Here is a 51,046-nt window from a genome sequence, read left to right as displayed (position 1 = left end):
GTGCTTCATTCCTTCATGCCAGAACATCCATCTGATCCTTCACATCTCTTGGAAACCTCCCTCCCAACCCCAGTGCAGCCGGGTCTCACCGCACAGCTCAGGAGCCCAGATCTTCCACCGTGGCTGAAGCTGCTGACAGGCTGTTCACCTTTACCACAGCACTTGGTTCAACACACAGCACAGCCATGCCATGCAGACAGGGGAAGACGCTTTAGGAGGCAGGTGAGTTTAGAAAACAAGAAAGAAAAGCAAGTATATTTCATTAAATCCCTAATTTTCAACATAACCCTGTGTGCAGCATTCCTATATGTGCAGTATGACTCTGGGAACCCTGTGCTCCATCCTATCAAACAATAGTTTACTTCCTAATGGGAAATGATGCTTGACTTTGTTTTCCTTTGTTTGTCCTGTCAAATATTAAAGATAAACTGCAGGCATAAAACTGAAGGCAAGTCTGCTTCAGAGTACGTGTCCATCACGAGGGGAACAGCAAAGATTAGGTCCCTATGTGACCTAGAAAAAGCTAATAGGGGACAAGTGCAAAAGCCAAAGCAAGGAGTAATTATATTAACTATTTTGCACATGAGAATGCTGTAGCAGCAAAAAAATAGTAACATACCAAGTACAGTATTTAGATTCTAGATCCATGAGTCTCCCGCTTCCTTTCTCCAGCACAGACACACCAATATTTTTCTCTGCCGCTCCAATACCAGAAGCATTTTGCAGTGTGGTCTTGTGGAGAATCGTAAGGCTTCTGGACAAACAAGTTGTCAAAGCCAACAGTGTTTGCGGGGGGTTGATATGAAATGTTGGAGCAAGCCCAGAGGAGGGCCACGAGGATGATCGGGGGACTGGAGCACCTCCCGTATGAAGATAGGCTGAGGAAGTTAGGGCTGTTCAGCCTGGAGAAGAGAAGGCTGCGTGGGGACCTCATAGCAGCCTTCCAGTACCTGAAGGGGGCCTATAGGGATGCTGGGGATGAACCTTTCATTAGGGACTGTAGTGACAGGACAAGGGGTAACGGGTTCAAACTTATAACAGGGGAAGTTCAGGTTAGATGTAAGGAAAAGAAGTTCTCTACTGTGAAGGTGGTGAGGCACTAGAATGGGTTGCCCAAAGAAGCTGCAGTTGTCTCATCCCTGGCAGTGTTCAAGGCCATTTTGGATGGAGCTTTGAGCAACCTGGCCTGGTGGAAGGCATCCCATGGCAGGGGGCTTGAAACTAGATGATCAGGTCCTTTCCAACACAAAACATTCTATGATTCTGTTTCAAGGACAGAGATAAAAGCTGAGATAGACCAGAAGACATCACTAACTTAAAGGAATGGTTCTGTATTAAATCAGAGCTGGTTTACTACATACCTCAAATAATTAAACCAGCCAATTCTCAGAAAAATTCTTTAAACTCAACTATTCAATCTTCTCAGTACAAGGGGTTAGAGCAACTAAAAAGCAAAACATCACTGATTAGTTTCGGTAGTGGACAAACTTGTCTTACAAAATACAGCTGTGTATTTTTCTCTGCAGTGGGTAATGCTTTTTCTTTTCCAATAGCAAAATCACAGTTCAAAATGTTACTAAGCTTTCACTAGTGTAATCTGGGTCTCAAAAGCATAAAGATTGAAGTACCAGCCAAGCTTTTACCAGATTATTATGGACTTGAAAAGATTATAGTTGCTTTGTTGCATCTTTTAGTAAATGCTAGACAAGAGAAGGAAAATTTTCTTCCCAAGTACAGAGCAGGTATTCCTTTATTCAGTACTAGTGCTGAGATTTAGTAAATATCATCTGAAAAACCATCTTCTCCTTACACTTTTGTTTACTGTTACATATTTTATGTCATTTTCTATTAATTTACACCCCTATTTTCTGATATGTTTTCATACTCATTATTTTGAAACTATAGAAGTAGCATCTTTTCCTGCTATTATGCTGGTTGCACTTAACAATAAATGCAACTCTTTCCTTTCAATTTCTAAACTGTATTCTTTGCCTTGCTGTCTGATTTCCTGTGTTGTATGGTGCAGAGCAGTCATGCTACAAGAAAGTGAGAGTCACAGACAGACATCTGATGATACACACCTTTGCAAACCACCACTGGCAACTTAAGCCTTTTAGGACATTATTTTTCTACTTCATAGTGCTGTTTTCATTTCCCAGGTACTTCAGAAACCAAGTATCAAGCACCCTCGGGGAAAAAAGTAAAAAACAGTAAGAATCAGACTGGTTTGGGATGGAATGGACCTTAAAACTCATCCAGTTTCAACCCCCTGCCATGGGCCGGGACACCTCCCACTAGACCAGGTTGATCAAAGCCCTGTCCAACCTGGCCTTGAACACTTCCAGGGACACAGTTCACACACTCTGGTAAGGAACATTTTGCCTAAATGTTCCCTGCTAAATTTATTTAGACAAGAAAGCCAGCAGACCAGAGTGGAAGAGCGAGAAGTGGACAATACACTTCTGTCTATAGCGCTTGACTGGTAGCAGGGCTGCATCTCACTTCTGTCACAGTCCAGGATGTGCAGGTCTCACCTCATTATGGGGCCTGCATATGCAAGAGCATTCCAGGTCTTCCAGTTTGCATGTAGCTGGTGAAATTTAGGGAAGGAATGCTGCTCTGCCCAAGCTTTCATAACAGCCAAAAAATGAAACAAGAGTAAATTTTAAACCAATAAATACCAATTAAACAAAATATTTGCAGTTTGTCAAAACCAATGAATTCTTCCCATTGAGAAAGCAGTGTGTGATGCTTTAAGTCTAGGATGCTGCAGCTTCTGAGATAGCATGATTTGGACAATCATAGCTATTACTTCCTTGGTTGTATTCTACAATGATACAAGTAATATCGATGCAGACGGAAACAGATTCATATGACAAATAAAACAGGACAAAAAAATTACCAAAGAATAAGGCATTTCAGTTCAAACTAAATCTTTATTCATATGGAAAATACTACTTTTCTTTTTGCAAATGATGCTAATAAATAAAAATACTCAGAAAGAACTTTGCTTAGTTAAATGAAGTGACTAGTTACAGCCACACAAAGCTTTTAATTCCCATTAAAACCACGCCAACAATCATGCAGACTGGCTACAAGAAAGCAATATAAACTATATTTTATTTTGTGCAATCTTATCATACAGTCTTAATGCTACTTTCTTCTAAACCATTTCACAAAGATTGAAATGCAGTGTCAAAACAAATATTAAGGGACATATTCTACACTTAATCCACAACGGAGCTGGGTACAGCTTAAACCCATAAATGTATAAGAAGTTAAGCATCTAAATAAGGTAAAAGAAAGCAGACCCCATTCTGAAAATTCAGACATGTTTATAAACAGAAGGAAAGCTCACACCCATGAGTTCTCAACAGACAAATACATTATTAAAGGATAACAATAAATTATATTAAATTTTATAACACTCATCCTTAGAATGGTTATTTCTGAGGAAATCTCACTTAAAAAGCACATGAAAATGTTCAGCACTAGGAGCTAAACTAACTTTACATATCTCGATTTCCCACTTGGATGCAATTTTGTTTTATAACAGGCTTCAGCTTTGTGATCATATTCTTTATCATATCAATTTAAAAATAAACTGAAAAATGCTGCTGTGCATAAAACACATCATCAAGGTGAGAAACAGGCACTTAACAGTATAATGTGCAAGGCAAAACCTTTACTGGTCACAGTATAAATAGTTTCTTCAGGAGGGAAATTAAAAGTTCTCAGCCCATCTTTGAAAGCAAAATATTGAGGGCTGTTAGCAGATTTTTTCCTGTTCTTTTATGTCAGCACCAAGAACCAAACTAAATACTAATTTATGCCTTAGAGGGTATTCCATAAACTATAAAATGCAGCATACTTTACCCAAGAATACCAATTCCTTCCTATAATTAACTTCAGCATACGTACTTGCCAACGGCAACTACAGAGTTCACTCACAGACTAAATGATGCGAGATAAATGCTACACCTTGCTCCTCTATTAGTATTTTTTCTAATATATAATGCCAATTTTAGAAATATATTTGCCAGTTACAAGATCCTGGTTTGCAGCACAGAACACTGATGTTCCTTTACATAAACTTAAGAACAGTGTTTTTTAACATCCTATTAATACCAGAAAAAGAAACAAAAACAAAACCATTTTGCTACCGTTTCCCTCCAGGCACATCTCAACAGGAATCTCCAAAAAAAAAAAAAATAGCTATGCAGGAACTGCAAGGTGGAAAATTAGACATGAATTTGAAGGGAGAGGAGAAAGAGAGCCAAGAAAGGAATAATGTGGTAGAAACAGAAACAAGGGACAAGCTCAGAAGAAAATTGCATGCATCCCTTTTCGTCGGTGTAAGCTTCTTGCAAAAACACATGTAACAAGACATCCATTATATAAAGGTATAGGCTTTCCTGAAAAATGCTGATTTTCTCTGAAATGCTAACCTGATCTTCCGACCGTACTGGCCCTGTTGCTAGGCAGTCAACAAGTCTTCAGTTCTGTTACACCAGTTTAACAATCAGGAGAGGAAAGGCCTGTTGATCATTTCTTATGAAACTTTTGGTTTAATTATTTTCATAAATGTTAAAGTAGTATTTATATAGGATATAAACAAAATGGAAACCAACTTTGGATCTGGCATCAGCCTCACTGCTAACGAGAGACAATATGCTAGAAAGAGGCACTTTTAGTATTCTTATATACATTTCAAACCTCAAGTTTAACACTTCTCCTTCTTTTACCAAAAAAAAAAAATAAAGTATCAGTAGCTAACAAGACAGAGCTTTATAAACGCTTCGGAAGTTGTGTGCATGCACATAGTAGTAATGGCTCAGTTACTCAGTTACCCTGAAAACACCAGAGTATAATTCAGTCACTGCTTATGGGGCAGGGCAGGAAGGAACAGCACAGCAGAAAGTTGTTTGTAGCACAAGGACTAGCTACAGTAAAAACGAAAACATAAACCCTCCATAAGAAGCAACTTATCCCTAGATTAGGGACTACAGATACTGAATATCGATATCTTATACTCTATGCTCACTGCTGCTTTCCAAATTTTCAATCGTTTTTGGCATAACATGCATCTTAAAAGCTAAACAGCTTAGCTTTGTCAAACAATGTTCAATATCAAAACAAAAACACCGAAACAGACCTCTGGAAGACCCCATTTGACCTGCCTATTGGTGAAGATCCTGTGATGGAAGGAATAACATTAGAATAGTATTGTCCCATTTCATACACAGTATAGCACATTGTGACAGTTGAGCATCTCGTGTGCACAAGCTGAAGCATATGCTGAGGCCGAAGATTTGGAAAACAGTCTACTATACAGTCTTAAGTATAAGCATTCCCCCTGCAAGTGACAGATCAGTATTCTTAGTTAAAAATGGACAGCATCAAAACTAAAATTTTGAGTGGCCCTCAAGCACCACAAAAACCCCAAGACCTCAAGCCAGTAGAAGCTCCTACATAAGGCAGTCAAATTTACAACCAGTGTATACATTCACTAAGGAATAACATTTATGGTTTTTTTTTTGGTAAAACCAACAATCCAACATACTGCAGAGTCTGAATGTGAAATATAGGCACAAAATAGATTCTCTACTTTTCTTCAGTGTGGAAAACATAGCTATTTAACAATGTATTAAGAAAATTTACTATCAGGTGAGCAAAAATTTGTAACAATCTGAGTAAAATAAAGTACTGTATAAAGGTGCAATATTGAGCAGATTTGATTTTGGTTTAAACATACAAGTAAATCATGGAACCCTTCTCTTCTTATCTATAAAGTATGTCATACTATCAGTATCATTCTAGTTCTTCCCAATTGTCTGTAAGGTTACCTTTGCTTTGACGTCTAATACTAACCAGCTTGCCAGCTGATTTGATACTCCACCTAGAACTGTTTCCTGAGCTGGCCAGGTTGGTGTATTTTGTGGAGCCTTTGGTTTCATCTTCCCAGCCTGACCAGGCTGTATAGTCACTTAAAGCAGTTGCTGCATCACTGGTAGAGTCAGCAGTGGTAATCTGTGGTGGTTCCCATCCCTCAATCTCATCTGGTTTCCGAGATGGGACATTCTGCTTTATCACCAAACTGTCCCAAAAACCTGGCTTCTTTTCAGACTTCATCTCTTCCTTTAACTTTAGGTTTGTTCTAGAAAGTAACAATGATGAGGTGATTAATGCCTTCATTTAACAATGCATGTAATAGTTATTAATAAACATTTGATTGATTTATTATGTTTTATAGTAAGGAATGCTAATCACACAGCTTATGACAGCACATTCATTACTGTCAACTTCAGGGAAAACTTCATGCAAGCCTAAACACAGTAGAATCTTACAGTGATAAATCATAAGTGGCCCGAGTATGGCTGTAAAGAACTTATTCCCCACCACCACAGGGTGAATTGCAAAGACCTGCCTTTGGAAATGTATGAAGCATTTTAGCATGCATTAAAACAATTTAGGACTTTAACCAAAAAAAACCTAATCCCAAAACAAAGCCAGAGGTAGGACAGTAGAAGGAATATGAAAATGTTTTGTCTACCACCAGCTTTAACAATCACTCACTGTGTTTCTCAGTTTCATACACCTGTTATCACCTTGCCAGTCCAACCTTATACCCTAAAATAGCTGACGTATACAGTATTAAGACTTTAAAGATACCAGCATTTTTTTTCATAATGATTTGCACTGTATTTTGAAAACAGCTGTTTCATATTTCTGGTAAGAACTCCCAAAATTCTCCTTCCAAAACCAAGAAAAAACAATCTTCGCTGCAATTTATCTCCCAAAGAGACATTTGAAAGGCTACTTATATTATTACATTTCTTATCCCATTAATAACCTTCAATCTGAACTATTTCTTATCCCATTAGGAACCTTCAATCTGAATTATTTCATATCTGCAGCATGAAGTATTTAAAATACAGAAGGTAAAATGTTTACCCATAAGTTGATATGCAGGGTTGTGTAGGTAATCAAATAATGGACCACAGAGAAAGGCTGAATACCAGTGGTGAAACACACAACCTTCAGGGTTCAATGAGCTAAACAGCAAATTGAAAGCATTATCTGCTGATAAATATCTCAGCCACAAATAAACCATTACTGTAGTATTTTAAATATTTCTATTAAAAGAGCTTTACCCATTAAAGCTTGCTGCTATCATATTTAAACAGAAGCAACTGAACCAATACCTTTAAAATTATTTCTCCTTTACTGAATTTTGAATTTAGGATTATTCAGAATTTCCATCTTACTAAAACCAGTCAGACTCTAAATGCTTTTCTCATATCGTGAGTAGCACACATGAAAAGTTGTATTTTTCTTTAAAAGAAAAGTCCTGGTATATAGTTACAGGAAAATACCCCCAACCTTAAAATACAGGCAGTTTTCATAGTAATGCTAAAACAGCTTTCCATATTTGTGGTACCTCTGTTTTCATACTTCTGCTCTATTCATTGGGTTACTTTATTCTTACATTCAGCATCAATTGCAAAAGACCCTTAAAGCAACCTAGCATCTTAGTAATGCTCATAGCATTGTGCAGGCAAAGTAGCTGGCAACTTCTGGGAAGTTTTATTGAACAGGTTCAAATGAAAATGGAAATGTATGTATTTACATTCTAATTTGTTTATACGTATCTACACACACAGCTGCATGCGGATGTATACACTTGCACTCTCAAATACCTAGATTTCAAAGTAAATTGGGAACAAAATATATCACAGCAAGTCTTATCAAAGCTAATATTTGGCTGAACAGCAATATTGATAGGTGACACATTTTTTTTCCTGTTTGTAACCAACGTAATTAGGTAGCACATGTAGGTAAAGCCTACCTATACTTGTAACAGCAAAACATTCTGTCTTGGGGAGAGGTTTGTGCTGTAGCAGAACTGTTCCAAAGTAAACACCTCAGTTCCAACAGGGAACATGTGCACATCCTGGTATAGCTACTCCACTTAAGCTTTTTAGGTGTAGGCAAGACCTCAAAATAAGGAGTAAAGCATGTAAAAATAGGGATTTGTAAACTCACCAGAATTAATCCTTAAAAAGAAATGCGGAGGTTATGACCCTTTTACTCAGAAACCTTTACTCCTTTTCTACAGTAAGAGATTATTATGCAGCTAAATTCCCTTTTCTTCCTGACAGACCTAAAAACATTATCAACAATATCCATCCTTTCTTAATACAGCATGCCTGACTCATTGTAAGCTTAACAGACACGTAATTTTGAAATGCACATAAATCCTGCTCTGCGATTTAACTTCCAGGACTTGAGCACTACTTGCTCTCACAGTGTCTATCTTAACTATTTTGCACAGATATTTCCTATTCCAGTTTCTGTATTTTAATAGCAGAGACACCGATTGTTTTTACTTACCCTTTGGATTTTGGAGACTTGCATCCTGCTAGCAATTGCTGTTCATCATCTTTATTGAACATAGACGTCACTTCCTTCCAACCCCGGAAACTTGCACCTTGAACCTACAGAGAGAAGTAAACACCCTCATGAATGTGAATTACAGTTACAAGCACAGAGCAGGGCTACCCTTGCTGATTCTAGTTGGCTGACAGGCCACCTGTAGGTGGCCCTACCTCTGCTGGGCTATGCTGCTAGGGACACAGTGGCTCTATACAGCTTGCAGAGGTTGGCCAAAGAACAGGCTGGGTTAACGGCAGCAAGAGCTCTTTCCTGCTGAGCAGAGTAAAACCTTGCTGGTTTGCAGAGGCTCGCTAGTGATGTCAGTGAGGACAGCTGGGCTCCTGGATGCTATTCTGCAGGCACAAGCTGCTGGCTCCATTTTAGTATATGACTGCAAGGAAGTGAACCTAGGCAGCTTAGGAAACAGGCTAAGGAGCTGCACTAGACAAATAAAACAAACAGTGCTAGAAAGGGCCACAACAGACAGGGCTGAATTATGAAACTTTTAAGATTGAACCTGCTTTTTACTCAACACTCCTATTTTCAACTCACCAAAACTACATCTTCTGGCCTTGCAAGCAAAAACCCCAAGAGCACTGGCTCACCAATAACATGTAACACTTGGCACAGGTGCGCTACAGTGTGTAAATTTGTCTAAATACAGTGTGTTAATTGTCTAAATTTACTGCAACCACTAAACATGTAGCATAAATTACCTTTTCAATTTTGTTAGAGGTTTGATTTGCTCTCCCCACAGTGGAAAGAATAGGTGTTGGGGTTTTTATTCACACAGCACACTTAGGGACTCTAATAGAAATGCATGCATGCATGCTGAACACATGAATATGAAAGTTGCTGTTCTATCAAGCAGGGTCTAGTAAGAATGGCAGCATGACAGTCTGTCAGTGGTACTTGATTACATTACAAAATACAACAATATCTTATGAAGTATAATAAATAATCCAAACAAAATTGTAGTTGCCAGCACGAGGGAAGGCTCATTCATCACCTATTATTATGCTTCATTCTTTTTGAAGAACTTATTGGTGCATATTGTATCAATTTGACATTTACATTTTAATTTATTACAGTTTATAAATGGTACACCACACAAACGTGTGAAATATCACCTGCAAATTGAGCACAAACACCCAACAGGAATATAGTGTTACTGCTAACCCCTCACTCTTCAGAAACCCACAACCTCTACCACAGGAGTAAACCAGCACCCTTGTTATCACGTTAGTCATGAGTATTTCCATCTCTTGTTCTCCTGTTTCACTATGTCCTGTACCTTCACTTCTCACCCACCTTTCCTACTCACACCTGAACCACCTCGGCTGATCTGACTCCGAAGAAATAGCAGGTCCATTTTAGGATTAGGAGGAGGGTCTGACACAGACTCGGTTTCACTTTGGTTAGATACAAACATGTATCCATCTTTTGGCAAAGCTCTGCAGAACTCTGAAGATGGAAGGCTGAGCAAGCTGAGAATAATTTCCAGCTCTTGTTCACCGGATACTGACAGACTAGGTACATGAGAGCTAGGTTCACCACAACCCAGGCCTATCTTGACTGCTCTGCTCACCTCCTCCTAAACTCATGCCTAATCTTACCGTAACCCACAGCATTCCTCATGGCTTCACAAGAAAAGCAACAGTTTCTATATATATTTTTTTCACTATGAGAATAAAGTGAGTGCAGATTATAATAAGCAAACCCTTACGTTTAATTTAATGTTTATTTTTTATTAAGTTAAGAATATGTAAGCAGTGAACTTCAACTTGGTGTCCCTGTGGCAGACTCACCATACCCATCTCACAGAAGACTGGTACTGTCAACGACATAGAACAGAACTCCACGAGTTGCTTGTGATACCTTGCTATACAAAATTCTTGTGCTTAAACTACCAGCCCCTTCAGGCAGTACTCAAATTTAATGCTTCTGTGGTGTAAATAATGGTCTAAACCCTCAATCAAGGCCTAATCCCATTATCTGGTTTTGTTGTTTGGTTAAATTCTGTAACAAGTCTAACGTGAGGATTTGTAACTCCAATTTGGCTTTGCTTCACTGCAAGGCACTTCATCCACAACAAACTTTCAGAAACAGGAAGAATGTCCAAGAAGTTACCTGCAGAAATCATCTGTTTAAAGAAAGAAAGAAAGAAAAAACAAAGAAGAAACTCTAGAAAGCACTTAGCTTTTCATCTGTTAAAAAACACTTCATATTCTGTTCTCTTACTGAAACTCTATTTCAGGCCTTTTGGGAAGGAACATTTGCTACTGTAGGCAAACCTGCAGTTAAAAGCAGCACATAATTCTTACTGCTTAAATCATTTAGGCCTTTAAACTGGAAAAAGGCCCAAATATACCTCAATGATCTAATTTATACCTAAGCATGTCTTTCTTCACTAATGATGTTTCATCAAGCCACTGACACATAATAAATCTGCAGATGAAAACCAAACCAAAACAAATAGCCAGCAACAACAACAAAAACCCAACCAAACAAACAAAAAGGCCCCTAACAACAAATAAACACCTTGTTACTGTTTTTCAGACAGCAACTTGTTACAGAGAACTCGTTTATTTTAAATTATATGTGCCTTTATAGAACAGCATTGATGTAAGACTATTTGGAGAGAAGCATTCATGCATACACTTAGTGTAGAAAAAGACTCAGTGTAAAAAAAATATACCTACCCATACACTTCCTTTTAATCTAGAACCTCATGCATACTTCACTGATACAACTCCAACATCTGCTGCAGTGTTTCGGACACCCAAGCAATCCTCCAGCCAGAAAAACAAACAAACCCCATCAAAACCATCTCATAATAAAATCCTGTTAATATCTTGCCACAAGCTTTCCATATTTTTAACTTCAGATATTTTTAGTTTTTAAGCCTGATGTTGACTAACAGATATCTTTAAGAACAATTATTAGAGGAGTTCTATTCAGCACCAGGCAGATAGTATGTGCAGGTCTCCAGATAAAATTGACAAGCTCTGCACTCTTTCTCCCTGCACGTAAATCAATATAGCATCATAGAATCATAGAATAGTTAGGGTTGGAAAGGACCTCCAGATCATCTAGTTCCAACCCCCCTGCCATGGGCGGGGACACCTCACACTAAACCATGTCACCCAAGGCTTCATCCAACCTGGCCTTGAACACTGCCAGGGATGGAGCACTCACAACCTCCCTGGGCAACCCATTCCAGTGCCTCACCACCCTAACAGGAAAGAATTTCCTCCTTATATCCAATCTAAACGTCCCCTGTTTAAGTGTTAACCCATTACCCCTTGTCCTGTCACTACAGTCCCTGACGAGGAGTCCCTCCCCAGCATCCCTATAGGCCCCCTTCAGATACTGGAAGGCTGCTATTAGGTCCCCATGCAGCCGTCTCTTCTCCAGGCTGAACAGCCCCAACTTCCTCAGCCTGTCTTCATACGGGAGGTGCCCCAGTCCCCTGATCATCCTCGTGGCCCTCCTCTGGACTTGTTCCAGCAGTTCCATGTCCTTTTTAAATATGTATGTTCCTATTGTACTATTCCTTATTTCCATAAGTAGGCCCACAATGGATCCATGGCATTCGGTACGTATATACAAGGGTAATAACCACGTAGCAGATTCTAACTGGTATATTCTTCTCTCAACTAGTCCTTAAGGGAAATGTATGCTAAACCTTTAAGACATACTTCCACTGTGTATTTATTTGGGGTTTCCAAACCAAGCACTGCCAGGTTCATCCACATAAGAGCATCAATGTCTAAGCAGACCATATTTTGCTAATATCTGATAAACCTCATTGCATAAAGCCTATTGCATATTAAATGTACTAGTCTGAAAGAAACCCCATAAATGCAAGAGTAAAACCAGGACCTCTGCCTACCACACCAGCACGGCTCTTCTGAAGCATCTTTTCACTCAACTGAAAAGGAGAGAACAACTCACTCTTGATAGTCTTCCCAGTGGTACAATACTTAAGAATATAAACCGTCAACAAAAGAGGAGGTCAAATATTTATTTCACACTTCCATAAGCTTTTTTCTAACTACTGTTTACAGCAACAATCTTTGCGACTACAGCTGTCACATAACTTTGTCATGCACTAAAAAAAAAACAAATCTCTCAAAACAGTCTGCTGTATTTCTGTATCTCCTTTCAGTGTCCCTGAAAGACTTTTAGCCTTCTGACAAGCACAACCACCACCAATGCAGCTGGAACAGCTACAAACGTATCTGCTGGGAGGTACAGGTCAGGAACGAGATTTTCAAGTCACCATTCTCTAAAACCATCATTTTGACATGCAGCAGCTGCATAGCCAGAAACTGCTGGGAACCATCACAAAAAAGGATTAAGTGAATTCAGACAGCAGATCCATAAATAGATACCCTCTGTTTAGAGGGATGCACCCTCCAATACCTCAAAACAATGATTCTTGATGTTAGGGAAAGAGGACCTAGAGACTAGCCAAGCTGCGCTCTTCCTTGAGCAGCATCTCGCGCTGCCACAGCCAAAAATAGACTGCCAGAGCAGACGGGCCAGTGCCTTGATTCAGAGAATTTCTTACATTCTTACAGAGCACATGGAGAAACACCCAGACCCCAGACCAATTAGCTTACTTGAAATGGATGTCCAAGAAAGGTCAGTAAGTAAAGAAGAGATGATGTTTTGGTAAGCTGACTACTCACCACACTGGAGATTTATTTTATGTAAAGAGATTGGAAAGTTATGGAAAGTATGAAAATACAGTACTGGTATGGTGTAAAGCATCAAGCCACTTGCTAAAGTTCTGTATTTCATTTTTATGATGGAACTGTTTACACAAAAGTACTACTCCTAAGTTTATATACATAACTGACTAGCTTGTATCCTCAAACCTTTAAAGTGTTTTTCCATGTGGCAGTGGAAGAAGAAATAATTCAACATCCAAAGTTCACAGACCCACAGAGTCTTTACAGCTGGAAGGACCTCCGGAGACCATACTGCTCAACCATACTGCCCAAAGCAGGGTCAGCTTGAGCAGATTGCCAAGGATCACATACAGCCAGGTTTTGAGTGTCTCTACAGCTGGAGAATCCACAACCTCTCTGGCCAACCTGTTCCAGGGCTTCGCTGCCCTCATGGTGAAAACATTTTTTGATGTTTAAGTGATAATTCTTCTATCTCAGTTTGCACCCAAGAAAAGAGCACTATTAAGAAGGACTAGATTTGTTATATCAGATGTTAGAAAGTCAAAACATTTAGAGGACCAGGTTGAATGCTGCAATCTACAATTTTTCCAAAATGCCAATGAGAAACAAGGCAGAAACTTCTCAAAATGCCATTTCAGTATTCCGTGATGTAGGGTTACACACTGGTTTCATACCAGTTTGCGAGAGCATAGAGTATGCCCATCAGAACAGCCATTAATAAGGTCTCTCCCATACCTTCCATTTCAGATTGTGAAAATCCACACTGCACAATGCCATGTTGCAATCACCTAAAAGGATCAGCAGAAGTGAAACCGCACGCACATATATTAATCCATCAACTTACAGACTACTGAAAAACCATCATCATCGTCTGTACCAACAGGCACCTAAAAAGCTCAAGCCTAGAGCATAGATTCTTACCCTTCAGTAGAGGAAATTCCAGTTTATGAAGTACTCTTTCTCCACCATGAGAAAGCTGCCATTTAATTAGCGTATCTTCTGATGCTGGGAGTACAAGTAGTCACTTCTAGAACATCATGTAAATGATGCAGTCTGTATCCCTAGTCTGCTGTTTCTCCCCCTCGCTACCCATCCCTCTGCTTTGCCAGTTCTTCAGTATTTGTGCCCATCTGTCAGGCAGATTCCCAGAGAGAAGTCTCACAAGGTGACAGATCTGGTTTTGCTGCTGAAAAAGGTCAATCCAGTCCATCACCTGCTCACATTAATACTGCCTTCCTTACCCTACCGTTTTGTACTTCTGTGATGATGTGAAAAGAAAGTCTAACTCGCTAAGCCAGCAAAAATTTAACACATTCATTTTTGCATTCTTTTGGGTTTGCGATAAGAATCAGCTCATAAAAGATGTCAGAGTCAGTCACCAAAGAATGTGGAAGTGAGGGGCAATAGTACCTTTTTGTAGCAACAACTACTGTGCCAGCTCAAGCACCCTCTGGAAGTTGCAGCCATCTATTCACTTTCTTCCATACATGTCTTAGTACATACAGTATGGCTTCCCCTAGAGTTTCACTCTGTAAGCTCAAGCTTTATAGTAAGACTTCTCTGCATTTTTTACCTGTATTAAAGTGAATCAACAGTACGTAAATTATATATATGTTGACTACAGTTTTTCTTTCTTTAGCTAAAACAGGGAACAAAGTGTCTATTGACATTTTACTTTATATATATACATATACATTTTACTTTATAAACTACCCCAGAAAGGGACAGCTCCTCTTAAATTGGAAGTCTCCTACAGAACTGAAACGTATTATTACCAAAAATTACTTTAGATGTACCATTTTTCACCACATCAACAAATTCCAATACTTTATAGGACATTCAGCTTCCTATACTAGGCAAACAAGCAATGAAAGTCAAAGAGTCTACTGGCAAACAGTAAAGCGTCACTAAGAAGACTTTTCAGGTAATTTTACTGTCAAATGTACATAGTTCATTATTAGAGCTCTATTGGGGGCAAGAAGGTTCATGGAAAATTAGGTTAAAATGCAATGAACAAGGAATACTAACAGTTGAGTGTAAACTAAAGCAGATCAGTCCTAAAAGCAAATTTTTAAAGCACATTGCACAAAATATCATGTAGATACAGACAAACATAAACTAAGGAGGAAGACTAGATGTAAATTTAACTGAAAACAGCTAAATCTGTCCATCAGGTGGATGTGGTTAATATACACAAACACCGTATTATGGGGAAAGAAAACAAACAAACAAAAACCCCACAGGATCCAATCAAGTCAAAGAATAACAGCAAGGATTTGGGACACCATGTTACAGGCACAAGACAAACTGTCTACATTTCAAAGCAAGAGATTCAAGTAAGTTTGAATTCTACTCTGACTAAAATCGTACTGCTTTATGCGTGGGTACCAGTACTTTCAGTATATTCCTGTTAGACTTTCTTACTTCCCAACTGCCAGGCCAAGAGGTCTCTGAAGCACAGAAGTCATTCTCTGTGGGCTAGAACAAGCCACATAACAGTCTTGGCAACCAAAAAGAGAAATTACAGGGGATTCTTGCTGTATACCTGCAGTGAGAATCAGCATGGTTAATGCCATTGTGCACTTAAGCAGCTAATCCCTAAAAAGTCACTGCTCAGCATGTATGAAATGAGATTTCCAGAGATTTATATTTTCGCCAAGTGTTAGCAGAGCTTCACAAGTATTTTCACAGAGGATCGACAACTGGTGAATCAAAACCCTCCAGCAAAGCAGCAGCACTCCACAAATCACTTACAGAATTTTCTTTATAAAAGTAAACAAAAAGAATGGATTTTCCTCTTGACCTTGACTGAGAAGAAACAGTTGCTTGTTCTACAGCTTCCCTCCTTCCTCCCCCTGAAAAAAACCAACCTAAAATATAGACACAGAATTTTCCATCTATATACACCTCACAGCTCAACGAAGTTACAACTAAGTGGTTTGTAATAAAAAAAACACCGATCAGCTTGTTCCCACATTATAGGAAACCTATTGCTAACATGCAAGAATTTAAACAACAGAAAGGTAAAAAACACCACCTCCTCCCCCCCCCAAAAAAAAATTTGTCTTCCAGATATCAAAGCATTTGAGAGGGGATTTCTCAACCAGCCACTGGTGTGCACACCAACAGTAACTCTATTCTGTGGTGCGCGTAAGTTGAAACTCCAGAATCTGGCCCTACCAGAATGTCCCAGCATCTCCAATTTCATGACTAAAATGATGTATTTTGTTTCTCAAAATTCTCTTTATCTTCTCAAAAGCTGGCCTAATGACTCCTGTAGATGTAGTCTCTGCTGTACTTTTAACTCAGAATGCAGGTGAGACCCCCAAGATTAGCTTTGCAGAGGCCAAAGGGCCAGACACACCATGAGGATGGGTTTCAAATCTCTCTATTTTGCAGAGCACCACTAGGGGGGTCACAGTTCCTCACTTAGAGATGTCCTGAGGCTTTGTAACCAGCTATACCAGCCTTTCAAGAGAGCTGTGAAGGAACTAGAAAAAAAAAAAATCAGCACTGTGGTTAGCCTGTCCTTGCTGGGCAGCTTCCTGCATGAGCAGAAATTAAGGCTATTTTCAAACCTCCACGTCTAGCCATTAGGGCTAGCTCCCACTTTTGCACCTCCAAATCTAGGCCAAAGTCTTTCCTCTGCAAATGGGCATCATGACTACCTTAAAACTCAGGCTTTAAGAAACCAGGAAGGCTGTCTCCGTAAAGGGGCAGACATACCTTTCATCCACTGCCATTTTCTTCAAGAACTTTGTTGTTCTTCCCCATACTGCTTAAACATGAAAACTATTTTATCCAAGACATGCATACTGAAAAGGCCACACATATAATTCATCGGTCTTCTATTAACATATGAAAGATTTTGGAATTTCTAGAATATCACTGTGCTGACAACTTCTAAGATGACAGAACAACCAAATAAAATACAAAAGTGCTTTCAGAAAAACAATACAGAAAAAAAAGGTGAGAAGAAGAAGGTACTTTCTTGTGAATACATTTTTAAGACAAGAGGACTTTACTTTAAAACATAAAAATACCACAGCTCAGTGGTCTGCCTAGTAACTTTTTAAAGTCGAGACACACTCTTTGCAAGCCTTCCTGAATGACTAAGTAAAGGCCAGAAATATTTCCATATAAAAGAGATTACTTTTAGAATTCGTTTCCTAAACATTCATCATCCAACATAATTTATGTTTTCATAAAAAAATAATGCATTTCTTCTAAAAAGGAAAAGGTATAGTACAATCTGACTTCTATTTTCAGTGAAAATCATACTGCAGCTGAAGTAGAACAAAAAGAAGTAACAGAGACAGATGTTCAGTTTATACATATTAATGTAAAGTATCCTATTACACTAATGAACCTATTTTTAAATGCTTTTCTCTTTACCTATGGAATTTCAAAACAAGCTCTAGCATATCGTAACAACTTCCAGTTCTTTCATCTTCTACTCATGTATTTAAGAACATTAAAAAAAAAATCCTGGATGCATATCAAGGTAAAAAAAAAAAAAATTAACTTGAATGCCTACTTTTCTTTTCTGAAAGTGATACGAGATAAAGTCCTTAACCTCTTGTGGTCAGAGAGCCAGCTGAGCTTCACAGAATGGAATAAATAACCCAAGTCTCTTCTACTTTTCATGTTTTCATTGTTGGCTACAGCTAAAGTTTAGTGCTTCCTTAGACTTCAGTTATTCCTGTGGCATCTTATTTTCATTTTCTGTTTTAATATCTATCATGGGGAAGAAAATAATTAAGATACCTTCCCCTTCCCATTAATGAAAGGAAACAAGGCAGCTTTCTAGCTAATACTGCACTGCTGATACTATTTCAATGAGAATTCCACAACCAAGGACCGTACTTAATTATAAAATCATCAGTGAAGAACATAAATATACTCCTTAATCAGGCTGTAAAAACAGGTAACTTCCTAATATCCATTGACTGAAAAATACATATAAAGTATTACACTTCCAAAGAACATGTATTTACCTTTGTTGCAAGTTGTGACACTGAAGATGAAACTTCATCATGAAGAAACTGGTCTTTATTCTCAAAAAAAGGATAAAGACAAAAAAGGCCCACAGTCAGTTTTGGTTGGACAATTAGCAGTGACACATTTTAGAGTATTCATAAATGCTTTTGTTCTGTTCAGCCCATCATAAAAGAAATTTGACAAAATGTGATCACAATGAAAAACTAAGTGAACACTACTAAAATTGGAAAAGTGAACAAAAATACACTTTGAATGATGAAAAATGTTGCATCAGATGCAAAGACCAAAACCAAACCCTTACAAAACCACAAACCCCACACCCCAAAGAGAGATCAGGAAAACACCATCATAAAAATTTTAATACAATTAAAAATAAAATATCTACACCGATTTTCTGAACACCATACTGGGGGATGGTCTACACAGTCTCTGTAGGCTGGGGGGAGAGGAAGCATTACATTTACTGAAATCAAGGACAGACTTCGGCCCACATCCTTTCCCCTCCATTTGAAACTGAAGATTTCTGAAGAAAACCAGAGTAGTAGAGATGCTCTTGAAGGGAACTCCATAGGGTAGCATTTCTGTCCATCTTTAAATTAAGCTGGCGTCTTAGTACACTCAGGCCATTCTATTACTATCAATGTTCTTCTCAAGACTGCGCAGGTAAGATCAGTGTCAGGAGTACTTTAGAGGCTAAAGAAAGATACAGAAGTGGGGCATAGCATACAGAAATTACGTAATTTTCACTTTCTTCACCCTGTGCTTTCATAAGAAAAATGCTACTTTGTTTTTTTGCTTTACATATAACTGCAAATGCAAACAGTCCCCAAGTACAAAACAAGGCCAGCTATCTATAACTGAACCAAAACACATAGTATCCCAGCTCCTACACATTACCATGTAGCTCCTTCACTTTGCTAACAGCATCAGAAAGAAGTGAGAAAGTCAGCATGAGAAGCATTAGATATTTCTAGTCATGTGGGGGCCCAGAGCTTTGTCTTGAGCAAAAGGCTTCAAATCCCATGCTTTTTTTTTTTATTATATTTATTTCTTAATATTTCAAAAATATTTTTATTTTTTTATTTATTTATTAATGGTTCCACTTACTTTATAGGCAATACTTTATGTTATATAAGGGACAAGGATAGCGTTACACACAGAATCACACACAGAATCCCAAGGGTTGGAAGGGACCTAAAAAGATCATCTAGTCCAACCCCCCTGCAAGAGCAGGGTAACCTACAGTACATCACACAGGAACTTGTCCAGGCGGGCCTTGAATATCTCCAGTGTAGGAGACTTCACAACCCCCCTGGGCAACCTGTTCCAGTAAAGACCAACACACTATAGTTCAGTAATAAGTATATGTTGAAGTAATCTGTAGATAGATAGCTTTACATGTTGGGGCAGAACACAAAGTCAGGAACTCCTATTATCCAAAATGAGACTATTACTTCCTGTGAATCTTAACAAGTTATTTAACTTCCGGATTTTGGTTAGCAGTCTTCAACGGAGGATATTATTGTAGATGGGATACCAAAAAAGAAAGAGCTAAGATCTTCTCTAAATTAGGTTAAATTAAGCCCCCCCCCCCTTTTCTCTCTTTAATTTCTTTCACTTTAAGGGAATCACTGGCAATGCTTTAGACAGAAACCCACACACATACCATTTCAGAAGTTTTCTTGTTTCTCCTCAACTGTTAGCTCTCAAACTTTTGACTTGTGCAAAGCGTTTGACACTGTCCCACACAACATCCTTCTCTCTACATTGGAGAGATACCAATTTGATGGATGGAACACTCAGTGGATAAAGAACTGGCTGGATGGCCGCACACAAAGAGTTGTGGTCAATGGCTCGATGTCTGGTTGGAGACCGGTAACGAGTGGTGTCCCTCAGGGATCGGTGTTGGGACCAGTCTTGTTTAACATCTTCATCGCTGACATGGACAGTGGGATTGAGTGCACCCTCAGCAAGTTTGCCGATGACACCAAGCTGTGTGGTCCGGTTGGTATGCTGGAGGGAAGGGATGCCATCCAGAGGGACCTTGACACACTTGTGAGGTGGGCTGATGCCAACCTTATGAAGTTCAACCATGACAAGTTCAAGGTCCTACACCTGGGTTGGAGCAATCCCAGGCACAGCTACAGACTGGGCAAAGAAGAGGACATGAGCCGGCAGTGTGCGCTCGCAGCCCAGAAAGCCAAACGTATCCTGGGCTGCATCAAAAGGAGCATGACCAGCAGGTCAAAAGAGGTGATCCTGCCCATCTACTCTGCTCTTGTGAGACCTCACCTGGAGTATTGTGTGCAGTTCTGGTGTCCTCAACATAAAAAGGACATGGAACTGCTTGAACAAGTCCAGAGGAGGGCCACGAGGATGATCAGGGGACTGGAGCACCTCCCGTGTGAAGACAGGCTGAAGAAGTTGGGGCTGTTCAGGCTGGAGAAGAGAAGGCTGCGTGGAGACCTCATAGCAGCCTTCCAGTATCTGAAGGGGGCCTACAGGGATGCTGGGGAGGGACTCTTCGTCAGGGACTGTAGTGACAGGACAAGGGGTAATGGGTTAAAACTTAAACAGGGGAAGTTTAGATTGGATATAAGGAGGAAATTCTTTCCTGTTAGGGTGGTGAGGCACTGGAATGGGTTGCCCAGGGAGGTTGTGAGTGCTCCAGTGTTCAAGGCCAGGTTGGATGAAGCCTTGTGTGGGATGGTTTAGTGTGAGGTGTCCCCGCCTATGGCATGGGGGTTGGAACTAGATGATCTTGAGGTCCTTTCCAACCCTAACTATTCTATGATTCTATGATTAAGTTGCAAAGCTTTAGACTTAACACGATGGCACCTCTGCTTGGACACAGGGTGAAAGCTAGAGAACACTTCATCCGTCCAAATCTTTCCAAGAAGATAAAAGCAAAAAAAAAAAAAAAGGGGAAAAAAAAAGGGGGGGGGGGAGGGAAGCAAGAACTAGAAAAGCCTCAAGGGGAAGCATGGTAAGAGGATAATTCATCTCAGACATTCAGAGCTGGCAGAGCTACCATTTCAAAAACCAACAATATCATCTCCAGAACACACAAGATACTGTTGGTACCTCCCAAAGCCATAGCACCTCTCATTTTAATCCTTCCAGCTCTCCAAATATCTTAAGAAGGATAATAAGAATATGAAAGCACACAGAGACTTCATGCTGTACTACAAAGAAAAGAAAAAATGGACGTGTGAAAGCATACAGCCTCTAGCAAGCCAGAGCACAATGAAGTAAGAGCGTGAAGCAACTTTCACAGTGAAAATTTATAGGGGAAAACCGAGAGAGGCAATGAGCATCTCATACTATAATGCCAGCATAATAAAATGTGATTATCATTGTTGGTAAAAGATGCAATTCACAATATGTAGATGACAAAAAGAAGTAGTAATTTGCTTTAAAAATGTGACAACTAGGGCTCTGTTTCTGTGCTAATACAGGGCTGCTTCTCTTGGTCATACAAGGTGCAGCCTCATAAGGAATGAGACAGTCTGCAGCAACTACGCTTGTGCAGCAGAGGCTGGTAGTAAGACAACACAAAGTTGAAAGATACAAAATACAAAGATTAAAAGATATGAAACCCTCAAGAAAGCAACTGGTGTGAACGCAATACCTAAAATGCATTTTTTGGAGCAGAAGACCTATCATGTATCCATAGTATCCTTTTAAGATACGCTGCCTAAGAAAATGAGACTTGGACAACAGTAATTCTGCTTGTGATGTTCATTTTCACGTTCCATGTCCTTGCTGGGAAGAGTCAAGGAGAAAAGGCAAGAGGTCATATACCACCCACCTTCACTTGTTACCCACAGAATAATCTACATGTTTTAGTGATACACATTAGTACACCCTCTTCCAATGCATATTCTCTACTTCTGTTACCATTCTGAGATGAGGGAGGCTACGATTTGGTTTTTCAAATCTTATTAAGGGGGCAATCTACTGTACAGCTACACATAAAGAATGAAGGCGAGTTTTCTTTATCATGCTGCCTAACATGCTGACCTTCAACACTTACAAATTATTTCAATGTATTTTAGTCTGGGCAGTTTACAGTTCATTTTTTACTTCAACTTAAAAGAAAAACATAGAGCACACTACAGTATTTAGTAACTAACAGATGAATAAATGCTAACACTAGTGGGAAATGCTGATCAGCAACTTGAATAGCCCTCCAGTTCTGGCAGGGGAAGGTTGGTATGCACAGTGTGTTTTCATAGGGAAACAAGTGCCCTTTTGTTGGACATACTGCAAACCATAAGGTACTCAAGGGATTAATTCAACTAGCACACAAACCTTTTTGTACAGAGATCAAAATTGTAATCTACTTCCCTCAGCTTCCTTTGTGGTAAAGTAATTAATTAGTCTCTTTAGATCATTCACTTTCATAATTCAGGCCAAGATAAGAAACACTGGACATCAAAGTGTTAAGGCAAATAATAGCATCACCTCACCCTGCATGCCCTTCTTTTGCTATAGTACATAAAATGGTGTATTATTGATTTTCCCTACCCAGTTGTGGAACCTTCCTATTGTACACGCACTAGCTGTCAAAGCCAAGCACAAGTAAGAGTAAACAAGCTATTATTAAAAGCGTAGGTCCTTTAGGTACAAATTCTTGCCCTTATACTGACCTATTACATCCTCTCTGCCTATCATCACATCCCATCAAGGACTGAGTGTAATTTAAAGTCTAGGTTATCATGCCTGTAAGTGAAAATTAGATTATGAACCACAAATGTATCATTTAAGTGGGAAAAACCCCAAAACAAACACCACCTCAAGAGATACAATCCAGGGTAGAATGTAACATAATTCCCAGTATCCCACAAACCTCATGAAGTAACTTAGAAATAGGAGAGAGGTAGGTTAAAAAAAATTAAATAAAAACAAACTCAGGAAAACACAAACCTGAAAGTTAACCTCTGAAACTGGAAAGAGTCCCAAAACACTGATTACAAACCAAACAGTTGAACAACTATATATACACAGCCTGGCCAGAAACAGCACAGATTCGGAAGAGATCACACTGCCAGATCACCATCTTAAAATACAGCTAACAAAAGAAACCTTTTCCTTGAGTTTGAGTAGGATCTTGCTGTAACGTCAAATGAAATGAGCAGATGTCACTCTGCCTAATTTTAGAACTGAATCAAAACCAGTGCAAAATGCTCTAAAACATGGATGAGAAGAAAGTTATCAGCTGAAGATAAGTGTTTTCTTCATTGCACCTATAATACACACCTGGAAAAGATCAATGTGTGACCATATGCTTTCTAAGTCAAGAAATTCAGGCAGCAGTGATCAAATATAAATGGGCACTGAAACCAGTATACTATTTTCAACTTTTCTTTTAACATTACTTAAAAATAAAGCTGAACTATACCTGAATACTCACACAAAACTTAACATGCTCTTTGAGGAAAAACAAAGTTTGCAATTTTAACAAATAGAGGATGCATTACGCAGTCATACCTAGCTTTCTTCTGGGACACGAGGTTATGAGTCCAGCAAACATAACTCCATGCTAAACTGTGAATTGCCTCTGCTTCCTTCTGGTAGAGGCAGCTTTGACTGAAATCAAGATTATTTCATTAGTCTTGTCAGTATTTCATCTACTGCTAGATCTCAGTCTTCCACTTTTATGTCCCTAAAGCAATTAACTAAACCAAACTAGACATCAGGGCAGATGGTGTAAACTGAAAATTTCCTATTACTATCATCAATGAAAAATGTTAACCTAGGCACTTCTGAAGTCTGCTCATGCTCAAGACCATTTCAGTATTTTAAACTCACTTTTCTCTTTCATAGAAAATACTTTTCCACTCCAGACTGCTCACTACACTTAAACCATCTACATTATGACAATAAGCCATTTTAAACAGCACTATGACTAAATAGTGACAGTGACTCCTATCCTGAATATTTCTTCTGCCAGCCTTGGGCAAAACTGAAAATGTATTGTCCATAAATTAGACATTAGGAAGAAATTCTTTACTATGAGGATGGTGAGACACTGGAACATGTTACCCAGAGAAGTTGTGGATGTGTCATCCCTAGAAGTGTTCAAGGCCAGACTGAACAGGACTTGGAGCAACCTGGTCTAGTGGAAGGTGGCCCTGCCTGTGGCAGGAGTTTGGAACTAGATGATCTTTAATGTCCCTCCTAATCCAAACCACTCTATGATTTTAAATTGGATATAAGGAGGAAATTCTTTCCTGTTAGGGTGGTGAGACACTGGAATTGGTTGCCCAGGGAGGTTGTGAGTGCTCCATCCCTGGCGGTGTTCAAGGCCAGGTTGGATGAGCCTTGGGTGGGATGGTTTAGTGTGAGATGTCCCTGTCCATTACGGGGGGTTGGAACTAGATGATCTTGAGGTCCTTTCCAACCCTAACTATTCTATGATTCTATGATTCTATAAAAATGTAAAAATCTAAGTATGTTAAAGCATTACACTTTCATCTTGGGATATACTGAGTAGACAACACCAATTTTGAAACATGCTTCTAAAATATAATTCATCAGACCACTGACTTTAAAAGTCTGGACCACTATTTCAGATACAGCCAATAACACATCCAATGAATTTAAAAATGTTTCTGTCTTCCAGGCCCTAATCTTTTTTAAGTACCTATTATTCAAGAGACCAACTGGAAGATGAAAAACAGATTTCATATGTTTACACCTTTCAAATTAGTATTAATACTGAATAAATCAAAATTAAGATGATGCTCTTTCCTTCAGCATCCACAGCTGTCAAGAACTCATTTAGCATTTTTAAAAATTTTGTTCTATTCAACCACTTCAGTTATTGCTTCACATTCCACTACATTTTAAAATAGACTAAATTATTTCCATATTTTTACTGTCAATTGATACAAATGGGCAAACATACTGGAGAAGATTAATTTCAGAATGTAAGTATTTACATAAGAATACTTTTGTAGTTCTGCATTTTATTGGCATTACAAAGAGAAACATCAGAACACCAGATTCCAGTGCTCTCTGTTTCTATATCAATACATGAGGTTATTCTAATACTTGTTCACATTATTGTGCATCTCCGTAGTAAGTGGTTATAATATATCTTATGCAGACTTGGCTTCTCTGAAATATTTTTGGGAGAATTTTACTAAAGATTAAGCACCTTAAAAAAAATTAAAAAGCTCAGTTCATTAAGAATTTAGTTTTACCCAATGTACAATCTTTCAAATACGTTTCAAGAAATGGAAACACCTATATTAAGATCAAAATACCACCGGTGTCAATGATGAAATAAAAAAGTCAAATAATTGATTTTACTTTAGTTGCTGCAGTAATCCAAATATTGTAGCTAAGTTTTCAATTTTTATGAGATTTCTGACTGAAAAATCTGACAATTATTTTTAGCAACTTATTCATACTAGGAAGTTAGTATTTGCTTTTTTCTGATCCAGAAAACAAACCAACAGATGCTAACTCAAAAGATAGTACCTGACATACAATTTTTATTCAGTCATGGCATTTGCAGTTAAATTATGTATCTTTAAAAGTACTTGCATGAGTAATGGCAATATTTTCATAGTATAAATTCTGCAAAGCAGGTTGAACACATTATTTTTGGTTATAGTATTCACACAGACCCATCCTGGAGCTCTTCACAAAGAACCAGTGGCAAAACTTGTTGGTAATGTATCTCTGATGATGACAGAACTAAAAGATAGTCTACCTGGCAATGTGTTCAGTAACTTCTAATAACTCTATTTATGTTACAGATGTCCTCATGCAATCTGGCAAACAGTTTCTATCAAAGCAAGAAAAAAAAATATATAAACCTATTTTGCCAGCAAAGAATTAATGTGATATAAAAGATTAATTCTTTTTCAAAGAGCACATTTTTTAGCTCGTATATAAATAATAGCAAGTCCAGCACTGCTAAGAGAATATGGCTCCAAAACACCTTGCAAGCCTCCATGAAGACACAACAAATAGTTTAGAGAAAGTGGATCTCGAGCAGTTATGTGGAGAAGATAGTGGGTTTGTGGATCAGTAAAAGGGGATAACTGTATTAGACTGGAGAAGATAGCCATGGCTCATGACAAACTGAGGCAGTCGGAGCTGGTAAAGCAGAACTGGGTCGAGGAAAGATACAACAAGTGATAAAAATGACAAATGGGGGAGGGGAAGGGGATGTACTAAGGAAAACCTTGAAAGCAAGAACAGAGATTTAAATGTAAATTTCCTTAAACAAAGGGAGGCCAGCTGAAGAAATGGAAATCAAAAGATGAGGAGGGCTTAAACTTCATGCCATAAGCAACAACATTCAGCTATGGGATTTGCACGGACTAGGGGATGGGGAAATGCAGCGTAAGTATTAGGAGCTGCAGAGGAAGTAATCACCATCAAGATGGGAAGTGAGGGTCTGCATGAGAATTTCTGCTGTCTAGACAGAAAGACAAATAATAATGTTATAAACAAGAAAAAAAAACAAACTTGGACTTTATAGAGGAAACAGCAGTAAAGTATCAGACACAAATTCTCTTTTGCACAACAGATAAAAACCACTGACAACCTCCAGCTTACATGCTTGACTGAAAGAAAGAGATACTGATGTTGCCTATAGCTGGAGACCAGCCATACAGTAAGAGCTTTGTAGGACTTCTAAGAGTCAGAATAAACCCACAGCAAGAGGATAAGAGGTGAGAAGATCTGATCCAGGTCAACTGTGCAAAGATGATGGTATAAATGAGGAAGTGAAGCACCTCAGAAATGAAAAGGATTAAAAAGAAGAAAGCCTAAAGCCCCAAAAGACACAGTCAGCTCTGCAAATCTCAAGGAAGACTGTAAGAAAGAAACAGGACCCACTTGAGAAGCTGCTGAAAGATGAATGTGACAAGAAGGAGGAAAAACAAGAAAGGCAGGCCAAGGGAGGGCTCAGGAAAGTCTCTGCTGTCAGTCCCACAATCTAATGCTCAAGACTGATGACAGAATACAGGTGATGGATTTTAGCCAGGAAAATGTCACTGAAATGTCACAAGAACAACTCTGATGAAAGGAAAAAACAGGCTAGCAGAAAGAAGGTATGAAGGAATTACAAAAGTACTGCAGACAGAGCCTGAGACACTGAAATGGTTAGAAAATGAAGGAAAGGCATTAGGCTGGATTAACACTGACTGCTTTATTTTTTAATTAAAAAACACCCTCATTCAACGTATTAGTAGAACATAAGAAATGCTGCTCAGCTCCCATCCATTCCTGCAGGGCCTGTCTGAGTTCGACTCATTCCAAGATGAAAGCCAGTATTAAAATTGTACCAAAGACTTAAACATCTTCATTAAAATAGCTAACTAAAATTCTATATAGCCAACTTTAAAACATCCAGTGAGCAAGTCTAAACAAAATTCAGCATAAAACATACTTTTAAACATATTCTCTTTGAACATAACAAAAAATACTATCAGGGAAACAGATCAAGGCTAAGGATCTGAAATATTTTTACATGAAAGATAAAGTTGTGCATTAGATAATATATCAGCCTAACAACCTAATATACAGATGTATTTTGAAGTTGAGTACCATTTTACATCAGAGCTACGTGCAATATTGACACAGCATTGACATCTCTGAGGACTGATGAGATGATACCAGGACTGCATGGAGAACTTCGCATGAGTGCCACAACATCGCCTTGCAGAAGCCAAAACTCAACCTTTTTCCTTTCCCAAAAATATAACTACAGTTTGAAACATAATGACTATATTACAAACCGAATGCAAGTTTGGCGTGCATCACTGCACATTTCTAGCATATTTTGAGAGACACGCACACACGCAAAAGGCACATTAATTTCGTTTCATAACGTGTATTATTTGTGCGTGTTAAGTTGCCTTCATATATTAATTGTAACTTCAGCCATTAAAGCACCTCCATTGCATGAATTAACAACTATTTCTGCTTCAAAGCATAAATTAAAATTAACTTCTGAGATTCAGACTAAAACTGTCTGGTCTAAAAAAAAAAAAAATAAAAATATACAATAATCCACACATTTATTTACACAAGTACTGTTGCAAAATTTACTTGTCTTTCTTATCTCAGGAAACACCTTACTGTTTTAAGTGTTAACAATTCAAAGCACTTGCATGTATGCAGGAACTTTTGCTAAAAAGTGGCCAGAGGCTGACAATTCCCTCCCATTGCAATTTTCATGTTCTAAAATTTGTTTTTGTTCTCCCCTGGAACAAAATCAAACCATTTTGTATTCCACAGAACCAGAACTGTCAAAACTTCTCTTTTCAGGCCTAAGCTTTTCTATTTAAGAATTACAACATCCTACAAATGCGAATGTCTGCTTGAGTAAGCCCCCATCAGGCTTCATATCTAAGATGATTAAAATGTCTGTAGAGTAACAAAGGGTGCTTTGGGCTGTTGTTTCTTGGGGTTTGGGTTTTTTTTAACTTATAGTAGCCTAGCTCTTTGTTGTTGTCTGTTCCTGCAATGTCCTAATTATTAGGATGCACAGTGAGAACTCCTTCACTCCTCAGCTTTAAAGAAACAGCTTGTAGCATCAACATCTCATTACTCTGGAACACTTTCAACATGGTCTGTTTTAATGGCACAGATGTGACTATCCATTTCTTTCTTTTGAAGTAGAAATTTTCAGCATTATTTATAGCTTGAATGGCGCAAGCTTAAGGATTCTCTTCCCATTTGCCCATTAAAAATGAAAATAAGGACACAATATAGCTGTTGAGGAAAACAACATATTGCAAATCAAAGTAAAAATGTGATGACTGTGGTTCATCTTTTTCACCAAATGATGTATCGGAAAAGAATCTAGAGGAAATTAAATCTAACAGTAGACTTCTGCATGAAATCTAATGCTGGGGTTTCTTAATTTACTAAAAAACACTCAAATTATCTGGATTTTGGCTTTCAAGACAGAAAATTAGGGAAGCCCTGGATTCTGTTCCTCTTGATGAGGTAATCCTCCATTCACAGTTTAAGCAGGCTGTACCATGACAGCTTAAACAGAGCAGAGGCTGAGGAAGACTGAAACTTTCTCATGTATAGCTAAGGTACCAAGAGAAATGCCCCTCACTCCTCCAAGCTCTGGTGGTGCTACTGTCCTCCAAAATCAAGGGTCTGGACAACTCAGGTCAGGACACAGCAGCAGCAAAATGCAGATGATTACCAAATTCCCCTACACATTACTGGATTTCACTCTCTTGCAGTCATTTTATTGGGAGCAAAACCAGGTTCTGATTAAACCTCAAAGATGTCAAAGATGAAAAGGAAGGTCCTAGAAATGAATCAGCTGTAACAAGTGGAACAAGCACCTCACGCTTTCTCCTTGACACCTGTCCAAGCCATGTTTTAGACATACTATACCTACGGCTGACCTAGAAGCTGCCTTTGATAGATCACAAGTATAACAATGACAATCAAATGGCCATAGTTTTCCATATAGTCTACCCTTTCTTAAAGTGTACCTAAACTCTAAGATAACTACTAATTTAAATATTTTGAGGGGAGGGGTTGGGTTTATTGGTTTGGGTTTTTTTTCCCCTCAGTTATCCAATATTCTTGACTTTAACAGACAAAACAACTAATAGCTCATGGTCTCCACTTTCTTTGCAAACTACAATACAACCTCTCTAACTTTTCCAAATCCTTTATCTTAATATTTCATTTAGCACCTTAGAATAATTTGGTTTTCCCCTGCCTCCTCCAACACAAAACCAACAAATTTTATTTTCCAGTGCCATTGGTAATAGACATTGAGGGAGTTGGAAAGGAATTTTCTTAAGATTTAGGAAAATTGCAAATAATTTGCACCAGAAATTATTGTCATCACCACTGTAAATTGAGACTGCTGCTAATGGAACAGAGGCCCAAGACAGTAAATACAATTGGACAGGACAAAAACAAACAAACAAACAAAACCCCAAACCCAAATAAAAGGAAAAAAAATATAAAAAAACCCCACACTAAATCAACAAACAAGCAAAAGAAAAAAAACCCAACCAACCTCTTGTTAATAAAGTAAAGGATGGGAGAATTGTCAGGATAAGAAATGATTCTGAAGAACCATTTTCTGACTGGGAGGCTAAGGTCAAGGAGCCTCAAAGAGGGTTTGGAGTGCTTGCGATAAAGAGCAACAGTGGGATTTACTAACTAATTTAACTAATTTACTTTCAGTGGGAAGCTAACCTTTGGTGTGCAGGGAGGTTTCGGGAGGTTGGCAAGTCTAGGAGGGCTGTAGATAGCAAAAGCCAGCAGCTTAGTGAAAGCAGTGGAAGCTTCCAAGCACCTGAAGATAGGAACTGTAGTAGAGAGAGGCTAGATGTTGTATGAGAGTTTATGGGAGATACTTCAGGTGGCCTCCAACACCACAATCCCTCTTCATTCCCTAAAGGAGGTCTCCAAAGTTAGCATCTGTTCTTCCACTCTCACAGGAGAAGATCCTAATCATCCATATGAATCCATGTGACAGCTGCTTTCAAACAAGTAGCAACAGCTAGAGCTCTAATGCAAACTGTGCAGGGAAAAGGACAGTGCAAAGCAGGACTAGGGAGCAGACTGGTGAGTTTGCTCACTGGAAGATGGAGGGAATAACAGCTGCAACTGGGAGAAGCAGCTGCCACACATGCTGACAACCCATAGCAGCTATCAACTAGAAACTCAAGAAGGTAGATTATCCAGATGCCTACCTTGCTTGGAAGAGCTGGAGTGTAGGACAGCCATAGGGCGGGAAGCTAGGTGGGTTTTTATACATTCTTTTGAATACAAACCTCACCAGTTTGTGGCCCGGAGCAACCGCTTGTGCCAGATATGCAGGTCTCCTGCAACTTCTCTTACATCTACGGATACTCTGTGGCAACAGAAGATCAGTTCGGCAACAAAGCAGTACTGGCCCATGTAACAGGCTCCCGAGCTGGATTGACGCCTACTTGTTGTTAAGTTTTTGAAGGCAAGTCAACAAAAATTCTTTTAGCCGTTTTGCCTGATACTCAACCGATACCCTCCTTATCAGGCTGTATTTATTAGGCAACCAGTACTGTGGGAAGGTCACTGCTGATATTTAACATCATTTAAGAATGAAAGCTTTCGAATAAGATTACGGCTATTTAAAGATAGCCAAGTACCACTACGGAGACTATAGAAAAAGCAATCCTGCCAAAACACCAGCGCTTCACACAAACACGCACACATCTGCAAATGAAGTTCACGTTCTTGCAAATCCCCGTTTAATGTATTGTGCTTAACAGATGGGTTGCGGAGCCCCTGCCCAGGGCTGGGAGAGAAAGTACCCTGCGGTATGAAGCCGCTGGAATGAAGGACAGCGAGTCTCAGCAGTGCCGGAGGCCGGCTGCTGGAGGAAAACAGGGCAGGACAGACCAGCGAGCACCCCGAATTATGGGGTGACAGTTGCACGCCGCGCGCAAGCACCCCGTTCTCCAGCCACGGCCAGGCTGCCGGCACATCCAGCGGGGGGAAAAGTGATTACTCATGCAGCCGTAGGGGAAAGCAGCGGGAGTACGGCGCGGGGCCGAGCCTCGCGACCCCTCCCCGGCCACCGCAGGGCTCCGCCGCCGCCGCCGGCCGCCCCCACCCGCCGCCGGGCTCCGCGCTCCTACCTGGGGGCCCGCAAAGGCGGCGGCGGCGCAGGCGGCGGCGGGCGGCGGGCCGCGGGGACGCGTCTCCTCCTCCTCGGGCGAGTCGTCCAGCAGAACTTTGCTGCTCTTGTTGAGCTTCCACATGGCGGGCGCGGAGGTGACGGCTCTCGCCTCCCTTCGTCCCGGCGGCGACGGGGCCAGGAAGGAGAGGGCGATGCCTTCGCGGCCCCGGCCGGGGCGGCGCGGCGCGGCTCGGAAGGGCTGTCACCCGGCCGGGGGCTCCCGGGGCTGGAGGGAAGGAGGAGCGCTGCCTGGCGGTGCCGGGAGCCCGCCCCCTGCGAACGCCTCGCCCGCCGGCCTGCTAGCGGCCCGGGCCCCGCCACCCGGCCTGGCAGCTCCGGGGAGCCGGGCGTGAGGAGGATCCCGCCCGCGGCGGCGGGGTCGCGTCCCCCGGCTGTGCCGCTCCTCACCTGCAGCCGCTCCCCGCGCGGGCCGCCTCCCACCGCTGCCGCGCTGCCATGTTTGCGGGGCGGGGGCAAGAAGGGAGGGAGGGGGCTTCCCCGTCACCCCGGCAACCGGCGCGGCGCCGGCCGAGCTCGGACAGCGCCGGCCTCGGGCGGGGGTCGGCCCTCCCTTACGGCCGGGCCCTGGCAGCCCCCCGGGACTCGCCCCGCAGAAGAGCCCCCGCAGCCCTGTGCGGGCACGGGAAGGACCCCAGGAGCAAGGTCCCGCCGAAGAGGGGCCGTAGCGTGCCGGGTAGTGCGGACGGCGCTGCCCGGGCAGCGGTGACCGCGGAATATCGGCGCGGGGTGCTCTGAGGTGCACTCGGGCCTGTCCGTGGTGCTGGGGCAGCGGTACCCGCACGACGCCGGGGGCGGCCCGACACCCCCTTAGGTGGCCCAGGAGTAGCCGCCGAGCCCTCCCCGGCCCGGCCCGGCGTGGTGCACCCCAGGAAAGGCAGGCTTCTCAGCTACGCCTCGCAGCTGGGCCGAGACAGGCACCACACGTCTTCCCCTTCCCTCCCCCCTCGCCGCACGGAGCCCTGCAGCCAGGGCAGAACAGCCTGGTGCGTCCGGCTGGAGTCCAGTGTGTCCCAGTTCAGTGGCTGAACGATACAGACTTAATACCCATGTACCACCTGGTATTTCCAACAGGCCTGGTTTCAAACAGATGGAAATGGCAATGGCTTCAACGGCTTCGAGCAATCTGGTCTAGTGGAAGGCGTCCCTGCATGTGGCAGAGGGGTTGGAACGAGATGATCTTAACATCCTTTCCAACCCTAGCCATTCAGTGATTCCATGATTCTATGTGCTACCATACTTTTTCATAAAAAGTCCCCACCCAGGCACTCATTTATCCATAATCAACACGCAGTTAAGGTTAGGTGCCCAAAGAACCATGGAAGTATACTAAAAAGACATTTTTGGTTGTTCTGCTTGCTTAACATTACTGTGATTTAATGAAAAGCCATAACCCTCAAGCATCCCTCAAGAAAGAACCTCAAGTCTTCTTTGATTGCCTGATCTGCTCCGGGGCCACACAACAGCAATTTAGCCACAGCAATGCTTTGCTGAGGGTGTTTTCAGCTTCAATGTGCTCCTACCTGCTAAGCCAGAAAAGAGCTGACCCCAGGGCTGGAAGGCCAGCTCCCACAGGCCGATTGCTCCGTGTGCCACCCGTGCCTAAGGGGAGTAGCTTCCCTGTCAGTGGCATATGGACACCCACAGAGTCAAAGTTTACAAATCAATGAAAAAACCACCACTTTTTCTGTAATAAAACACCCTAATCCATAACCACGAACTTCAGAGGCATTATGGCTTCAACTATAATCTCGCTTCTGTACTGATTAAGGATTTCTGTAATGGCTTAGGAATGCTGTGTAGCTAACTATAATTTATTACCTAACTGCACAAAGACACATTCACTTCACTTGAACCTGAAATCATGGAATTTACACCAATTCAGTTTTAGACCTCGGTCTTGAAAATGAGCTTTGCAAAATTATATTGATGTGCATAAAGCAAGTGCACAAGTATTTGAAGGACTGGAAAAGCCTATAGTTTTACAATGTTTCCACGCAAAATCCTCTTCATCTCATTTTCAATTCATTCTCCTGCAAGACTAAAAACAGAATTCCCTTTCACATCTTGTGTTAATATTAACCACATCTCAAGAGGGTAAGAGACGAAACACATTCTCAGTTATGAAAGACAGATCAGGTTTAGCATGGTTTTCTTCTAGAAGGCTGGGTCAATTTATAACTAGATCTTTAACCTCTCGCGCCTTCTTCAAATTTATAAACAGAAATATTCAGTAGGCAGAGCTGAGAGCTTATAATTTACTTTGACACGTTTGAGTAACTTTAAGTAGCAAACAACAATTGCATTAGATTTGAGTATTGTATTTAGACCACTGAAAAGATCAAATAAGTTATCAGTCACCAAGTGACTATTTTAATCCAGAGCTTCCCTTATGTTATTTTTTTCTACAGTTATCTGAAACACCAGCTCTACCATTATGTTTAAATCCTGCAAATACTTATGATTCTGCTCAGTTTTGATCTCACGAATAAATCCATACAGCACTCCCAATACACACAAATAAAATTAACTACATGGCTTTGGTCTTTTTTAGTTTTATTAAGTTTTTCATTTGTTTCCTTAGGTTTTCTCTTAAGATTTGGATTTCAGTGTGAAATCCTGGCTTTACTTTGGTCACTAAATATCAGTCCGGTTGACCTGAGAGAGGTGAGAATTTCAGTCCGCATTTTCTATTTGTCTCCAAGATCCAAGGTATGGATGAGCATTACCTTTTGCTCTTCTAAAATGAATATTAGTTTCTGTTCTACAGACTTTGTGCTTACAAAGGTATTATTCCCTCTTAAAATTAATTATACACATATAATCCAAAGATTTTTCCAGAGTAATAACCTGACATCCACAGACTGGAACTGTCTAGGATGACAAAGAATACAAAACAAATACAAAGTTTCTTCTTTTAAGCAACTACATTGTCATGTTTCCCTTAGTTGCATGCAGCGAAAGGCTGTGAAATCCCTTTTTAGAAACTCCTTGCATGGTGTTTAAAATGTTATGAACACCTTTATAAATATCATTATGAGGAAAAATTGATGATTTTGTTCTGAAGGCTCGTCCTGTCTCCCTTAAGACATGCATAAACAGAGCAGGGGAAAAAAACGCAGGAGAAGTGACAGAAAATGCAGCCTTTGTGTCTGACTCCCATGTTTCATGTTTTTGAAAATGGGAGACTGAACTGTTTTGGAAGCAAAGCCAGACAACATGATTTTAGCAGACACTTCATGACCTGGCAAAACATTATGCTACTGAAAAACTTGTTCCTCCTTTCCTCTTTTATGCCAGGCTCTCACCCAGGGGAGAAAAGGGTGGAGATCTTTTGGCCGACTACAGCAGGCTTTCAGGAGACAGAAAGTCAAAACTGGAAAGGTAGGAAAGAGCAGTAAAGAGGTGATCCTCTGCATCATACCATGTAACTTAGTGGCTTCAGTGTTCATCAGTGACTCCAGGCTGCAGGCCTTTTGGATACTGCCATGCTGTCAGGTAACACCCACAATAGTTTCAGGTGCTGTATCTGTCCCAATAGCTCTCAGGGTTTGCCTTTCAAATCCTTGTTAGCATTCATGGTGTCTCTCACTCATCTGTTCCACAATCAGTATTTTATGCAAGGGTTCTACCATCCGTTACTTGGCAGACCAACCTTGCCATGGATGCCTGTTCTGAAATGCTTGCAAGTTGTGCAGAAGTGACCACAGCTGCAGTGCTGCTGCTCTAAACAAGAGGTAGAAATAAGTCCAGGGACAGTGAGACACACTGCTTTGGAGACCACGCATCCACTATTGCTGCCCCACCAGCAACCTCTCAGGTGCACTTGGCAGTCAGAGTGTTTAACCAAGCTGTTGGAGAATATTGCCAGCAAGATGAGGTTCATCGCTTCCCAGCAGTGCTAGGCAGGCACCATAAGCATTAGAGAGACAACCTTCTCCTCCAGCAGTGGCCCACTGTTAGCCATTTTATGATGAAAACTGTCTTTATGGCACTTTTCCAGAACATAGCACAGGCATTGGAGTATCTGTATATCCTTTCCTGGATTCCTACTGCCATTTAGAAGCGTTTTCACTTTCTGGAAGCCGATAGATACCTATGCTGGAATTCATCCTATGAAATTTTAAATGCCTAGATGTCTAATCTCAGTTATTCTCCCTTTAGAATTTGTGGACAGTAATACTGTGTGGTTTTGTCTTTTCATCTTAGCTCTCTTAGGTGTTTGCTGTAGGCATGTAGCTATAACCATACCAAAGTTCACAAAAATAATCAATGCCAAAATGCAAAAGGGGAGGAGGTTCAGCAACTAGGAATAACAGAGTCCAGGGAAGGCAAGACTTTTTTCTTTGTTTTTCCCCCCATACTTTCTAGCAGCTCCCTAGCAATAACTAAGCTAAAACACATGAAATATGTATGAGAGTATACACACTGTGTGATATGATAAGCAATTTTTATGCATATGAATTCTAGATGACTACAGTACATGAGTTCTGCAAGTCGTCATAATGTCCAAGCTTACTCAAATAAAATAGTTCCATTTCACACTTCTATACACATGCATAGGTCACATTTATTACAGAAAAACTGTTCTAGAGCAATTTGAGGAAGGTTGCATTTTACTTTTTTGGAACTTTGTGTGATTTTGGAACTTAAGTGCAGTTCCCAATTAATGTAAGTGGTGAAATATAGCAATTTTAGGAGCCAGAAAACACCCTAAAATGGTCTAACTTTATTTTCTAAACTCTTACATGTCTATTTTAAGCCTTGCCAATAGAAAAGTGAGGTCCAGCCCTGTAAGGGGAAGGAAATCTTTTGTCCCTAGCCGAACTCCATTCTTATTGATGGCAAAACCAATTTGATTTAAAATACTGACAGGTACAGGAAAGCTGTTTGTGGCCTGGCATATAACTTATTCAGTGTGGTCCTTTGTCCAAAGAAAACGCATAAGAGAGAAAAGCAACATACTTCTGGAAAATATACATATTAAAATAATTGACAGCTGGTTGAATCAACTGGAAGTCAGTTCAAGAAATACCAAAAGTCTTAGAGGGAACACATTTAGTGCATTTAACTGCATGCTAAATTAATTTATACTCTCTCATTACAATTTATTATAGAGAATTTATGTCCCCAGGGATGACACAGCAAAAATAGAACAAGGCCAGAACTGATGATAACGATTTTCAGACACAGGAAAATACTCCTATGAATATAGATTGATACTATGCTTTAAACCAGAAATCAGTAAGAAGAAATGGAATAAGCATATGTAGAAACAGACAGGAAAGGTAGGTAGACCTAATAGGATTGCTTCTTCTTATCAGCTAATAAACAAGGAGGTATTCATTTAGTTAAAAAATAGTGCATTTACAGGTGAAGAGGAAACAGATATTTTTCAACTGCAACTTCACACTTTCCGAACTCATTTCCAAAGAATGTTATCAAATCAGTATCAAGAAACAGGAAGTTTATGGGGGTAGCAAGAACATCAGGTAACACAACTAAAACCAGAAAAGCAAACACAATGTGTAAGACCCAGATTTCAGGGAATATACTAATTTTCACAAGCTAGATGTTAATAATAAAGCTTTATGATAATATATTCCATTATTTTCTTCTACAAGATTTCTTGCAGTAGTGTAAATCAGTTCTCTACTGGAAATAGGATATTAGATAAAGCATACCACTGGGACATGCAACCTCTCTGGTATTGCATTCCTATTCTTTTCCACCAGTCTTTTTCCAGACTTTTTCCTAGGAACAAAAGAGTTAAACCAAAATTACCTGAAACAGTGCTGTTCTCTGCAATGCGTACACTGGTTTGAAGTGCACTCAGAAGATTGCAAGTACTAAAATTTCATTGTCTGCAGGAAACAAATGTCATAGTCTGATGTGGGTGCAGTCTCCATTTTTTTGAGGTGCACTGCATTTTGTATTATGTTGGTGTCATGGCTTAAACCCAGCCATTGGTCAGAAGCAGTTTCTCAAGACATTTAGTTCATTTACAGTTTTGACTTATCAAGACCTAATGAAAATGCAAAATTGCGAGACTAACTTTTGAATATTGAAACCTCAGGGTATAGTGCTCATGAGAGAGATAGCCCAGACTACCAAGAATAGTAAATGTAATAGATTTACAAGAATAGTAAATGTAATAGAACATGCATCATCCTCTAGATCCTCAGTGATCTGCTTTGCAGGAGAACTAGTAAAGACCTAAACCTAAAGAAAGCTCCCTAGCATTTTATTTGAGTCAACAGTAAAACTTTGGTAGCAGATTTAGGCATTCTCCTCCTGGAGAAGTGGTGATCTCAGCCTGATACACCAGCACTCCAAACAGGCACTTTTACTGCAGATAGGGCCTTTTGTTTTGTAGTTCCACCGTTATCTGAGCAAAACAAAGTGTATTGGGGGAAAAGAGGGGACTGATTTGCCTACACACAGCTATCTTAACAGTGCAACTGCTCTGGCCATGACTGACATCTCTATACTGTGGGGGTATGATGGGCTGTAGCAGAGAAAGACTCAGTTTTCTTCGGAGACACGGTTCCTACCTGTTACCTTACAAGAGTGCAAAGCTCACCTCCATGTTCTTTCTTTGCTCAGAGGGCTATGAGGCCAGTTCCTACAAAAAAAAAAATCTGGCAGACAGAAGAAAGCGATTGTCAAAGAAAAATACTCCAGAAATATTCCAGTTCAATGCTGCTTCTGCCGGTTGACATCAGCAGTGAAAAGATAACAAAGGAAACTACTCATTGTAGAGGGAGAATCTCAAGACACCAGTATATGACTCTCCTGGGGCCAATTATTCTGCAAGTATTTTGCAGTGATGCACTGAGCACATAAGCTCTCACTAGATCATGCAGGAAGGAGCTAAAAAGTTTTAATTAAGTCCTATTTGAGCCATGTTACCTGTCATTCTTGTTTTTAGAGCCAGGTGCTATCCAACCGTAACCAAACCTTCAGGCCCTCTGAGCAGAGAAAGGGCTGGAGTAAAAAAGAAATGCAAGGAGAACAAAAAGTTGATTTTGGGGGACAAGAAAGGTTAAAGGAAACGTGTGGAGAAGGGCAGTCTCCAACACTATCAATTGCTCCTGGAATGTGTCCAGGGAAGTGATGGATGCTGCCCACCAGTGCTCTCTACATTGACATGAGAAGATGAGAGACTAGAAGAAGATGACGCAGTTGGCATGATCCCCCTTTGAGTTTTCTTCTAGTGCCATGAAAGGCTACTTTGGCCATGATCAGAAGGAGACTGATGAATAGGTCCTGTGTTTATTTGCCATTGTGTAACAAACATCTCAAGTGATCATTAATGAAAATGTGTTGGAAGAATAAGTGTTCTTTAATCTAGCCAAGACTGAAATACTGTTCTGCAGTAAGAAAGCCAGGGGTTTTTATAACTCACGTGTGATTAAGAAGAATTTTGTTTACTTGTAACTTCTACCCTTTCCTGACATTTACAGTGTTCCTTATTTGCTATATTAATAATGTGCTTTGGACATGAAAAAAACAAATAACATGCTTCATTTATAATGCAGTTTCAGTGCAATGATCTGAAAGTGCTTACTTATGTATTAGTGAATTTATCGTGAAATATGTATCTCTCAAATAATATCTTCATAGCTGGAAACTACATCTTATCTTTTTGCCTCTTTTTCAAAGTTTGTTATTGCTGGAATCAAACAACAAATCATGATTAATAATAAAGTGCTATATATACTGGAAGCCAAAATACACAGATTTTTCTAGCAAGCTTTGTGAAATCTGTTACTAAGCAAGCAGCAATTTCCTGACTTTGCATTCTTGCTGTTTATCCACTAGCCCACTTTCCCAGTACCACAACTACACTAGCAAGTATTGTTGCAGAACTGTCAGTAAGTAGTCACAGACTGTCTATCTAGAAATACCTTTTTTTTAAGAGGTCAAGCCCTCAAATTATTCTCATCTGAGTGATACAACTTCCCCAAAGCCATGTAAGCTTTTATCCAGCCTACAGCAGTATAAAAGCATAGATGCTGCCTCATTTACGTTTTTCCTAACAACTTTCCAGTTCCACAATGTCTTGTTCCCTCAAAGCAATTTTCCTGTTGCAGTTTTGATTTTTGTTGCTATAGGATCAATGTGATATGAAAATATAATATATGAGAAATACTTTTTATTTCTTCACTGCTAGCCCAGACTGCGGGCAGGCAGACGTTGCAGACGTTGCATCACATAAATTGAGAAGACACTTAAATACCATGGTTCTGTCGGGAGAGAAAGAAAGAGTATTAATCTCCTCACCCTAGAGAGAAGGGAACATGTGAAGCTATTTATGGTGCAACTGTAGAATAGCCACATTTAGGAGGAAAACAGAAGAGATGCAAACCTAAAGAATGAGAAGCAATATTGCTAAAAAGGACAAACACCCTTTCGGAACAGTTAAGGAATACTTGCTTTAATATGGTTGAATCAGGCTAAAAGTCCATTTGCCCCAGCATCTGGTCTCTGACAATGGTGTTTAAGAAAAGAAACAAGGTGCAGAGCAAGTTCAGGGTGATACTTGCCCTGGCATATCCTGCCAGCATCAGCTTCCTATTCTAGAGGCCATATCATTATCTTCAGTTTTAATAAAACCTCATGGACTTTTCTTCCATGAGTTTTCACTATGGATTCAGCTTTTTACAATGATGCAAGCCCCACACAGACAACTTAGCTTGTAAGCAACAGAATAAAAGGAATGCTAATAGGATGATAATGTGGGACAAGGTTACCCCCCAAAAATCTAGTCATAATGCTATTGGTGGAACAATGCCATCTGCTAGAAATGTTCCCTGTGTATTGCCACAGGACAGCCCTGTGCCCATCTGAACAGCACTCTAGTTTCCACCTACCTCTGCATACAACCAGAGTGCCCAGCACTGGGCTATGTGCTTGCTTTAGCAAAGACTTTCAAAGTATGATGGAATTTATAGCAATTTAACTTTCTATTGCTGGCAAAGGATAAAGGTCTAGTCCAAACTACTAAGCATCTCAAGTCCTATTGTCATTATAAAATACAGACATATAATCTCTTACGCTATTAAATATTTCACAGTCTTTAATCTGTGAATATGAGAAAGCCAGTGGAATACAGAGTCCAGAATTTGAGAAATATGCTTGGTTTCTAATTTACAGAAGTATAGAATTATACATCATACAGAAACATATTATGGAGGCATAATTTCAGCTAAATCATAGAATTAATTATAGAATGGTTTGGGTTGGAAAGAACCTTAAGATCATCTAGTTCTGCCCCTCTGCCATGGGCAGGGACACCTTCCACTAGACCATGTTGCTCAAGGCTTTGTCCAACCTGAACTCTGCCTGTCCTTGAACTCTGCCAGGGATGGGGCAGCCACAACTTCCTTGGGCAGCCTGTTACAGTTCCTCAACACCTCACAGTAAAGAACTTCTTCCTTATATCTAACCTGAACTTCCCTTGTTTAAGTTTGAAAAAAAGAATGCAGTCAAATGCACTGAGAATTTAAAAGTTTGAAGCGAATTGGAAAGCGTAACAATATACTTAGCTGAGCAGCAAAACAGAGCCAGTTGTGTGGCAGATGGAGTTAGAGTTATGGCTCATGAAATTGTATCCATATATTTTCCATAGAATTCAGTAGCATAAGACTTGCTATCCATGGAAGTTGAAAGTTCTAAATAATTTTAAAGCATGTTATTGTCACCTCAGTGTGAATCTCTTACTCAGAACAAAGCATTTTGCAATTAAGAATTTTGCTTACTATACTTCAGAAATCTTTAAAAAGTAGATTAAATGATATTTATCCCTCATATTTATAGTCTTGGTTTCAGTTTGATTACTTTGCTTCTGAAGTAAAGTATGCAAAATTAAATTAAAGTGCTTTAATTCTGGACCAGTATCCACACAGGATTAAAGGGAGCTCTATTAATATACTTCAAAGTCACACTCGTAGTTAGTTCAGAACATTTTCCTGAATGTGTCTACATGATCAAGGCTGGTGTGACACACAAGTATGGGAAACTGCTGTAGCCCTGGATAATGACAGAGTAAGAAAAAGACCTATAAATATTTCTACAGAAGTTATTACCAATATTTTATTATTTATTAGTTTTCTTATAACATATGCAGGAGTCAGTAGCATTTGCCTAAATTTGCCTAGAGTATTTGCCATTCCTACTAATTTACTTTAGCATGAAACAAAAATGTTCCCACGCACTGGCCAAGATGCTTTTTATTCTATGCTTAGACCAACTTGCTGGAATCTTGGCTTCACTGACATGGTTAATAAAAGTTTTCACTGACTTTAGCAGAGGTGTGTTATAATTCAGAATAATTTGATACAGAAGGGAGAGAAAAAAACCATATGTACAGTGTAGGAATACCTGTGTAATCTAAACAGGTATTTAGCAGATTAGCTCTTGGTAAGACTTTTCTCTATGGATAGATCAAGACATTTGCAATTTGCAGTTTCCTAATCCATTAATAAAAATACTGATAATCCACCTAAGTAGTTTTATTCTCTCTTATGCCTTTGAGATCGATATTAAAATACAGTTTTTGTTACCCAGTTACATATCAGAAGAGAAAGATTCCCTCAAGTTGGTTCAAAACCTAGTTAAAGGAGTTACCTTTTTTCCTCTCTCTTTCCTCTTGATCATATCAATAACACCAGATATATAACATGAAAAGAGAACTTGCATTTGTCCCATTTCTTCTGGCAGAGACTTACCTAAAATGTTTCTGAAGGAATGAATGCTTGAAATCAGTAATGTAGATTTTAGTGGATGCTGGACCAGGCTCTTAAGTTTTATTTTGGTAAAATTCAGATTATTTCATAGTAGGCTTTTTTTTTTTTTTTTTTTTTAATAATTTGCGCTGAATAGTCCAAACAACTCTGTAAATGGGGGGGGGGGGGGGGGGGGCAAGCCTTTTAAAAATGCTATCTGAACACTGAGGCAGCTCTCACTGGAGCTCCAGCCCCCAGAAAATGCTGGTCCAGTTTTCTGAGGAGGTTTGGATTTTCTGTCTAGTGCTGTAGATATAAAAAGTAGCCAGGATTAGAGTCCATAGCAGAAGCATCACCTAATCATGACATTTTTGTTAAAGTTAGTCCTCAGACACCATCTCATAGAAGCAATTCTACTGATTTTCTACATACTTTATCCAATTGTGTAGATACTCTACATTTTGGAAACAGATAGCAGTTTATGTGGCTGGCTGCACATTTGCTTGGCTCTAACCTTACCTTTAATTCTTCTGAAACCAGAACTCAAATACAGAGGGCTTTCCAAATCATCAGGTTTTCAATATTCAGTTGCTATTTGTCATTGTACTCAATACACTAGCATGTAAATCCAGTGTGGATCACCAAGGAAACTGGCAGCTTGCTGCCTTACAATTTTCATAGTGTATCTCCAGTGAGACATAAATCTACAATAACTGAAATTTTCCCCTTTTTTTTACAGTACTTAAAATTTTAGTTCCAAATGAATTTTTCCCCAGGTGTTCACTTGCAAAATGCTCAGTCATACTTGACAGAAAGGTTCACTGTAAAGCAGATACAGGTGAGATGACTGTTACTCTTTAAAAGCTTATAGTGCTTTGTGTGTTATGCTTAATGTAGGTCAGGTAACAGAGATTATGTTTGGGAGTAAGGGAATATAGAGTTTGCTTCAGCCGTAAGGGGTTTATTCCAATCCAGGAATTCAGTTTAGGCTAAAGCTGCATAGATTTATACTGGCTGAGAATTTTCTTATGCTGTAAGAAGCCTACTTCGATTTAGAGAGTTCAGAAATTTTAACAAAGGCTTCAATTATCTTCTGCATGTAAATTTGCATACCAGTACTTATTTCTCATAAGAATTTTGTAACTTAAATTTGCATAGTTTTTCTTTAGATTTAAAAGAATGTAATTTAATGGTTTTTTTCATAGCTTTTCCTTCCTTTACTTGATCCACTGATGGTCAGTTATCCTGTAAAATCACTGTCTTTTTTAAACTCCACCGTATCCTCCTCCTGGCTTTAGTAGTCCCAGTATGTAATTTGCATAAATCCTTTTGCTTTTAGTATCACGATAATTTACTATCTAGTGTAGTTTTACATTCGGTCAGGAACTTAGATCTATTGTTAGCAATGGGAAGCAAAACCCCTATCAGTTACTTGGGATCAAGAAATTCATATGCTTCAGGAAAGGTGAAGATCAATATCAAAGCTAGTAAGTTTACATTCCTATGAGGACAAATGCTTAGATTTACAAATGGCATTACAAATAACTCCCTGTTGTCTGTTATGTGGTTGTATAGGGCTGTAATCTCATAATCCTGCTTCTGCAAAACTGTTTTTCAATCTTCATGTTAGATTTGGCAATCGTTGATCTTGAAGGTAAGCAGCCATTATGTGTGTGCAAAGTCAGTCATCCTGACTTTTGCTCTCATGAAATATCTAGTAAGTAAAGTTTCTTTTGTCTTTCAAAGCAAATAACATCTGTTTTTGTGGGGAGTGAATGCCACATGTTTTAGTCATCCTGTGCAAGGTTTCTGGGTGAGTTCAGCAGAATAGGAGCCTGCAGTTGATCAGTTTGCCACTGTCTTTAAAGGCAAATAGTGAACTGTTTCAGATGGTGTAGGATAAATCAGCTATCAAGCCACCAAATTAATCAATTTATACATGACAGATTTTAATGCTCCTCTTTTGTTTTCTTTACAAAGAAAGAAATGGCAACTTAATGCAGTATTGTACCACGTCTTTCTTGTGTAAGCTGATGAAAACCCAGCAGTGAGATAATTTCATTGGGAAGGCAGCATATCCCATTAACCTAAGATTGGGAGTGAGGTACCTAAGCAGCAAACTCCCTAAACACAGGGTCTGCAAGTTCCCTGCACTGCAGCATCCCTGGGTTTAGCAGCTCATGGTTGAGGTGAAACTGGAGTCTGGTGCCTGCCTTACCTCTTTTGCATCCTGGTATTAAGAAGGAAACCACCTTATTTCTGCTAAGCTCCTTCAAATAGGTTTTGGTTTTCTGTCCTGCATTGTCTTTCCAGTCTGCACAGATACAGCAAGGTTGATGCCATCGGACGGGTGACTCAACAAGGAGACCCAGTGGTGGTACAGCAATTCCCAGTTTGGTCAGTGACCAGTGTGCCCATCTTAACCCACTGCCAGTATTCCTCATGCTGCTGAGGAGAGGAGCTCAACAGGCAGGACTTGAGCCCACAGAAATAAAGAATTGCTCCCATGACTCTTCTATAAACCTCTGCCTGCTGCCTAGCAGAGGTCATGCTGCCTCTGTCTTCACCACCACTGCAAGAAAGAATGACTTTTTTTAGGGGACATGTACTTGAATCTATAAAAAGTTACATATTTTTCTTTCATTACTTGAGCCTTGTATACTGCAGAGATCTGGAAACATAATTTTATTGTGCAGTTATTTAAAAGTTGGCCATTACATTGTCTCTGACAATAAGCATAACAATAAGTAGGCAAGCAAAACAGAAGTTCTTAACCTAATTGCAAAAAAGTCCAAAGAAACCCTGCTAGTCATAAGTATATGTAGAGATTTTCTCTATTGAATGAGCCTGCTGGGAAATGCCTAAGTAAACAAGTTAATTACACCAGCATATAAATCAATAGATCTCATCAATAAAAATACCCATTCTAAAGCTGACACCCCTCTACAAAAAGAGTCACTGATGTTTCTCCCGAGGGTCTGTGGAAAAATTAATATGACAGTAATAAAGCCTAGCTGTCACCATTCAGTACAATCCCAAGCAGGGGTTATAATGTGTGCAGTGAGTCAGGGAATATGTCACAGAGATTTCATGCCCAAAAGGTATTTGGGCTTTTTGTTTATTGAGCTTTTTTTTTCTTTTTTGCTTTCTGAAGGCAGGAGAAGTTACTAATGTTCCTTAGTCTTGGATGAGAAGCACCATGTCTAACTCGTGCCAACACAGCTGCAGAGTGACTTAGATGGTGAATATTCCTTACTCACCCTGTATTGGCAGGGCAGCTGCATTTCTAACTGGTTATTCCTAGATATGCTTACTAGAGATGCCAATTATGATGAATTACACTTTAGAAATGTGATATAGTCTAAATGAATATTGGTTCCTTGGGAGCCAATAGCCCACATGATGTCTGTATGGAAGAGTTCCTCATTATTCCAGCAGAATCACATCTCTCCAGGTTGTACTGGCCTTTCTCTAGGAGCACATGTGCTCCTGAAGCAATATTAGTTAGATCAGCAGTAGAAAATATCCTGATTGCAGGGTAAACGTCAATTTTTACCAGTTTAATTAGTGAAATACAGTGGCTTTGCCAGTAAATTTCCTACACTGATAAAGTGATACTTGGCAGCTTAGTCAAGTGCATTGGCAGACAGGACGAAGTACAATCTGTAGTACCAATGTGTAGTACCAGGGTAAGACACTTCAAGGGTAAGCTTCACTTCTGACTCCAATTCTGCAACTACGGGATAATGAAGGAGAGCTGTTATTGCAGCAATCCATAATTTCAACCTCAGAATGAACAAAACTACTATTCATACTAAAAGAAGAAGTCACATTTTCTGTTTACTGGAACCTTTACTCATTTTTTATGCCTTTGTCAGAATCATTGTTAGTGTGGTATTGTGCTATAAATCCGTTTTTTGTTAGGTTTAAAATAATCTGTAAGAAATCTGTCATGCTCATTACTATTACCCTTTTTGTTATCTGCTATCTTAAAATTTCTATGAGTATGTAATGTTATAAAATGCATAAATATGCCAAGAAAATAGTTTTGCACTGTTTCTTACTGTAGCATACATCTCCTAGAAAATGAGAGTGTTTTAACTTTGGCATTAGGGGATGATTTACAGTGCCTTACAAATGCAGTTTCTAACATAATGAAGATGCTCTTCATCACAGTTAGAGGCACTTGTATTCAAAACTTTCTTGCTGATATTTTTGACTTCTGTGTGACCAGTAATCCTTCTTTGTTAATTATAATGTATGAAAAGAACACCTTATGAGAACACTGCACTGTCTCGACCAAAAATCTGAGAGCACAGTGCGCCTCCTATGCTATCAGAAATAGCAGTCCCTCATGATTATTTTTGCATGAGCAGAAAACAAACACTTTTGTAGCATTTGCTTTTCAGGTAATGAGTATCTTGTGAGGTTACGTGTGTTTCATGAAACATGACCCTACGTGTTATTCTTCCTGCTCATTACAGTGGTCAGTAGCTCTTTCATATAATCACAGAATCATTTAGGTAGGAAAAAACCTTTAAGATCACCAAGTCCAACCATGAACCTAACACTGCCAAGTCCACCACTAAACCATGTTCCTATGTACCACATCTACATGTGCTGTAGATACCTTCAGGGATAATGACTCAACCACTTCTCTGAGCAGCCTGTTCCACAGTTTGACAACCCTTTCTGTGAAAAAATGTTTCTTGATGTCCAATATAAACCTTTCCTGGCACAACTTGAGGCTGTTTCCTCTTGTCCTGTCACCTGTTACCTGGAAGAAGAGATCAGCACCTGCCTTGCTACAACATCCTTTCAGGTAGGGAGAGTGATAAGGTCTCCCCTGAGCCTTCTCTTCTCCAGGCTAGACAACCCCGGTTCCCTCAGCTGTTCCTCACAGGACTTGTACTCTAAACATTTCATTTTAAGCTATTACATAGAAATCTAAAGCACTGATTTAGCACTGCCAGTGGCTATGCTGATTCTACCAAGCTGCTGCAACATAAAATTTGAGCCCTTTAGGGAGGTTTGCAAATTGTGGCTTGAAGCTATGACATTGTGGATGAAAATTCTATTGAAGTTTAGTGAGTTCTTACTGAGCTGGCATTGCTGAAAAGATTTTGGCTAATTTAACTTACAGTATAGTAACAAAAAAATATGTGTGTTATTAAGTTTATGACATAAGCTGTAGAAAGCAAAAAAAGCAATGGAAAGGTAAATTTTGTATTCAGTCCAAAATTGCTCTGTATGGTGCATGATGTGACCTGCAAAGTGGCTGAGCTACAAATTTGTTATATCCAAATACAGTGTAACAGAGCAAGGTAGAAATGTCAGGGTTGTATACCCTAGAGCTTTGTGTGGCCCCATTTTTCCTTAAACGTTGATCTGGGCATGGACATGTGGTTATAGGGAAAAAAAAGTAAGAAAACCCACAGAGATGAGCTGTTATTTGATGTACTTTTTTTCTAGGGAATCATTCAGTTTGTAAAAATACATTTTTCTGGTGATAAAAATACTTCGTTATTCTAAGTTGGTTTTGATCCACTTCCCTTCCTCCTCCCCTGCCTCCCCCCACTTGCAAATACTATCAGGATGGAGAACCTGGGTTTTCTAAAGGTCTGCTGGGCTGTGTCTGCAAAGCAGAGCTCCTGACCTCCAGGATCTCATAGTGGAACTGAGCTGCTTATCCCAGAGTGTGCAGCAGGCTTGCCTTCCTTGTGTTTAGTTTTCCACAGAAAGCACCCCCAGACCTGCAGGCTATAAGGCAGACACAACATGGCCCAGGCAAGTTCCCTACGAAGTGCCCCTGAGTGTGAGTTCACCTAGCAGCACATGGAGACACAGCCTTCCAGAGACAAAGCAGAAGTTCAAGATGTGTGCAAAGGGGGGAAAGAGACTGAAAAAAGCCCTGGGCAATTGAATCAAAGCTAGAGAAAAGCAGGGCAATCAGTTCCTCAGTATTATAAAGCTCCTCATTCTGCTCCCTTACAAAGCTGGAGCAAGAAATGGAGATGGAGCAAATCCAATCAAATCTAGAAGGATACTTGCTTAGTCCTGAAAGAGGGAAGAAAGCAGATCAAATGAACAAACATCAGAGAATGAAAAGTTCAGATGACAAAAATGAAATACAAAGTGTTTATTTATTTGTTATTACAGCAGGTATTTATCTCCAGTTTACATTTGGGTTTTGTTCTGTCACTCTTACTAAATCTTAGTTCACTCACTTGCAAAATGAGTGTACTACTTACTTAGCAGAAACCTCCCAAATATTAGTAGCTGGATTACATTCATTACCTGGATCAGTGTTTCAGAAGCGCTTTTCGAGATTTCTGAGTAACAGGCAGAGGAGAGCCTCTTTCGTTGTTGTTGCTACTCTGAGCTTTGGCGAGGTCATGTACCAGGGACCTGACATAATGGAAATAATGACAGTGACCCACTTCAATCAAATTCCGTGTTTGTCATATGGGAAGAGTTTGACTGAGAACTTGCAGGGTTTAGCCATAAGCGTGAGCACAAGGAAGGACTGTGTTAGGATGTTTAAGGAGGGAAAAAAGCATAATGAATATTTTAAGATCCAGATATTATTTCTTAAAAATAAAAATAAAAATCCATGCTTAGACACCTAAAGGAGGTGGAATTTAAAGCCACTGAACAATTCCAGATGTCACTATTTTCAGAGGAAGCCAGGAATACTGTAGCCCCCCAGCACCCGGAAACAACGGGCCTGATACTTTTCTATGGAATCAAGTAACCTCAGACACAAGCCTCCCCATAAGCCAGACCATAAACCTCCCCAAATCCTTTATTAGTAGCAGTTAGCCTTTTCTAAACCTTGGAAGATCTATGAGACAGCTTTCAGTAAACAGCAGTAAAAGCATGAGGAAACAGGTTTCTTCTTTTCTACATGGTGAAATAACTCCCTAAATTGCATTCTTTCAGATCAACAGTTGGCAATGCTCTGGTAGAAATACTGACTGCTAACATAAAAATGTTGGGCCGGAGTCAGCAGACCCAGCACACTGTAAATATTGAAACTCATGGAAAGAAATGCAGCGTGGGAGTGACCTTTTACTCCCTTCTGCATACTTCTAGGCACTTTCTGCCCTTTTGCACAGTTGTGAGGTTGAACATAAAGCAAAGCTCTGTTGGAGGCTGTGAAGCAATGCTGGAAGCGGAGCAGAGCAGGTGGCTCCATTTGCTTTGCTGCCAAACAGTTTAAAAGGTACGTTTAGCCACAGTGTGCGGGGTGGGCATTAAATGAGATCTGTGCTTGTACTGCCCAGGGTATGGCTGAGCTAGGATGTTCATTGACTAATAATGCAAGGTGGAGGTTTTCAGCCCTGAAGAGACCCTAGACCACCTCTTAACCACTGCAGAGACAGCCTGGGCTCAGGGATGCATCCATGCTGGGTCAGGCAGAGGGACTTAAATTAACTTTCAGCAAATCTTGTGTACAGGAGGCATCCAGCTATTGTAAAGATCAGAACAGACACTCCCTCAGATTTATATACCAATAAACAGGAAAATACCCTCTGCCTCACAGGTATGTCTGCGATGTAGTCCTTCCCTTCAGGGCTTAATAATCTATGGAGAACAAAAGAGGCAGTGAAATGCTTTACTGCTTTCTCTTCAGTACCTGATAGCTGCTGACTGAAGTAGATGACACCACCTAAGTGAGTATATTGTACCTCTGTACACAGATGACTGAATAAACAGCAGTAATAATGCATCACATGCATTCATTTCCTGCCAGCTCAAAGAGGAAATGATACGTGTTGGCTGTAGATTAAAATACCACAACAAGCCAATCCAAATGGATCACCAGATTAACCCAATTACCAGTACGATGTTTCCTTCTTGTGCCATCAGACCCCCTTGGTTTTAGCTTTTCCTTGTATTTTGGGGGTTTGTTTGTAGAGCTTAATATAATTTCCCAAACTGCAAAAAGGTGAAAAAGTATCATGGATTTTATCAGTATGATTTGCTGATGTAATTGTTAAAGTCTCAAAAACTGCACTCCCAGCCAATATTACCAGAGCACAGCATTTTCTAGACTCAGGTTTAGCCTTTCGTAGGCAACTGTATGCTCCACCTCGGGTGCTCCTGCAGGAACAGGACATTCTTCCTCTCACAGTGCCAGCTGACAGAGCAGTCCTGGTGTCTTTGAACATAAGCAAAAAGGGGATTAAAACTTCCAAAATGAATATGATGGGTGACGCAAACCAACCAGGCATGTTCATTGCTTCATAGCATGAAGCTAGGAAAAAATTCAGTGGAGGTGTGTAAGTACTTTGTATTGAATTGCATTAAAGCCTGAAAGGGCACCCTATTTCAGTACAAAAGGTTGGGTTACATCCAGCAACAAAAGAAAACACAAGGGTGTTTTTTTTCATGAGGTAAGATCTTTTTCTTGATGGGGTGGTGGTTTTATTTTTGGCGAAGGTCTACAGGATATTCTCCAGGGAAAGCCAAAACTAGAG

General features: G+C 39.9%; 1 protein-coding gene across 2 annotated transcripts; it reads right to left on the bottom strand.

Annotated features, from left to right (window-relative positions):
* Positions 1–2,916: 2,916 nt before the first annotated feature.
* TDRP (testis development related protein) lies at positions 2,917–32,303 on the bottom strand. 2 transcript variants are annotated; one of them, XM_065681546.1, is made up of 4 exons: positions 31,775–32,303; positions 18,134–18,193; positions 8,395–8,498; positions 2,917–6,157 (listed from the first exon to the last, which is right to left on the bottom strand). In XM_065681546.1, exons 1-4 carry the CDS (start codon positions 31,895–31,897, stop codon positions 5,812–5,814), a joined length of 633 nt encoding a protein of 210 aa, XP_065537618.1. In that variant the 5' UTR covers positions 31,898–32,303; the 3' UTR covers positions 2,917–5,811. The 2 variants fall into 2 exon arrangements, with proteins under 2 accessions (XP_065537618.1, XP_065537619.1); XM_065681547.1 differs by lacking the exon at positions 18,134–18,193 and having other exon boundaries at positions 31,775–32,301.
* Positions 32,304–51,046: the final 18,743 nt, after the last annotated feature.

Source organism: Lathamus discolor, chromosome 5 (assembly GCF_037157495.1).
Source record: "Lathamus discolor isolate bLatDis1 chromosome 5, bLatDis1.hap1, whole genome shotgun sequence".
NCBI classification, from domain to species: domain Eukaryota; kingdom Metazoa; phylum Chordata; class Aves; order Psittaciformes; family Psittacidae; genus Lathamus; species Lathamus discolor.
The sequence above is the reverse complement of the archived record's forward strand: the minus strand, read 5'-3'. Positions and strand labels throughout refer to the sequence as shown.

Excerpts from the sequence above, each read along its gene's own strand:
- TDRP (XM_065681546.1), bottom strand. The coding sequence starts at position 31,897 with ATGTGGAAGCTCAACAAGAGCAGCAAAGTTCTGCTGGACGACTCGCCC. Across the intron at positions 18,194-31,774 it reads CCGCCTTTGCGGGCCCCCAG|AATAAAGACCAGTTTCTTCA; the intron begins GTAGGAGCGCGG and ends CCTTTTTTTGAG. Across the intron at positions 8,499-18,133 it reads TGTCACAACTTGCAACAAAG|GTTCAAGGTGCAAGTTTCCG; the intron begins GTAAATACATGT and ends TTCTCTCTGTAG.